At 37.3% G+C, this 72,089-nt stretch overlaps 2 protein-coding genes and 1 non-coding gene across 3 annotated transcripts; 1 reads left to right on the top strand and 2 right to left on the bottom strand.

The window, feature by feature from the left end:
• Positions 1-39,866: 39,866 nt before the first annotated feature.
• On the top strand, positions 39,867-39,972 carry LOC118485305. The gene has a single exon (XR_004875609.1). It is a non-coding gene; the product is annotated as a small nucleolar RNA R71 (small nucleolar RNA).
• Positions 39,973-47,522: 7,550 nt separating this feature from the next.
• On the bottom strand, positions 47,523-47,927 carry LOC110892416. The gene has a single exon (XM_022139582.1). The coding sequence runs from the start codon at positions 47,925-47,927 to the stop codon at positions 47,523-47,525; it is 405 nt and encodes a 134-aa protein (XP_021995274.1).
• Positions 47,928-50,556: 2,629 nt separating this feature from the next.
• Positions 50,557-52,029, bottom strand: LOC110892415. The gene has a single exon (XM_022139580.1). It carries the CDS (start codon positions 52,027-52,029, stop codon positions 50,557-50,559), a length of 1,473 nt encoding a protein of 490 aa, XP_021995272.1.
• Positions 52,030-72,089: the final 20,060 nt, after the last annotated feature.

Below are 72,089 nucleotides of genomic sequence, written 5' to 3'. Positions count from 1 at the left end.
CGACTAAAGGTCAAAAGAAACAGACCCAGAAAAAGGACAAGAAGGTGAACTTTGTGAAATCAAGGGGAACGGATAAAATTGACACATTTGAAAACAAATCTAACTTAGATTTTGTTAATCAAGCGAAAATTTTGAAAAGAAATGAACAAAACAGTTCAAAACCAAGTACCTCGGGATCACAAAGTTCATCATCATCAAGACAATCACATGATACTTCGGGGTTTGTAGAACGAAGATCATGTTTTTCATGTAGCACATTTGGACATATTATTCGCAATTGTCCATATCTTCATAAACAAAAAGCCAAAGTTGATGATCCACGTGACCAAATTGACCGCAAGCAATCTGTTTCATTAAAACCAGATCCCCATCTTGTAAAAAGAAAGGAAAAAGAAACAGAAACGCCAACAGGTCAAGAAAATTGAAAAAGCGATTAAAACCGACGTGGTTAACAAAACATCTGTTTCTGTCAAACCAGAAAATTCAAAAACATCAGACAATCATGAAGTTAAAATTTTAAAGAATAAAACCGGTACAACAAAACAGACCTGGAAACCAAAAACGGTTACTGAATCAGGGGGAACATCACAATTTCCACAACATCGAGAAGTTCAAGTAACTTACGTTGATGAAAATGGAAGACCCAAGACCACAAAGGCTTGGGTCCCCATCTCCAACTAATCATGTGCGTACATGTGCAGGGTGTTCCAGGAGGAACTTTCAACAGTCATTGGATTGTTGATAGTGGGGCATCCAGGCACATGACCGGCGACATGAAGCTTCTCTACGACGTTAACTCTATTAGAGGAGGTTATGTTGCTTTTGTTGGAGATAAAGGCGGATACATTACTGGAGAAGGAATGGTATCCAACGGGGTTGTAAGTTTTGATAAGATCAACTTTGTACAACAGCTTGATCACAATCTTCTCAGCGTTTCACAAATCTGTGATAAACAGTTTTCAGTATACTTTGACGCAAATGGATGTTATGTGCTGAAACCCGGCTTCAAGATTCCAAAAGAATGGATTCTCTTATCAGCTCCAAGGATAAACGATTTATATGTCCTTGATATGAGCCAAGCAATAACAACGACTGCACAAGCAACTTGTTTCCTTACAAAAGCCACGGAAAAAGACTCAATCTCTTGTCACAGACGTATGGGTCACATTCACTTATGGAAAATGAATCATTTGGTGTCGAATGAATTACTGAATGGTGTTCTTCTTAAAAATTTCCATCTTCAAGACGTCTGTGTTTCATGCCAAAAAGGAAAGCAAACTAAGAAACGACATCCGACGAAGAAAATCAACACGGTGGCAGTTCCTCTTGAACGTTTGCACATGGATTTGTTCGGTCCTGTCAAGCACAAAAGTATCAGGAATGATCAATACTGCCTCGTGATAACTGATGATTATTCAGGATTTTCTTGGGTGGCGTTCATGGCTCATAAGAGTGAAACTTTCGGTATTATCAAAAACTTGATCATTCAGATTAAGAATTTGTATAAGTTGAAGGTTAGACAGATACGCAGCGACAATGGTACAGAATTTAAAAATCATGCCATGGCGGAGTTTTGCACATCAAAAGGTATTCTTCACGAATTTAGTGCGGCTTATACTACTCAGCAGAATGGCGTCGCTAAACGTAAGAACCGTACATTGATCGAGACTGCTAGGACTATGTTGGTAGAGTCTCAGTTGCCCATTCCATTCTGGAGTGAAGCTGTGGCCTCCGCATGTTACACGTTGAATCAAGTCCTTACAATCAAAGGCACAACAAGACCTGCTTCGAGCTTCTTCACAAACGGAAACCAGATTTGTCATATCTTGAACCGTTTGGAGCTCCTTGCACAATGATCGATCCTAATGGAAAGTTTGGGGCAAAAGCTATTGAAGGTCACTTTCTTGGTTATGTCACCCGAACTTAAGAGTTTGGAATCTAGAGTCTAAAAGGGTTGAGGAATGGTCTGAAGTTAGAGTACAAAGACACACTTTGCCAGTCAAAAATCCAGGTCAACCATGGATGTTTGAGTACGACGACTTTTTCAATTCGATCAATGTTGAAGCAGTTGAAGAAACTGTTGCGGCAAGGATGTTTTTCGAGAGTGACAACGCAACAGATTCACCGTTGGTTTGTCCAATTGTTGTCAATCTAGAACCATCTTCAGTGAACAATAATGCTCTCGACAATGAGGATTTTCATGATGCAACCGAACTGAACGAATCTTCAGAGGATGATGAATTTCTAGATGCAGATCAAGAAGGTCCTACATCAGCAGTACATGGTACGTCAGAGGCTACACCTCCGGTGGACGCCCCTATAACAGCTGAAGCTACTGCATCATCCTCTTCGTCAGTTCCGGGTATTGAATTGGTTGTTGATCTCAATCTCAACAATCTGGGTACAAATATTCCAGTTCAAGATAATCCAGAAACAAGGATTCACATTACCCATCCTCAACAAAACATCATCGGTAATGTACAGAGTGGCATACAAACAAGAAATATGTTGCGAAACAACAACAATGCAGGCCTGTATGCGGCGATTCGAGAATCTGGTCAACAGAATGATTGGTCTTTCGTGTGTTATGTCTCTCAGGAAGAGCCAAGAACTTGGAAAAGATGCTTTGAAAGATAACTCTTGGGTTGAAGCAATGCAGGAAGAACTGCAACAATTCAAGAAACTTGGTATCTGGAAGCTCGTAGAGAAACCTGCTGATTACAAGAAGATTTGTACCCGTTGGGTGTATAAATGCAAAAAGGACGACCGTGGAATCGTTATTCGGAACAAAGCAAGATTGTTCGTTCAAGGTTTTCGTCAGATTGAAGGTATAGACTACAACGAAGTGTATGCACCAGTTGCATGTCTGGAAGCAATTCGGATCTTTCTGGCTTATGCCTCATTCAAAGGATTCAAGGTTTACCAGATGGACGTCAAAAGTGCATTCTTACATGGTCTAGTCGAAGAAGAGGTGTATGTTGAACAACCTCTAGGTTTTGAAGATCCTATCCATCCCGATCAGGTTTGGTTGCTGAACAAAGCTCTCTATGGTCTACATCAAGCACCGCGAGCTTGGTATGCAACATTATCTAATTATTTGTTGGAGAATGGATTTCGCAGAGGTCTTATTGATTGCACTCTCTTCATAAAAGAACAAGATGGAGATCTTCTACTGGTTCAGGTATATGTGGATAATATTATATTTGGCTCTTCTAACAATGTTATGTGTAGGGATTTCGAGCGTGTAATGCAGGATAAATTCGAGATGAGCGCTATGGGGGATATGACTTTCTTTTTGGGCTTGCAAGTGCAACAAACGAAGTCTGGGAATTTCATCCATTAGACTAAGTATGTTCAAGACATTCTGAATCGATTCCAGAAGTCCGACACATCGCCCATTGGTACCCCACTGCAACAAAATCACGGAATCAATCCAGACTTGAAGGGTGAACTCGTTAGCTCTTCATACTACTGCGTGATGATTAGATCCCTTATGTATCTCACGGCATCAAGACCAGATATAATGTATCCAACATTCCTGCTAGCCAGATATCAAGTGAACCCGAAGGCCTCACATCTTGCAGCTGTAAAAAGGATTTTTCGTTATTTGAAGGGTTGCCCTGACACCGGTCTATGGTACCCTAAGGATGATAACTTTGATTTAGCCACTTTCAGTGATTCTGATTTTGGCGGATGCAAAATCCACGGCAAATCCACAACGGCTGGATGCCAGTTTTTAGGAAATCGCCTCATAACATGGCAGTGCAAGAAGCAGACTTGTGTCGCTACATCAACTTGTGAAGCTGAATACATTGCTGCCTCAAGTTGTTGCTCCCAAGTCCTGTGGATTCAACAGCAAATGCGTGATTACGGTTTTGAATTCCTAACTACTCCTATTTTAGTTGATAATTCTGCTACTTATCTTTCACTAGAAATCATGTGCAGCATTCAAAGACCAAACACATCGAAATTAAGTATCACTTCATACGTGATTGCTTTGATAAAAGGCTTATCGATGTTGTTAAAGTCCATACTGATGACCAACGTGGCGACCTTTTTACCAAAGCATTTGATAAATCAAGATTTGAATTTTTATTATTGGTAAACGGCATTAAGGTCAAGCAAGAGTAATCTGCATCGGAAAATCGTTTTTGTAAATATCTTTGTGTTTTAAAAATTATTGTAACTTTGTTGATTTTAGGGGGAGTAATTCCAAAATTTGAAAAATTCAAAAACATCAAAAATTTCAAAACTCAAAAACAATAGAAAAACAAAAATGAGTTTCCTGGTGAGCAAAAGAGAATATGATAGTGCATCAGTGGTCTGTTAAAACCTCTTTAAACTGAAATGCAAAATGAAAAATGTTAAGCAACTCTATATAAGATGTATCGGTATGTCACGACCCCCGACCCACCCTGGACGGAATCGTGATCCGCGAGCAGCCCAGTGGTACCGGTGGTTTATTTTTGAAAAACATTGCAGCGGAAACTTCATGAGGACCGTCAGTTAGGAAAAATATCAGAGTTTTAGAAACACCGGATTTTATTTATTAAATAGATGGGATAAAACCCATGTTTTACAAATGTAGCTTTTAATATGGGATATACCCGATAATGAAAATTCTTAATTTAATTTAATTGATAAAATGAGCCACTTCTGTAAGTCTTGTTGGTGTCGTATCCAACTCTTACTCCAATCTGCTGTAATTACCTGAAACGTGTTTTAAAAAGGTTTTGTCAGCGGGAAATACTGAGTGAGTTCATTCAGGTTTATACAAAAACATATTTGTTATAATTCACAGTATTAAGAGCGATTACAATGTTTCTACATGTCAACCATATACCCACGGTATTTGTCACTCGACCACCCATTGGCTATCTCGTTGTCCAATGGTGTCTGTGACTATGGTCATATCACCCCTTGGCTATCTCGTTGTCCAATGGTGATGGATAACAAGTAATGTATACAAAACCCCACATACCGGCTGTAATGAAGACCACAAAGACTTAATCCCTGTAATTATAACTTTGAAATAAATAGAGTTTTGGAAATAATTTGATAAAAAGAGAATGACTCACAATATAAGCATGCGGTATTGATTTAACAAGCTTCTTGATTCTACTCCTTCTGATAATTAAGCGTATACTTTATTATTTTGGATTATCTGATGATTAAGCATCCATTTTGATGGTAAAGGTGTAGTTGAGAGTATTCGGATGGTTAAACATATAGTTTAACAGAATGGAATACGTATTTGTGTAAAACCATATCAAACCTAACGATGATCACGAGATTCGAACCTTAACGAATTTCAAAAAGTATAGTCTTACTCAGACAGTACTTTGGTATCCATTTAATGAACTCACAAAGTATAGTACTTTGGATTCCGTTTAACGAAATTCACAAAGTACAACACTTTGGCATCCGTTAGTTGGTTCTTGAATCGATCGGACAGAACATTGATTTGGTGATTATTGGTTAGAACATTGATTTAATGAAATCCTAGGCTCTTATTTAAATAAGCAAGCAAGCACCTCAAAATCTTTCTGGGTCGATGTGGGATACAATTGACATGCCTACCTGCCTGCTAGACATGCTAGCTAACTTGCTTATATATATTAATTCAGCCGCTTCACTCATTTTACTCGTATAACTTTTAAAATATGATGTTTTATAAAACGACGAATATGTCTTTAGAACGAGCATATTTTTATCTATGTTTTAACCTAAGTTTCATTAAAAACGGAGTAAGGTTAAAAAATAATATATTTAATTATTAATATTAAACGTTCTCATACGACTCCATATATATCTATTTTTCATGTATATCTATTTTGGTGTTTAATAAATCTTACTTAGCTTAATTAATCTTGTTAGCTTAATTAATATTGATTAACTGATTAATTAATCATACTTAACTTAATTAACAAATTAATTAATCTACTCAGCTAACTTAACTGCTAAGTTTATTTAACTTATTAAAATTACTTAGCTTTTAAGTATTCTAGCAGCTCCCTGCTTACGAGTTCTAATTTCTAGATACAATGGAACTCGTGTTAGTGTATTAACTCAATTCAACCTTAACGACAATCACGAGATAGAAACCCTCACAATGAATGACAAAGTGCGATACTTAAACATCCATCGAATTCACGACGAATGACAAAGTATAACCCGAGTTTGAGCAGCACTTAAATATCCATCGGATAGTCTCAATCGATCGGATAAAGGATCCTACCAGTGATTTAGAGTTATTACCCTAATAACGGGCAGAGTTTCGGGATTTAGAAGATATAATCCCGAGTTACTGAAGGAAAGAAAAGAATTGAACAATTTGAAACGTAGCAGTGATCGAGTTAATACCCTGTATCCGCGGCAGCATTTCCCTATGTGAAATTATGATTTTAAAAGTATACTTTCGTTTTTGATTGATTTCTTGTGCACAAACGAACTGCTCATGACTCGCTCTATTTATAGCTGGAAATTGGGTTTTACGCGGCTTGCCTGAAACCCAAATTTCTTGTTTTCTTGATTTCTCATGTACGTTAGGGTTTCAGGGGTTTGGGTTTCCACTTACAGAGCGTGTTAGGACATTTTTGTGTGAGTCGTTACATCCTCCCCACCTTATTTTAAATCTCGTCCTCGAGATTTGGACTATGATATCTTCTTGGGGTTACGTTACTTCTTTTAAGTAGTAAAACAATATATCATGGGATGAATCAAAAGATATTTGATAGGTATGAATTTTGAAATAAAAATGACTTGTAGAAACAATAGGATTCAATATCCGAAAAGAACTTACTTTGATCATTTTGAGGGAGATTCTGAATTGATAAATATCTATTCGTGAATGGAAGTATGAAAAATGATTTGTCAATGATTAACCCAAAAATCAATATCGCTTACTTAAATGGTAAAGATACACTGGACAATACAATAGAATTTAGTGTATCATGGTCTGAATACATAACTGTATCAAGACTACTAAAATGAAGAATCAAATGAAATGACGTATGAATAGGGTTTATTATTAGCACAGGCTACAAATTTATACGAACACTACAAGGTGTTGTAATGATGGAAAGAATTCAATAATTATGGTGACCGAATAAATTCACTGTTTTCGAAATTAACTGAGAGTTTCAAGGAAGCGAGTCTGGATATTTCAAAATGAATGAGATGAAATGATATAATTTCCAAGGTGATTAGGTTCAAGCCAAAAGAAAATATATGATCAATGGATGTGAATATTTACAAGTTGTAAATGACTTTAGAAACAATAGAAGTCATTGTCAAGGGGGACTTACTTTGATTGTCAACTGAGGATGACTCGGAATCAACAAGTTCGAATGAAATAGAAATATGAAAATAATTTGTCAACTATCGAATTATGATATAAGAAAAATCAATGTGTTGACATTTATTGAATTCCAAGGATACACCGATATACAACAAAGTTTAGTGTATCATTATCTTAACACATAGTTGTATTAAGACCGCTTTCAAGGATAAGTCAAGCGAAAGGTAGATATACATTAGCTCAAGCTACAAGTTTATATCGACGCCAGGGTGTCATAATGATTGAAAGGATTCAATAATTGCGGTGACCGAACAATTTCACCGTTTTTGTAATCAACTGAAAGCTTTAATGAAGTAAAGTTGGATATTCGTTTCGAATAGGATTTTCAATTGATGATGATAAGACCAAAATGAATATCATAGAATTTTAAATGAAAGAATCTTTAGAGGTACACAGGAATATAATATGAATTTGTGTACTCTTATCTTAACACATAATTGTATTAAGATTGTTTAAGATGATGAACCAACAGAAAATAAATAAATAAATCCGTACAATCAAGTGTGAAAAGAATATTAGCTCAAGTTTCAAATTAAAGAAAACGCCACCCCAAGGTGTCGTAGTGATTGAAACAAGGCGATAATAGAAGTGATCAAATAAGTATCATCGTGTTTTGAAATTAAGCGAAGGGTTCTCAAAGTAGATCTGAAGATTTGTTTCAAATAATTTTCATAGGATCTACAACTGAAAATAGAACGAATAAACAGTATTTTTGTGCGAAGAAGAGGAAAGGCAATGAATATCTCGAAATGTTCGCTCGATGGTGAAAGAACCGTTAAGAGGTACACCGAAATATTTAACACGAACTGGGGTACCATTATCTTAACACATAACTGCATTAAGACTGATAATACATAGATCGAACAAGCAGATTTAATATTAATACACAATAAATAATTAAATAATTAAATCCGAGCATGGTGTGAGCAACGAGATTTGCGCAAGCTTCAAATTTGTGAAAACGTCACCACAAGGTGATCATGATCGAAGAAACGATTCAATGAAGTCAAAGACCAAACAAGCATGTTATGGTTCAAGAGAATTCGAGTGCTTGTTGGGATTATTTTGAATATGATAGCTGCAATCCATCATATGGGACCTTGAATTGAATACGTAATGCGAGCAAGTTCAAACAATTGAACTTGGTTTAAACGAAACGATTCCAAGAAAATTCTGACATGGTTACAATAAAAACTATGTTTACCAAAAGAAACTCGAGTTTTTCAAGAAATTCATCGATTCGATATCAAAGGGTAATCATTTTGCAAAACGCGGTTTACAATGCAAAGATCAAGTATAGCGAAATGATATTTGAGTTTGGAAAAAAATAACAATTTGGAATGAAGCCCTCCAGAGGTCTTCATGAATCAAACGAACCACATGCGCAACAAACAGTGCATGTGTAATGTGTGGATTTACCAAGAAATGAAATAGATCAATATTTGTTACTATGAAAGAAATCCTCATGGTATGATGACCATTAGGGGAAGTAGAAACGCGAAGGTCAATTCATTATATGTAGAAGTCAAGATTTAAATTAAAGAAATATAAGAACTTTATCTGGAATTTCGTGTGATAACCGTTGTTGAGTGATGTTATCATGGAATGTCGACTAAAATGAAATAGAGGGAGTTGCAAATGTATGTGACTCCTTTTTCAGTGATAATAATTATGACTCTGATTAGACTGTGCACCGACGGTTGTGAAATCTTGTCCCAACGTACCTCAGTTATATTCAGATCGTTTGTAGGATCATGTGGCAGAGTGCCGTTTTTTTATTAGTAGTTCTTCCACTGACGGAATTAGTATTGGTGTCGTCGTGCTCAATCATATTTTCCAAAGGTCTTGCCTCGAAAGTCGTGTGTGATATACTTCGACGTCTGTGGTCGTATAATTTAAGTTTCATGTGTTTTCTTGTGCATTAGCACAACTTTACATGCTTCTTATTTGGGTTCATTATTTATGGCGTTAATAATTTATGGTAACGCATTGGTAATTCTTATATTTTTTTTGATGGTGTCCCAACTTAATGGGTTTCCATTGTTATTATTGTCGCTCGAGTTACGAGGTAGATGATCAAACGAAATAATGTTTGATATCGATATATGTAAGGGATTCTTGATAAAGGAATCTAGATTTATTATTGACACATATGCTTGTGCTTTATTCTTAATTGTCAATCGTTATGGCTTTTGGAATTTCTTATAGATATACATATCTATATAATCATATATTTCACATGCTGTAATATACATACCCTTTATAAGGTTAATGTATTTAACAGATTCTTATTTCCAAAAACAAGTCAGATATCAGATCATGATACTATTTAGGGGAATCTTGTCACTTGTTTGACATTTTATATATCTCGTCTTACCCGGTTCTCACCAGAGAGGTAACCTTAATATATCCGGACAAGCTGGAGAGTCTGCTACACCATACCCAGTCTTGCCGGAGAAAATTTTAGATTTTCCCATAAATAGATCTTTCTTAAATCATGATTTATGACTTTCAACAAAGACTAAGCAAATTATTCTTCACATGATGGACCATGTTCTAGAACAAAGTGGTACTATAATTGCAACTTTTTAGTTATTATTCTAAAAGCATACCAAAACCTATCACACTTTATTTACAGAAGTATTTAGCTTATCTTGAAGCTTATACTAAGGCATCTTTTCTTAAGTTCAAGTCTAAACGCTATCATGTCTGCTACCAGTTAATAGCAATTTCCTAACTCTTTTATTTAAGCTTAGGTATTATTATCACAACACCTATTGGCTTAAGTCAGTGGCTCTGATACCACATTTCTATCACGACCCCCGACCCACCGTGGACGGAATCGGGATCTGCGAGCAGCCCAGTGGTACCGGTGGTTTATTTTTGAAAAACATTGCAGCGGAAATTTCATCAGGACCGTGAGTTAGGAAAAATATCAGAGTTTTAGAAACACCGGATTTTATTTATTAAATAGATGGGATAAACCCATGTTTTACAAAGGTAGCTTTTAATATGGGATATACCCGATAATGAAAATTCTTAATTTAATTTAATTGATAAAATGAGCCACTTCTGTAAGTCTTGTTGGTGTCGTATCCAACTCTTACTCCAATCTGCTGTAATTACCTGAAACGCGTTTTAAAAAGGTTTTGTCAGCGGGAAATACTGAGTGAGTTCATTCAGGTTTATACAAAAACATATTTGTTATAATCCACAGTATTAAGAGCGATTACAATGTTTCTACATGTCAACCATATACCCACGGTATTTGTCACTCGACCACCCATTGGCTATCTCGTTGTCCAATGGTGTCTGTGACTATGGTCATATCACCCCTTGGCTATCTCGTTGTCCAATGGTGATAGATAACAAGTAATGTATACAAAACCCCACATACCGGCTGTAATGAAGACCACAAAGACTTAATCCCTGTAATTATAACTTTGAAATAAATAGAGTTTTGGAAATAATTTGATAAAAAGAGAATGACTCACAGTATAAGCATGCGGTATTGATTTAACAAGCTTCTTGATTCTACTCCTTCTGATAATTAAGCGTATACTTTATTATTTTGGATCTTCTGATGATTAAGCATCCATTTTGATGGTAAAGGTGTAGTTGAGAGTATTCGGATGGTTAAACATATAGTTTAACAGAATGGAAAACGTATTTGTGTAAAACCATATCAGACCTAACGATGATCACGAGATTCGAACCTTAACGAATTTCACAAAGTATAGTCTTATTCAGACAGTACTTTGGTATCCATTTAATGAACTCACAAAGTATAGTACTTTGGATTCCGTTTAACGAAATTCACAAAGTACAACACTTTGGCATCCGTTAGTTGGTTCTTGAATCGATCGGACAGAACATTGATTTGGTGATTATTGGTTAGAACACCAACGTATAGAGAGAAGAATAGAAGGAATGAGCAAAGAAAAATGAAATCCTAGGCTCTTATTTAAAGTAAGCAAGCAAGCACCTCAAAACCTTTCTGGGTCGATGTGGGATACAATTGACATGCCTACCTGCCTGCTTAACATGCTAGCTAACTTGCTTATATATATTAATTCAGCCGCTTCACTCGTTTTTCTCGTATAACTTTTAAAATATGACGTTTTATAAAACGGCGAATATGTCTTTAGAACCAGCATATTTTTATCTATGTTTTAACCTAAGTTTCATTAAAAACGGAGTAAGGTTAAAAAATAATATATTTAATTATTAATATTAAACGTTCTCATACGACCCCATATATATCTATTTTTCATGTATATCTATTTAGGTGTTTAATAAATCTTACTTAGCTTAATTAATCTTGTTAGCTTAATTAATATTGATTAACTGATTAATTAATCATACTTAACTTAATTAACAAATTAATTAATCTACTCAACTAACTTAACTGCTAAGTTTATTTAACTTATTAAAATTACTTAGCTTTTAAGTATTCTAGCAGCTCCCTGCTTACGAGTTCTAATTTCTAGATACAATGGAACTCGTATTAGTGTATTAACTCAATTCAACCTTAACGACAATCACGAGATAGAAACCCTCACAATGAATGACAAAGTGCGATACTTAAACATCCATCGAATTCACGACGAATGACAAAGTATAACCCGAGTTTGAGCAGCACTTAAACATCCATCGGATAGTCTCAATCGATCGGATAAAGTATCGTACCAGTGATTTAGAGTTATTACCCTAATAACGGGCAGAGTTTCGGGATTTAGAAGATATAATCCCGAGTTACTGAAGGAAAGAAAAGAATTGAACAATTTGAAACGTAGCAGTGATCGAGTTAATACCCTGTATCCGCGGCAGCGTTTCCCTATGTGAAATTATGATTTTAAAAGTATACTTTCGTTTTTGATTGATTTCTTGTGCACAGACGAACTGCCCATGACTCGCTCTATTTATAGCTGGAAATTGGGTTTTACGCGGCCCGCCTGAAACCCAAATTTCTTGTTTTCTTGATTTCTCATGTACGTTAAGGTTTCAGGGGTTTGGGTTTCCACTTACAGAGCGTGTTAGGACATTTTTGTGTGAGTCGTTACACGGTAGGCTCACAATCATCTTAAAGTGTGCAGGGTGATATAAACCTTAAATCGACTGAAGACCAGGTGGGAACCACTCATTGGCATATGGTCTTAGTACCGAAATTTCGTTTGAGAGATTGTTGAGGTTCTAAGATATGTGGTCTTTATGCTGTTTATCATCTGGGTATCATGGTTGTTTCTTTTACCGAAACAAAACGGAGACGAAGTCTAGATCTTCCATGATATCATACATACGTGTACATACTGCATACGACCTCAATAAGTGATCAACAATCACATGTCCACAAAACAAGTGATAATATATCACATTCATCCAGGAGTCAAGTTCGTCTCTTTGTTGTACGAAAGTACTGACCTGTTCACGGACTTGCTCCTGTGCCCTCATGCATCTGAAAATCAAGTTCCTCATAAATAAGTGATTCTATCACACAGGGCTTGTTTTCATCAAAATAAGTGAGTTTCTCACATTTTCATATACGTCAAAATAGATGATAAATGGTATACTCACCAGTAAGATGAACTCTCGTGCATACCTTGATACGGGAATGTGTCGTGATGTGGATGAACACCGGTTGGTAAGTATAAATCATACACTAATTGTATCCCCTCACCATGATTACATCTGATAAGTTGAGCTTATGTGGATAACAATACCGATAATCATTATAGGATGTTTATCTAATTGTTAACAAAAAGAACAACAAGAGTGTTTTGACATGACCGTACACTGATATGATTCTCTTACCCTCGAAACTCGCAAAAAGAATGTTTGTATATATTTACTTTTCTTAGTTTCTGCAACTCTGTATATATATTTATTTACTGCTTTCAGTTTTAAGTTTGAAATATTCAAAATGCCAAAAAGATTTTAGGTGTGTTTTAATATAAACTTTATAAAAGTCAAAAAGATTTTATTTCTGCTTTAGTTTTGATTAACCGATATTGGAACTCAAGTTTTCGTTGCCTGGAATCTGATGAAAACCAAAACGACCGAATCTTCACAAACGGTCAGAGTTTGCAAGTTTTGAAAGTTAATAATCAAAATTGAAAAATCTGTTAACTTTTCAAACCAAATTGTCGGACGGTAGTTGAATGAGAATTGGTCTAATGTGTGTTATTTGTTTATGTTAACTATATTCCAAGCAGTTGTTCTCATTACGTGTTTAGCTTTCTTGCATGTGCAGATGCTAAAGGCGTAGAGAACGTGTTCGATGACAAGCTTCGGAATGAAGACACGACGTGAAGGCACTCAAATGATAAAGATGATCAAGTTGCCGCTGATCAATCATCAACACCACAAGGATCTCAAGTATTGAAGATCAAAATATTCACAACATAATTAAAGGGGGAGTTTATTGATACACTTCCTAAATGAAAGCGGGAGTTTGTTAATACACTTTCTATGTGTGACACGTGAAGACTTTGAAGATCCTTTCCGAGAATGAATGAACCATCAAGAGATGGAGAACGAGATTACGAACCTCACGAGCAGCATCCAAGGGGGAGTTTGTTGATACATATTTTGTGGATATGGCTCGGCTCGGTTCGACTCGGCTACGAAGTGAAGGCCGTAGTCAAGACAACCTCCTGTCTTGACTCAGTATGCGTTTTACTTTGTAACAGTTCGATGTAATTGCTACTGCGTGTGTGTAGTATGCATTTAGTATAGCTTATGTTTATGTTGTCTGTTAGTTTGTTTAGTCCAATCCATGATAAAGCCCAGCACAAGTAGAAGTCCAACATGATGAAGTGGTGAAATCCCAGCCCAGGCCCAACATGAAGTGGACGAAATCCCATGACATTGTTTGGCGAAATCCCTTTAGTGGTGAAAACACCTTGTGATGAAAACACATGGGACGAAATCACCTTGTGTGACTAAATCCCTTGGATTTCGTCCAATACTTTGATTTTGTTGATGGGATTTCGTGGGCCTCTTGTTTTCGTCATGTCTTCACTATATATACCCAGACAGAAACAGGTAGAGCACAAAGAGAGAAGTCTTTATAGATTTCGGAGCGAACACTGTAAACACACACACACACTGAGAGTTTATGAGAGCATCTTGTAAACATTGTTTTGTAACCGTTTCATACGCATTAATACAATGGAGTGTTAATCGTTGAATCTTTGTGTTCGTGTTCGTAACTTGGTTTAACTTACCCGTTTGGATTCCGCACTCTCGGGTTTGTCGAAAACAGGGAATAGAGGTTACTCGATCCTCCGGGTGGACCTACAACGACACTAGATGTCGTTTGGGGATTCACCCCATGTCGTTTGATATGCGAACTGTGTGGATGGAGGGTATCGTTAGGAATATTAAGGTGTTGTTGCCATGTTACATTTATTTAACCGAATATTCCAACTTAGTTAATTGTTTTCTTTTATAATTGTAACGTGCTAACATAACATAACTTATAAATTAACGTTTATTTATAGAATTAATATTTTAAATCCTAAATATAATTAATGTTACGCGTATTTAATAAATAATAAAACTTTCTCATTTATATTTATTTCATCTAGGGTTCGATTTGCAAAATGAGTCGGCTTTTCTAAAGCACGTTTTTCGCCGATGTTTCAAGTTATCTAGAAGGCTTACAATTATACTTAATTATTATACAAAATTTGATTCGTGAATTGAAAATGTTAAAATTATGTGTAATATTTCTTTACATGCCTGAACAAATCGATCTACTAGCTAAACACATTTCAATTACGAATTAAGTTCTACAAGTTAAAAACGTTAGTGATTTGAGTCGATGATAATCACTATATATATAACTATGTTGATGATTTGACTGTGGACTAGGTGATGATGAGATTCACCTGAGCCTCCATACCCGAGTTTGTTAACATTATTATTTCGGTGGCACACCGTCTGACCATTGTTATGGCGGAACTGTTTGACCTGAAAAAGGATGCTTCTTTAAGACCGGACAGTGTGGAAGGTCTTGTAGTGGCATTGTCACACCCTGATTTCTCGATGGGCTCGGACTCGGGATTTATGCGTGATAATTGATAACAATATCATAATGGCAGCGGAAGATGGAATAAAAGTGAAGTAATAAACATAAAATCTGGCAATTAATAATAAAATTATAAAAGTTTTTTTTTTCAAAAATCCACATGCGGGTTGGAATAAAATGTCACTTGAAAATTATAAAGGTCCTTTATTGTGGAGTTGCAAATTCCAATCTCTAGGACCAAGCCGCTCCAGCCTATTCTGTATTTGCTAATCAACATGCGCTTCGTCTTTTGAAAGTACGTCAGTTTTTCACTGGTAAATACAATTAACCGACTTTTTTTTTAAATCTTTCCAAAATGTATTTGATAACATTTGGTGTATCACTTTTAAAAAACTTGGGACAAACTATATCTCTTGTTGCCAGTTGGAAATCATATGTCGGTACATGATTAATCGAGACACCACATTGTCAATATCATATATATATATATATATATATATATATATATATATATATATATATATATATATATATATATATATAGCATTAGCGCCTGTTAGGTGCATGCCTACACCCCGCGCTTTTGTCGTGGCCATTTGCAATTAAATAAGTCGGGATGTCCAAGACACGGTCGTATAACCCCCAAGTGTTTATGTTATCAGGAAAAATGGATTAGAACGAGTTATTTGCATTTCTATGACATCATTCGCCCTTTTGCAATACCCGACCAAGTGGCTAAATTCCATATCCCAAGTCATTATAACTAAAATAGGCTAGGAGTATTTACATGTGCTAGTCTTTATAATATTAATATAATTAGCACAACCGTATACTAAACAACGCAGCTAAGGACCAATTTGCTGGAAGCTTCTAGTATGGAATGAATGGAAATTGTATCCATTAGAATGTCAACGGGTCATTTATAAGTCTTTTACCGGTTAACTTAATGGATACACTCGTTCGCCAGATTAAGCGTTGATCGGATAGAATGTGGTTTATACCCTTCCAAGTTCAAGTACTCATGTAATATGGGTTTAATAACCAAACATTCTGATTAGAGATGATTTTAAAAGATATGACCCGATTCGGCTAGTTTATATATTTTATTAATTTAAACTAGTCGTACACACATATGCGGTATCGGGTGGTCGATTAGGTATAAGACAATTCCATTATGCCAAAATGTATTTCATATTGTTGTAATATCAGTTTCAAAGTCAGATTACAAGTTTCATTGGTTTTAAAACCATTTTTATGCCATAAGGGCATTTTCGGCATTTTAAAGTATATTATGTGGACTTGTCAATAAACCTACTAAATGATATGAGTAGAAGGTATAACCTTAGAGGGTTATTCCCTTCAATAATATGGTCATATAACAACCCTTAATTACGTTCTAAACTTGACCAAACGGGTTAGAATCAAAAGTCAAAGCAAAAGTCAAATTGTTTGACTTTCGACTAAGAAATGATTAATGTCAAAGCAAAAGTCGAACATGTCCTAATATGTTATATAAACAGTTATGATGTCAAAACTTTTGGTTTTGATACTTAGAAGTTCATTTATCATAATTTATAAAATCTGCGTTTTTACTTTTTATTTAATATAAGTTGACTCATCATTTCGTCTATTTAACGTGATTTCCAGAGGGTGTAGTCACAAGGATTAACACCTTTATTATTACAATCATGTTGCAAAGTTCGATGCGAACTTTGACTTGACCATAATTGTCAGAACCGAATGTCAAAGCAAAAGTCAACTTACTTGACTTTCGGCTAATAACTAGCCTAATAATGAAAAGAGACTGAGATAGAACACTTACAAGTATTCAAGGAAGTATATAACTTCAGGGTGGAGGCCTCTATAGATCAGAAGTTGCTCCAATAGATGTAGAGTGAAGGTGTAAGTTAGAATGGTGCTTAAACACCTCTATTTATACTTGAACAAGGATCACAAGGTGAAGCCAAGTGTCCCTTTAGCTTTGACGTGTTGATTAGTGGCACACCAGGTGTAGGAAGGAGGAGAAAGGTGGCAAATTCGCAAGCTTGGTGGCAGGAACAACAGGTTGTAGCTGCCAGCTCAAACTGACTGCCAGCGACCTCCTTACGAACCGTAAGGGGTGGCTTACAGTCCGTAAGGACCTTGCGCGCACACAAATTTTTTAAATGCCTTAAAGGTCATAAGGGAGATTCAGAGGCCAAAATTATGGCATTTTATCACATTTGATCCCTCAATTATATTATCTTCCATTTTTGATAAAAATTTTCCCTCTCTTCCAATAAATCTGGAATATCTGAGAGTTCCCGGATGTCACACCCCAACCGATGGCGGAAACATCAGGATGAGACGAACAAATCTCTCAAAAGCATCATAACACTAATTGTGACAATATAGATTAAATCAAATTTCATAAATTCTAAAATGTCATACAAGATTCAAACATTTTATCAAAGTAGTTCCAAACATTGTTTATTCTAGATGGGTTTCTAGGTTCATCCTAGCTTGTTTTCTTGTTCACTTCGTCTGTCAACATGCAACATGTATTAAAATAACATCAACAAAATGTTGGCGAGTATACAAGTTTAATAGCATAAGTAGAATAAAAGTTTAAATACTCATATCCAACACGGATAACATGATCCAAGTTACTACTTTGCCTTTCCCGATAGACTAGCGGGAGGTTAACTCGTTCAACTTAACAATACTCCAAGACTCAAGGGCATTGAGATTAACACGTTCAACTTGCATAGCATATGAGATTAACAAGCATCAAATTGTTTCATGTTTAAATGTGGATAGAGTGTGATAAAAACAAGATTCAAGTGTTGCGTGTTTTTGTATAGAATACATGTTGCACCCAAAAGTGTTAAAATAAAAACGGGATCGAGTATACTCACTTTGGTTACGTAGCGATTTATTGTAATAACGCACGAGTAAAGATTAGAGAAATCCAAGAGAACGAACGAGAGAGGTTATCCTAGAGATTTGAAATGGCACATAACGAATTCGTTAAGTAAATAGTCCTAATATTTACGGTTTGCAAGTTAATTAATTATAATTTATCCTATTGTTAACATTTAATGTTGTACAAAGGATTATAAAAATTTATTTATAAATTTAGAGAAAACGAATTAAAAAGAATGAAACCCGATAATTATTCAAGTTATTAACAAATTTCTAGTAGTTTTAATATGAAAAGGAAATTAATTCAATATCTACAAAGCATATGGAGGGTAATATTGCTTTTCATCAATTGGCTTAAATGGGCGGTTGAGGGAATAATGTCAGGTCTGGCACTCCCCTATTGTCTCAATAAATTTACGATTTTATCCCGTTTTAAAATTACGATTTTGTCATCAGTGTAAAAATATGTTTTTGCCCCCACTTAGAAATAAAATTATACTATTTTTCCCTGGGTTCAAACTTACGACTTCGCCCTGTTTAGATTTACAGTTTTGCCATTAGTCTTTCCCCTTATAATTACGATTTTCCCATCAGTTAAAAGTTATGTTTCTACCCCGACTTAAAAATAAATTTACGCTTTTATTCTCAGAAAAAAATTTCAATTTTGCCCTCGGTTCAAAATTACGATTTTGCGCCGTTTAAATTTACAGTTTTCCTATTAGTTTTTTTTCCCTTATAGCCACGTTAAGATTTTGCCCTCAAATTAAATTTACATTTTCTCCATCGTTTTTGTTTGTTTTCCTGGTTAAATTACAATTTTGCCCCCAGTGTAAAATTACAGTCATGCCGGCAGCTGCCTGACACTCCCTCATTGGTCCATTTAATTTACGATTTTATTCCTGAATAAAAATTATGATTTCGCCCTCAGTTAAAAATTACATTTTTCCCATCGTTTTAGTTTTTTTAGCAAAACTATAAAGTTTTTTTTAATTGGTTTACTCGATTTAATTTTTTCATGTCAAGGAGCTGCCTAACACTGGCTCATTAGTCCTGAAAAATTACAGTTTTGTCCTGAGCCCAAAATTACGGTCTTATCATCGTTTTTTTTCCTAGCAAAATTTTTGTAGTCTTTTTTTAATTGATTGAGAATTATTCGGCTATCACCCCGCAAGGCGGGTGGACTTTTCATCAATTCTCTATAACAACAAAACCAAGATAAGGGAATAGTTGTTTACAACAAGTAGAGGAAAAGGGCGGTGGCTGTTTTCCTTCTTTTTTTCTGTTTTCCGATTGTATATTTACTTGGTACTTTCTTATTGGTTCGGGTATATTACGATTTTACCCCCAAGTTTAAAATTACGATTTTGCCATATGGTTAAAGTTACGGTGTTGCCCCTGACTAAAAATCACAGTATTGACATCGCTTTATTTTTGATAAATTACGATTTTACCCCATCCAAAAATTACGACTTTGCCCTTAGGTAAAAATTACAGTATTGCCATCGTTTTGGTTTCTTTAAAAGGTGTGCGGGGGAATAGTGTTAGGCTGCTGCATGGCACTCCCACATTGGCCCAGGTATGTTACGATTTTACCCCCCAGTAAAAAATTACGAATTTGCCCTTGTTTAAAATTACGATTTTGCCTATGGTTCAAAGTTACAGTATTGCCATCGCTTTATCTTTTGGCAAATTATGATTTTACCAAAGTCAAAATTTACAATTTTTCCCTCCGTTCATTATTAAATTATTGCCATCATTTTAGTTTTTTGTTAGCAAACTATAGAAGGGTTTGTTTTAATTTGTTGACTCGATTTAATTTTTCTTTCGTGTCAATGAGCTGCTTAACACTCGCTTATTAATCCTGACAAATTACAATCTTGGCCCGAACTCAAAATTATGATTTTGCCATCATTTTAGGTTTTTTTTCTAGCAAAGCTATAGTAATGCTTTTTAATTAGTTGAGAAATATTCGGCATATCGCTCCGCAACGCGGGCGGATATTAACTAGTTAAAGAAATAAAAAGAAAACTTTTAGTTTTTAAAGGTTTTTCTTTATAGGAGAAAATGAATTTAAAATAAATTAAATAAGGAAATAATCCCGAAAATATGACCAAAACCAGCCCCAAAGAAGACTCGAACTCGTGCCTCTCCCTTCGTGTGCACACAGCCCGACCAAATGGGCTATGTGTCTAACGGATTAGAATCTGTATTTTAATTAAACTTATACTATTTCTGAAATGTTTTATATATGGGTTTATAATAAAAGGGTTAACTTTGTAAAATAGTAACCAAGTTTCAAGAGTGTTCTAATTAGGTCACTCATAATTTTTTTTGTTCCAATTAGGTCATTTAAGTTTCATTTGATGTTTCAATCCTAGATATTTTACCTATATAGAAGGTCATTCATCCTACATGGCATTTATTTAGATTTTTTATTTAAAAAATTGTTAACTTGGCACATAAATGCCAAATGGGTTAGAAAAAAATGCGAAATAGATTTAAAAAAATTTTAAAAAAATTGTAGAAAAGTTAAAAAAAATGCAAAAAAAATGTGATTTTTTTTTCATAATCTCTAAAAAGTTACCAATTTTTTTTTTTTATAAAATCGTGAAAAATAGTTAGATGTCAGTAAATTTTTAATGAAAGAGAGTACAAATTACTCCTACACCAAAAAGAATTTAAATTATAGTCATAAAAGAAGATAAACAACTAACCATAAATAAATGCCATGTAGGACTATAACTTGCTATTCAGGTAAAATATCTACCATTAGAACACCAAAATAAAGTAGAATGATCTAATTGGAACAATAAATTTTATTAGTGACCTAATTGGAACACTCCTAAAACTTTATTACTATTCTGTGGCATATGCCCATAATAAAAAGAGTAAACCTTGTCATAACCAGGTCTCGAACCCGAGACCATATGTAATTAAACAAAAACAACAAACCAACTGGGCTGCTGAGTCATTTGGTTAAAAATCATTATGTTATTAAGTTTAAACAGTGACTAGTGACTATCATCTTCTCCATTGAAAGAAACCATACGAAACTGTTTATTTATATAATAAACTAGTCTAAGTACCCGTGTGTTACACGGGTGGCTACACCAAAAAAATATATAATTTAACAGTGTTGACATAAATGTTTAAATTAAAAAATGTTCAAGTAAGAAAAAAACTCATACTCGCATATAAAAAACTCTCCATATTGGTCATGAAGAAATCCATACACCATCCAAGAAGTAATCTAGTTGTGTACATGACCTGGTTAGTTGTGTACATGACCTGGTGCTTGTGCCAAAGAAGTCTTTGTGTTTAAAATCATAAATTTAGAATTATTCTTTTTGGTCGTATGTACATTCACACCCAACAAACCAATACACATTTAGTATATACATGTATATTGTAAGGTTAAATATATTTATTTTATATTTAATCTAGTAGCCATTATAATCATTTACATTATATGGATCAACATATATAACAATCCTATTAAATAATTAGTTGGTAATTGTTGATGGGCCCAATTACCCTTATTAACTAATTAGGGTTTCCTCCTGGGTGCATATATAAGGAGACTTAGGTGGAGGTTAAGGGGTTACTCAATTACACAATCAGACATCCCATTAGCCATAACATCATAATGCTCGACCTCCTCTCCTACAGCCGATACCCTTTTCGGTTTTCTTAGCCACCATCATTAGATTGCACCCTAAGGAGGAACCAGACCAAACTGACAACTATGTCAAACACTATTGCTGCATCTACATCTGGATTCTCTACTGGCCTGTACTGATGCAATCAAAGGTATGTTTTCATGTTTTCCTTCATGTATAAACAGAACTGAACCAACATGTGGTATCAGAGCATATGTTGATTAGTCAGTTCTGTTCTTGTATCCATAATTTCTGGGATTGAAACTTGGAAAACGGATTTTTTATAACTTCAAAACCGTCACAGCCGGTTTCGAGTCATAAAGGTCGACTCGAGATCATTGTTTTCGGAAAAGATTAATTATATGTTCACTCGATTTCAACTGGGTTATGTTTTAGCCGAAATCTGTTTAGAAAAACTATTAAAATTCAGGTTTCGGGTTCCAGAATTTTATGTTTTATTTTTTAGGGTTCATCATGTTCTTAAGAAAATTCGAAAATTCTATTATGTTTTGGAATATGATTCGGATTATTAAGTGTTTTTCCTGTTTTGATCTGATTTTTTTCTCTAAAGATTTTTCGAAACTGTTAAAAGATAAACAGATTATAATTTTCGAAATATTTTGATAAAATTAGATCATCTTAAAACAGGAAATAATATCTCATAATCCCTTAGATTTCGAATTTTCAGTTATGTTATCACAATAAACAGTTGTTAACAGGAAGCTTCGAGATCATCAGATTACGACTCGAGACCATCAGTCTCGACTGGAGACCATAAGGTCTCGACTCGAAATCATCAGGTCCTTAAACCTTCACAACTCGAGACCAACAGATCTCGACTCGAGACCATAAGGTCTCGACTCGAAATCATAAGGGCTCAAAGGTCTCGACTCGAGACCATAACGTCATAACTCGAGACAAAGGTTGCGACTCGAAACCATAACGTCATAACTCGAGACCATAAGGTTGCGACTCGAGACCGTGGTTGCGACTCGAGACCTCATCATGACTCGAGATCTCATAAGATATAGTAGTCGAGACCATGGTTCCGACTCGAGACAACAAGGTTACGACTCGAGACCTCATAACTGACTCGAGATCTCATAACTCAGTCGAGACTTGACTCGAAACCTCATTATTTTAGGCTGTTTAATGTGAACTAAGATTTAGCTCGGGGCTTCGCCCCGAACCCCGTGAGGGGGCACGCTGTCCCCCTGCACCCCCCAGCGAAAAGGGTGGTTTGCTATTAAATGATTGGTTTTTGTAATTAATTAGTTAATTAATGAGGATCAAATAATGTTTTACAAAACCAAAATGGCTTAACTTGAATGAGTTTTTGATATATCATTTCTGGCCAAAGCTGACTTGATACATCTACTTATCGTTCAAGTATTACGAAAGCTATGTTAAGTGTGCATCATAAGCATGAATGTTTTAATATCTGGCCAAAGCTGATTTAATTCCTTCATGGATGGCATACTTAACAAGTGCATAACTAAAGTGATTGTCTCAATTTCTGGCCAAAGCTGATTTGTTACAACCACTTTACACACATGCTTAAATGATTACACTTCTGGCCAAAGCTGTTTTGTCTTCGTTTAAGTAGAACTTTAAGTAGTCTATTATTTTGATGTTAGTAATAGACGTATCACAATCTCTTCACATAATGATCCTTATATTAATGATCCTCAATTAATTTTTGTGATCATTTCGTCTGCCTTATTCTTAGTACCCATATTTTTTACTCACTATAATTTTCTTCTATAAATCTATATCTCATCCACTCTAATTCCTAAATCTAATATGTTTTGCTTAAAGTTTCTATAAGAATTAGCTCTTAAAATTAAATCCTTGATTATCTCTTAAGACACGATAACCTTATTGCTCTCTTCTGATAAGGCACTACAGAAGAAAAGTAGAGCATGATGATTAGGATAAATCGAACATGATGTCTCTTATGATAATCAAGAACTCTCTAACATAATTGCTATCACTAAAGTTATTCCAGATTAAGTTTTTCCTAAGACTAATCTATAATTGTGGAATAATCACAAGAACTCCTAAGGCGCATAAATTATAAGGTTAAGTGGTATATGTGAATATATTATAATGTACAATACCATGACCCATAAAGTTAAGGGCTTACGCATGGAAATAAGTACATTTTCCAGTACATTACATACTAAGTTTTCATTTGTACAATTTGATGCATTATAAATCAGCTATAACACTCAAAAGTACCAAAGTATAACGAGTGTGTTGATAAGCAACATATGTACATAGAAATAAATGTTTGAAACTGGAAAATAAGATTTTATTCACCTTACAACCACTAAAACTTTAAAAGAGGATTGTTCTAAGGTCCATAGACAAATTACAGGTGCTAATCCCAACGTTAAGGTTCTTCAAGGGAAAAATCTCACTGCATGATTATGCCATTAGACTAGGCATCAGCAACGAGACTATCCATTATTCTAAAGAACAGTTGGATAAGTAAATTATGTAGTCATTTCCTAATGATATTTAAGTCTGATAATTTTAATATTCCAATTAACACATGATTAGTTGACTCTAGTTCCATACGTTTCCTTACCAGAATTCGACAAATAACTAACATGAGAGTTAGTGACAAAACTAATTGTTAAGGCTATAAGAACCATGATAAGCAGTCTTCTAACAACGCTTTTCGATACCTTATATATTCTGAAGATTAATCAGAATATAGTATCATAATTAAACAATGTTATGAAGGTTGTGAGGTTTGCATAGTCAACATAAAGTCACACTTATCTTAAACTCTCCTCTTATTTGTTCTAAATATCTGGATAGAAACATTACTAAGATGAAACTAGATGATACCTTATTTTTTTTCACAACTTTTGTCATCATGCTAATGAGAATTTGACAAAAGGAAAATGAGACTTATAAATTTCATCCATTAGAACCAAAATTCATGAGAAATCATGACATGGTTAATGAGGATGATTATTCATCTAATCTCATTCTAAGTGATTTTAAATCATGACGTTAAAGCCCTAAAATACGACTTGGCTTAAGGAATAAGCATGGGTCCATCATAAGTCATTTATTGACATTCGTGGAACTTATTCCAAATGGAATATTCAGACATAATTCATTTATCATTTAACAGACTATCAACTTGTATCTAAATTTTGTCACATATGTTCCACGGTCTTAGAAGAAATCTATTCATATATATACTTAATAAGATTTCTATTAGATATGTCCCTAAAGTTTCTTATGATATCTGGACATTAAAGAAATCCAATAAAGTCTAACGTATATGTGATAGATTCCCACGTCACGTAGCTCATTGAAACTTCTCTTGCAGCATTCTAGAGATATTAAAGATCAGTGGGAGCATTAAGTGTCTTAATAATAACTTGCAATAGTTGCAAGAGGTGGGGGAGTGAAAATTTTACATTACCTTATAAGTTTGCACCTCTTGTACAAGACACCGCTCCATCATGTCACTGTTCTATCATCACCTGTCTCCTTAAAATCTAGTGCTACTCTCACAAAAGTTTCATTGTTGCTTAATTGTGGGCGCACTTAGATTTCTTACCTAAAATAACATAATCCTCAACAAGAGAAACTACAACGACTAACGTCATTAACTTGTTTCTCTATTAGAATTTGTTGGTCGTTACACATTGACCCTACGCATGCTGAGTTCCTAAAGATTTCTAAGCTCGGTGGGAGCAGTCAAAGTCCTTATCATGACTTGCAAGGAATACAAGAGGCGGGGGGAAGAGTGTCATTAAATTTAACTCCGAATTTAACTCCGATTACACCTCTTGTATACCATACTGCACCAACCCTTACAAACTTAGAATGAAAATGATAGCAACCTAACCAAGAGCTAATCCAGAAAACTGAAACTTCTAATGAACCCAATAATCAACTCAGGAGGTCATCTAGGTTTAAAAGCCTACTAACTTTGATGATTACATAATCTCCCTAATGAAGTTGAAATGGATTTTGGAAATGTTTAATGATCCTATCTCTTAAAATCAAGCCATTAGCGTAAATCAATCATCTGAATGGAATAAAACAGTTTTCTAGTAAAACTGATTTTATGTGTTCGTGTAACGTTTGGGATTTGATTGAATTACCTAAGAGTGTTCATAAATAAATCAAATCCTAATATAAGCGTTAAGACACAAAGAGGCATGATTGGTTGTCAAAGGTTGTACTCAGGAAGAGATAAATTATTAAAGAATCTTTATTACATATCTAACAAAAGATTTATTCGAGGATCATCACTGTTCTAGTAGCTTATAATAGTTTTAAGTTACATTAGATGAACATTAAAACGATTTTCCCTAACAAATGGCTGACACATTTGCATGTTCATTAGATAACAACCTAAAGTTTCAAACTGAAGGTTAAAGAACACTTTATTTGTAAGCCAATAATATCCATGTATGGGTTAATGCAAACATCATAATGTGATGAAAACATAACGTAATTATTTTCATCAACAATCAAGTGGATTAATGTACCTACCTCAAGATGAGTGGGAGCAACTAAGATAAACTTGTCTATATAGATGATAATCACTTGACAAGTATATGTTACATAAGTCAAAGCATTGTTAACACAAACTTTGATATAATAGATCTCAGAGATGTCTCTTATGTAATAGATATCATAACGTACCGAGATAGACCCAATGGGACATTCGTTTCGTTCCATAAGTTTAACATTAAATGGGTCCTTACATATGTAACAAAATACTGCTCTCCTTTAAGAGGATAATAGGACAAATGATATTTTTATTTACGCTTCATTAATTAGAAGCCTTATGTAAGTTTAAGTCTATACTCGTTTAGATATTACTCACATTGCAACACACTAGATATGTCTAGATTAATGTGTAGCATCTAATGGAGTATTACAATATCTTAAAAAGAAACGAGAAACTACAATTTAAAGAAGAAGTGAGAATTAAAACCGGTTTATTACTCTACCTTTGAGATATTCAAAGATGATAAAAGGTAATTTCGGGTATATCTTTATGTCAGCAGACAAAACCTATTTCACGGAGGAGTCATAATGCACTGATATTAACAACCTAAGTTATAACGACATAACATAGTCACTAAATGTTGTTGGAAATTTATCAGTGGACTCATAAGTTTATTAACTCCATATAATTAATGTTTTGAAGAATTAGTGTGATAAAGTCAGCTACCATAACTCCTTGAACAGTAACAGTTCAAGAGGTGCTGCATTAAGTTTCGATACGCAATTAATTATTCGTTTATGAACGAATTGAGGAAACTAAGTTTTGTATCGAATACATTCATGATATGCTTAAGGATCCTATAACTGAAGGGCTATTACCCATAAGTCTTATTAAGAGAGCTCATAGACGGGTATTAATTAATGGTCATGCGCAATTGCATATCGTACTATGAATGTCTAAGTATTAGTTAATTTTTTCCTCATCGGTTTGATTTTGTATGTCTCTAAGAATATGTCAAGCTAGCATAATGGCATATAGACAAATATAGTTACAAATCAAACAAAGGGCTTACGCGTATTTTGATCATGACGATTAGGTTTTAAATTAAGGCTATAGTATGATTAATGGGGGTCCTGAGTCGCATAATGATTCAACGGCTGTATTTCTCTGCTATAGTACTTGTTTAAGGCTAAAATGAGTGTTAACTCCTGATCAGGCTTATCTAACACTCATAGTAAATGATTACTCGGCTAAGTGGGAGAATGTAAGGTTAAATATATTTATTTTATATTTAATCTAGTAGCCATTATAATCATTTACATTATATGGATCAAAATATATAACAATCCTATTAAATAATTAGTTGGTAATTGTTGATGGGCCCAATTACCCTTATTAACTAATTAGGGTTTCCTCCTGGGTGCATATATAAGGAGACTTAGGTGGAGGTTAAGGGGTTACTCAGTTACACAATCAGACATCCCATTAGCCATAACATCATAATGCTCGACCTCCTCTCCTACAGCCGATACCCTTTTCGGTTTTCTTAGCCACCATCATTAGATTGCACCCTAAGGAGGAACCAGACCAAACTGACAACTATGTCAAACACTATTGCTGCATCTACATCTGGATTCTCTGCTGGCCTGTACTGATGCAATCAAAGGTATGTTTTCATGTTTTCCTTCATGTATAAACAGAACTGAACCAACATATATAACTTAAAAGTATTTTTTTAACATCCTTACAAACTTCCATTCCACTGTAGACCGGCAAGATGCTTCCTAGCCAAACACCTCAACATAATAAACCAAATAATATAATCTTTGTCAATAATTTTCCTAAAAATGCTCCCCCGAACTGGAGGTGGCAATGGAGCAAGAGAACCAGAACCGTAGAACTACCTCCATAAACTAAGGATAGGAAGTGAAGATGAATTTAGTTTTTGTACTGTTGCGTGCAGCCAATGGCTGGATAACCCCCTTCTCCATGTTTGTTGTTGTCACCAAGTTGAAGTTTCAAGAGCAGTCTTGTATCAGTTCTTTAATCGGTCCATCAGTTGTTTGGGATTACATAAGCAGTTGTTCACATCAGCTGCAAAGGGGAATCATTAGTTGCTTGAAAACAAAAGGCGGTTAAGTTGTTCTACATCAGTTGTTCAGAGGGCAATGTGTCTGAAGGTATAGAACTGAGATCTTAAGTGTTGAATCTATAAAAGCAAATACAAAGTGTTTACCATCATCATCATCATATTCGGACACAATTTCTTCGTCATCATGAGACCAATACTCTGAGAAATCCACTTCATCAACAGGTATTAAAGATATGAGATAAAAGAATTGTGCATCAATACATAACAATTATACGTAAATGATATATTCATAGAGAAGGAATGATGTTTTCATCAAATAAAATCAACAAACAACATCATCTATATAAAAAAAGTAGCACCTAATACTCTCAATAACAACCTTTTGTAACCATTGTTTTGAAGTATCTTTTGAAATCACTTTCTTGTTCGATTCAGACCAGGAGAACTCTCAATGCTACCACTGTTTCTACTAAATGTGCTACGATCTTCTCTAGGAACAACCTTCTTAGCTTCAACCTAACATTTGAACAAATATTTAACATCATAATATCATATTAATCATTTCAATATCTCTATTCAAAAACATATGATCAACAAACTTACCATCCGTCCATCGATATGGTGCTTCTCCTTGATAACCCTCTCGGCGATAGCGGGGTCTGCAATGGCCACAAAACCGAAAGCACAGGCACGTCTTGTAACACACACATGAGATAACAATACAACGAAGAATGAAATAGCCAAATATATAATAATATAAATCTTAAACTTGCAAAATCTGACAATTTCAAATTCGATGACTTTATAAGCCCTTGCACGTGGAAAATAAGATTAAAAAACAACCTTATGATAGTATCAGTAAGTTTTGAATAATAGCTTCTTTCTGTATCATCGTTACATTCAAATAAACGACATCAAAATCGCTATCGAAGCTAATATCATCATGTAGGGTCAGAATTTCCGAATGAACGTGTCCATGACCCAAATTCCTAGGCGAGTTACCGGGCATTTCGCTAACGTCATGACTAAAATGACCTGAATCAAAACTGATCCTGAGACCACCAAATCGACCCGGTTCGATAGTACGTGGTCCAACCAATGGCAATGGGGTTAAACCTAATGTAACACCCACCCCGTAACCCGGGTGATAGTGCACAATTGATACACTTACAGCGGAAACAAACTAAACCTTCATTAAAACTTATAATAGTCTGAGTAAAACACTTTATTTATTTACAAACTTTTGGCAACTAAGAACTCCTTGATCTTCTAAAAATCCACAACTGTCAAGTAGTTCCTATAGCTTTCCTCATGACTCACCTGAGATAAGTATACTCAAAACGACGTCAGATATATACTGGTGAGCTCATACTATACAATTTTTATAAAGACAGACCACAGTTTACATTATATGCATACACAATATGGGCGTGTGACCACATTATAGTCAGGTTGGGCCTCATTGAACCTTATAGGTCACATTTGACTTGTCACAAACCACCGTACAAGAGACATACTGGTACTCCAGCTGTGTCCCCCTACGGCCGTCACATAGGTATGAGTGTGTGTCGCTGGACCTTATAAGCACGAAGTGCCTGTGGGTACTGACGTGGTGTCGTGGTCAAGCAAATTTAATCCCAATAACAACTATGTAAATAGTGGCAAGTGGGTATCGAACACAGGGAGTTTGTGGAAAATGTGCTATTTGTAATGCTTATCTAAGTTAACTAAATTAAACAAATTGCACGAAAAATAAAATTCACGAGTTGTTTTGATTTGTTTGGTTTTAAAAACTAAGATTAATTAACTAATTTGCAAAATGAAGATTTGAGGTTGTAAACAATTTGGAAATAAACGGCTATCTTTAGTATCCGGTTTGCTTCAACTTTTGTGTTAACATTCACTAGAAAGAACTACATAGACATAGTTCATGTATAACCAATTGCAGTGATGAAGGGGGACGAAGTACTCAGATTTCGAGAACGTGAGGTTATCACCCGATGATCAATCAACCCTTACCCAAACCTAACTATACCCATGATATCTCGATTGCCAACGGCACCAAGAACGTATGGTTTCTAATTAGTTCAACGTAAGAATCAACACGTTACTAGCGAGCAATTATACACCATAACAATTAATTCAAACGAAGAGGAATTGTTATTCTAGAAATATAGATAAAAACACAAAAGTTTACCACAAACCTTCAACATAAGATAACCATTCAAGTATCTAGCCACTCATGGCTTTAACACACATCATAACAAAATAGAAAGAAAACAATGTTCACAAGTTCCCCCAACTAAGACAAGACAAGAATTTAGTAAAAAGATAGTTCCCAGATGATTCTAGTGAAAGATTATTCAAGAGATGATGTTCCCAAGCCTTCAAGTCTCTCATTTAAAGCTCCCAAATCGTCCCCTACCAACTTGTAACCGAAACCCATGATGAGAACCCATAATATTCAATAAAAAAGCTTTTAAATGCAGGGGTTACGTTTTCTAGATCAATCGTCGCCGTAAGCTACGCCAGTTACCGTAGCTTACGGTGACCAGTGGCTTCCCGGGTTTCAGCATAGCGCCGTACGCTACGGCACTATGCCGTAGCTTACGGCGATCAACAAGCTTTACGATGCTTGTTTCCTGTCTTACGGTGCACACTTTTGACATGTTATAGGTGCCGTAAGCTACGGCCTGGTGGCGTAGCTTACGGCTCTGAGTGATCTTTTGCTCTCATTTTCTTCAGTTCCCTTGGTTCCCACGCATCTTGATCATACCAGCTTCTAGCATCCGTTCAAGCTCCTTAAAACCCGCATCTTGCACACTTTAACACCTGCATCAACATCATCTTGTGATTACCTAATTCACGCGAATAAACGGATAAAATGTAGAATGTGCATTATGTTAAGCCTTTTAAGGGTTGTCCTACGGACCACCCGTCACATCCCCACACTTACCCGTTGCTTGTCCCAAGCAACCACTTCAAAAACTATTTTTTAACCATAAGCGACCAATCGTGCAAACCAAACCAAAGTGCCGTCCTTTTACTAGCTTTTTATCAAACCACAAGACACACCCCTCACAAAACTCTCGGTGACAAGAAAAATTAGCAAGTTATGCTAAACCACTCAATGCGTATATGTGTGTGTGTGCGACAATAAGCTTGTATGAAAATCAAGTTGCCTCCTAACCAATATCTAACATGCTTTTGAATCAAAGGAACTTACGGGTTGTAACGGGGCTAGGTGCAAGGGTAGGAAAAGGAATATATATGTGGTAGCGAAAAACTTAACCGGTCTTTTATTACATAACGAAATAAACAAACAAACAACTTAAACTTATATACAAGACAACTCAATCATCACTTTTTTTTTAAGACACCACCAACGCTCACAACCCAATGACGTATTAACACAAACACCACCAACGCTCACAACCCAATGACGTATTAACACAAACACCACCAACGCTCACAACCCAATGACGTATTAACACAAACACCACCCAACCTCCCAACCGCAACATAAACATAAACACATAAACATATATACAAAAAATGTACAAAGGAGCGAAATACGACCTGGCTAGTAATACTTCGGCTGTGGAGGCCCAAAGATGGATGTCATCATATCCGTCCACTCACCAAAACCAAATGCTCCACCGCTACTACTGCTTCCTTGATCACTGCTTGGATTTGCTTGTTGATAACTCATGGCATGCGGGTCCACCCATTGAGAATGGTGCAATGGCGGGGTGGGGTATGACACACTACCATCATATGGTGGCAATGTGGTGTAGTCCACAATGGGTGGATCTCCTACAACTGGCTGCCCCGCATGCCATTTGTCATGCATGCGTCTTTGACGATCATCCAAGTAACGGTTGTTCGTGTCTTCTTCACGGGCATATCTATGAGCACGGTTCCATTGCTCATTCCTATCGTAACTTCTTTTAATAGCCCTTTCCACACTAGCACCCATAAATGTTTGTTGATCAAATAGCACTTGGTTTTGTTCACTCCAATTACCGAATGTGGGTGGTCGCCTTTGTTGAATGATTTGACCCATATCCCCCGAATGGGCCCAATACGGGTCATAAGCCTGTTGTGCATAATCAAATGCACTACCCACATAACCAGATTGCACGCCGGCTCCTTGAACCCCCGCTTGACCGACACCTCCTCCTTGAACATCTACCGTGAAAGTGTCTTCACGATAATCATCATCCCCACTCACTTCATCATCCATTGATTCGGGTTCCTCTTCCTCTCCCGGTCTCAACGGTCTCGCATCCACTTTTAAGGCTCTCCACCTTCTACCATCCGTCTTCAATTTATGAAACCTTTCCGATTCTGTGTAGGTCCAATCCGACCCAAGATTCTTAAGGTCGAATGGTCTAAACCTCTTGTAGGACCCTTTTTCATCTCCTTTGATTGCCCCGTACTTCTTGAGCAATGCCGTAATCAACCGGCAATGAGGTATAATCTTCTTTTCCCTACTATTCTTGCTCAACCAAATGTTGTTTAGTACCAAAAATCGGAAAGGAACCTTGGGTGACCCACGCATCATCATATACAAGATTGGCACTTCTTGAAATCGTACCTCCATCTTGTCACCTCGCCTTGGCATGACATTGTACATGCACAACGTCAATAACAACTTCGCTTCCATTCTTAAATTTCTTCTATATAATTTCCCATGTGTTGTGCCCGGAAGGAAGAGGTAATCAAGCATGTTTTGCCATTGTGGATGTTTAGCAGGCTCGTGGTAAAGATCCTTAAGACTTGGGTAGATGTACTCATTGGCCGGCCCATCATCAAACTTTGCTACCCGGCGCAAAGAGTCATATGACATCTCTACCTTCACACCATTACACTTTCCAACCAACCGCATCTTATTTGGAGCCTTGAATGGGGGACATTCAAGTGATGCCACCCACTCTTGAATCTGCGTGTCATACATTTTCTTCTTCTCGCCATCATAACACTTTGTGACCGCCCCCCAACCCAACGCGTTAAACTTTGCTATGATCCCGAATGGGGCAAAATCAGCCTCCCGGATTTCTTTTTCACAAATAAATGCTTCTCCCCTTTGTTTAAGCTTGTTCATTTGTTCGTGAAATAAATCCGCTCTCCATTCCGCGGGTTGGTCTAACAATGAGCCGGCTGTCCAATCCGGCTTTGGCCCCCTTGGCGGTGCATCCTCCTCCGAGTCCGGGTCACCAATCCGAGCCAATCTCCTCCTTTTTTGTTGTGCCGCATCCCCTTGGGAAGAACTTGCAACTCCCTTTCCTTTCCTAGAAGCCATACCTACACACATTCAAAAACAAAGCAAACAATTCAAGTTAGTTATTTTTATCCCATCTTCCCCACACTTGCTTCATGTTATAGGTATAAATGTGCAAAAACCCAAAATTTTTATTTTTTCAAACAAAATTTTGGCATGATGTCCCCTAAAATCAGAATTTTTCCAACAAAGTTTCATAAAACATCAACACATTTATACTAATAACAATCAATGGTTTACAAAGTTCTATCATCTATCTCATACAAGCAAGTGTGTAAGTAAAAACATAATGGAAACTTACAAACCTCAATGTAATTCAAAGAATGAACAGAAATTGCATACCTTGGTGTTGTAGAAGATGAGAATCACTAAAGCTTGAAGTTCACACAAAAACCCACAAAAAGACCCAAAATTTCGACACCTAGGGCTTGATATTCGGACCAGAAAATGTGATTTTCTTCCAAAAATTTACCCACAATCGGAATGCTTGTGAAATTTTAGTCACAAACGACCCAAAAATCACTGAAATCGGGCTTGCTTTGAGAGATTTATGAAAGTATGAAGGTTAGGGTTCTTAGGGTTCTTAGAGGTAGAAGTGAAGAAGAAGAAGAAAAGGTGTGGTTGGGGATTAATGGAAGAAAGATGTTGTTGGGGTTTGATGGATAATTGTTTTATTATTATTATTGATAAATTTTCGGATTTTATAATTTTTTTTTATATACCTGAACCGACGACAAACAAGACCAAAAAAAATCTTCTCGGCGCCGTACGCTACGGCACCATGCCGTAGCTTACGGTGATCACTGGGCCAATTTTTTTCATCGTAAAACAGGGGCTAGCTGCCGTAAGGTTTAATTTGATTGCTTGCCGCCGTAAGCTACGCCCCCCCACCGTAGCTTACGGCGGGTACTGGGCATAGGGGGCCGGTCACAAAAATTTATTTATTTATTTATTTTTTTTATATGCTTTTTATAATTTTAATTTAAATAAAACATAAAAATATTACCCTAACCCCCGTTAAAAACCCGTGTTGTCCTCAACACTATGTTCGAGAAATTCATAAGAACTTCCCCACACTTGTTTCAAACACCGGTTTAAACGAGACTTATTCAAAACGCAATAAACTACACTAAATATTTACAAATATCAAACCTGAGCCTCTTTCACGTTTCCTCATCATCCACTGGGCGTAAAATGTAGCCCACTTTATCTAGCTCGAGATTGTTGATATCATTACCTTCCAAGTACGGTTTGAGCCGATGCCCGTTCACCGTTTGTTGCTTGTTTGTTCGTTCGTCTTGAATATCAACATCACCGAACCTTCCCACTCTTCGGACAACGTAAGGACCCATCCACTTGCTTTTTAGTTTCCCCGTAAACAATTTCAACCTTGAATTATACAACCACACCTTCTGACCCACTTCAAAGTTCTTTTTCTTTATCTTCGCATCATGAACCTTTTTCAGTTTGTCTTTATATGCGGATGCACACTCATAGGCTTGATCCCTTATTTCCTCTATTTCATTCAATTGAAGCTTTCTCGCCCGACCCACTTCATCATAGTTTGCGTTTACCGTTTTAATTGCCCAATACGCCCGGTGTGCCAACTCCATAGGCAGATGACATCCTTTCCCATAAACCATCCGATAAGGAGTGGTATCAAGTGGAGTTTTGTAAGCCGTTCGGTAGGCCCACAACGCATCGTCAAGCTTGCTTGACCAATCCTTCCGATCCGTTCTCACCGTCTTCATTAAAATCTCTTTAATTTGCCGGTTGGAAACTTCGACTTGACCACTCGTTTGCGGGTGGTATGGTGTAGCAACGCGGTGGTTCACATTGTATCTCTTGAGCAACTTTCCAAAATTGAAATTCTTGAAATGCGACCCGCCATCACTTATTATCACCCTAGGCACACCAAAACGAGCAAAAATATTAGATTGCACAAACTTACATACAACGGAGTGATCATTAGTCCTCGTGGCAATAGCTTCAATCCACTTCGACACGTAATCGACCGCCACCAAAATGTATAAAAACCCATTTGAGTTTGGGAAAGGACCCATGAAGTCAATTCCCCAAACATCAAATACTTCTACTACCAAAATCGGGTGTAACGGCATTTCATCACGTTTCGAAATACTTCCCATTCTTTGACAATTGATGCAATTCCGGGCATACACACAAGAATCCTTGAAAATCGTGGGCCAGTAAAACCCACTAGCTAACACCCGATAACCCGTCTTGTTCCCACTAAAATGCCCTCCACACGCCGATGAATGAGCATGAATCAAGATCTCTAGAACTTCCGTTTCGGGAACACATCTTCGTATCACTTGATCGGCCCCGATTTTAAACAAGTCGGGTTCATCCCATATATATTGCTTCACTTGACTAAGAAATTGTTGTCGTCTTTTCCTAGTCCAATGACTTGGAATTGCACCCTTAGCCAAATAATTAACGTAATGGGCATACCAAGGTGCAACATAAGTAGAGACGGCCAACAAGTGTTCATCGGGAAACCGTTCATTGATTTCACTTGGGTCATCAACACCTTCCAACGGGATTCGGGACAAATGATCCGCAACAACATTCTCACATCCCTTTTTGTCCCGAATCTCAAGATCGAATTCTTGTAGCAAAAGCACCCAACGAATCAACCGGGGCTTCGCATCCTTCTTTTCCATCAAATATCGGACCGCGCTATGATCCGAATACACTATCACCTTGCTCCCCCAAATGTAAGATCTAAACTTGTCCAAGGCATACACCACCGCTAATAATTCTTTTTCGGTTGTGGTGTAGTTGAGTTGCGCCTCAGACAAAGTTTTGCTTGCATAGTATATTACCACCGGCTTCTTATCGACCCTTTGACCCAAAACCGCTCCAATGGTCGTGTCACTAGCATCACACATAATCTCGAACGGCTTTGACCAATCCGGTGGTTGCAAAATAGGAGCCTTCACCAACTGTTCCTTCAAAACATGAAACGCTTGCAAACATTCGTCAGTAAAATCAAAAGGAACATCTTTTAATAACAAGTTACATAAAGGTTTTGTAATTACACTAAAACCTTTAATAAACCTTCGATAAAATCCCGCATGTCCCAAAAAAGATCTCACCCCCTTAACATTCTTTGGTGGGGGTAAAGATGAAATTACCCGAATTTTTGCTTTATCTACCTCCATTCCCCGGTCCGAAATGACATGCCCCAAAACAATACCCTCTTGAACCATAAAATGGCTCTTTTCCCAACTTAGTACCAAGTTTGTCTCAACACACCTTTTTAAAACTTTTTCTAATTCATTAAGACAAGAGTCAAAACTTGGACCAAAAATGGAAAAATCGTCCATAAACACTTCAAGAGATTCCCCAACCATGTCCGAAAATATACTCATCATACATCTTTGGAACGTGGCGGGGGCATTACATAGTCCAAATGGCATTCGCCGAAAAGCAAATGTACCATATGGACATGTAAACGTGGTTTTGTGTTGGTCGTCCGGGTGAATAGCAATTTGGTTATATCCCGAATACCCATCCAAAAAACAATAATATTTTTGACCGGAAAGTTTCTCAATTATTTGGTCAATGAAGGGTAACGGGAAATGGTCTTTTGAGGTAGCCGCGTTTAATTTCCGATAATCAATACACACTCGCCACCCGGTTACCGGGCGGGTGGCGATTTGCTCACCTTGTTCATCTTTCACTACTTGGATGCCGGATTTTTTAGGGACTACCTGTGTCGGACTTACCCATGCACTATCCGAAATGGGGTAAATGATCCCCGCATCCAACCACTTGATGACTTCTTTCTTCACCACCCCTCTCAAATTCGGATTTAACCTTCTTTGTGTTTCACGGGTCGGCTTTGCATCCTCACTTGTAATAATCTTGTGCATCACAATGGATGGACTAATACCTTTTAAATCGGCTATCGTCCACCCAATCGCCGCCTTATGAGCCTTCAACACCCGCATCAATTCTTCCTCTTGAGCTACCTCCAAGTTGGAAGCAATGATCACCGGTAAAGTGTCATTCTCCCCCAAAAAATGCATACTTTAGGTGCTTTGGTAGCTCCTTCAACTCCACACTTGGTGGACTTTCCAAAGAAGGCTTGGTGCCCGAATCGATTTCTACCGGTAATGTATCCGTTTGGTAAGTCCATGGTGGACTTCCTTCCTTCACCGCGAGAGCTTCTTGCTCTTTCTCTTCTACCTCTAACTCACATGTGTGAACCTGCAAAGACATATCACAAACACAAGAACCCAAAATTTCTTCTTCGAACACCTTCGGGTCGTAGCCATCTATAAAATCTGCCAAGAAACACTCATCACCATACACATTAGTACCATTAGTAAAAACATTTAACCTCATTTTTCTATTACCGAATGTCATGTCAACTGTGCCATAACGACAATCAATAATAGCATGTGCGGTGTTCAAAAATGGCCGACCCAAAATAACATTTTGTTGTTGAATTGGGTCCGCGGATGAGTAATCTAGCACAAGGAAATCAACGGGATAATAAAATTCATCAACTTTAACTATAACATCCCGTACGATACCCCGGGGAAGTTTATGAGACAAGTCGGCTAATACAACCGTTGTCTCAACCCGCTTCAATGGACCAAAATCGTATTGGTCATATAACCCCCCCGGTAGGATACTTACTCCGGCTCCAAGATCCAATAACGCCCTTGTGGTTTGAAAATTTCCAACTTGAATGTTTATTAGGGGCGTTCCCGGATCTTGTAACTTAGGAGGAAGGTCCCCTTTTAATACCGCACTTACCCGCTCCGTCAAGTCTACCAATTTAGGCACTTTTTGTTGCCTCTTTTGAGTACACAATTCTTTTAGAAACTTGGCATAAGCGGGCACCTGTTTAATAGCTTCAAGTAAAGGAAGATTAATTTTAACCTGTTTGAATACCTCCCACATTTCCTCTTTTTGAGGACCCCGTTTTGAAATAAATTTTTTTCTACCCGGGTCTAATAAAGCCGAAGGAAACGGTACTTCACTAGACCCCTCACCCTCATTTACTTTTTCTTTTTCTTTAATAATTTCGGGTTTTTCAAAATTGGGTTTTTTAGAAGAAACAATGGGTGGTTCGTTTTCTTCCTCACTTTCTTGACCCGTTATATCCTCAACCACCCCTTCAACCAAATCCGGTGAAGGATTGGTTTTATACTCTTTCCCACTTCTCAAAACACTCACATGATGAATATTAACATTGTTACCTCTTGACGTACCATGGGATGGATTTACCTTAGTGTCGCTTGGTAATTAACCTTTACCCTTCTTCAATTCGGACACTTCGGTTGCAAGTTGACCCATTTGAGTGGTCAAAGTTTGGATTGCTTTGTCTCGCGCCTCATCCTTTTGTATGCGTGCGTCATCCATTTGGTTCCTCTTTTGCATCTCTGCTTGCATACTCTTCAACATTTCCATCATTTCATTTCCACCCGAAGACCCCCCTTGTTCTTGACCCGCTTGGTATTGCCTTTGGTATCCTTGGTTGTTCCCACCTCTATATCCACCTTGATTATTGTAAGGTTGGCGCGAACCATAATTCCCTTGGCTACCTTGAAAGTTCGGGTTTGATTGATTCGAAGGGTTCCCATAACGAAAATTCGGATGGTTTCTCAACCCGGGGTGATAAGTGTTAGAATTCATATTGTAATTTCTACCACCCCCTCCTTGACCTTGAATGGCATGAACTTCTTCAAATTGCCCTTCCACCATTCCTTGACAATTTTCCGCCGCATGACCTATTTCATTACACAATGCACAAACATCATAAATTTTATTAGAAGTTTGTATGTTACCATCATCAACCGCATGCACTTGTGTTCGGGTAATGGCCGGTCGTGCTCTCCTTGAAGCTTGAGCCTTTCTCTTTGAGGTGATCGCCATTTGTTCCAAAAATTCCCAATCCTCATGCTCATAGTTTGTGCCAAATGTCCCATTTGTAATGGACATCAAATCTCGTGCATCTTCGGCACACAACCCTTCATGAAAAGCGTTCATTAACTCCCAAAGCTCAATCCCATGGTGTGGACAATTTTTAATCATCATGTTCAAACGCTCGAAAGCTTCATGGAACATTTCGCCTTGTTGTTGTTGAAAGCTCCTCAACCCTTTTCTCGCATCATTGGTCTTTTGGGCGGTATAGAATTCGTCTAAGAATGTTTGTTGCATCTCCGCCCAAGTATAAATAGATGCCGAAGGCAAAGTGTAGAACCACTTCTTTGCCTTGTCCTCCAAAGAAAATTGAAATAGTACCAACTTGATATTATCGGCCGAAAAACCTTGACTCCCAAGAGTATTGCAAATTGAGTCATAGGCCTCCAAATGGAAATAAGGCTCCTCCGTTGCTAGCCCCTTATATTTCGGCAAACTTTGTAAAGAATTGGTTCTTACTTCAAAAGTTCTCCCTTGGTTGTTATGAGGAATAACCACCGGTGAAGGATTGTGCGTTATCACTGGTCTAAAATGTGCTTCAATTCCCCTTGCATTTTCCCTAAGATGCCTCCTTGGCACACCAAATCGACCTCTTGGACGAACTTGACCCATTGGCCTTTGCATGGGCCCTTGTGGTACCATTGGTTGTTGAATTGGCCTTTGAATTTGCGGTTGCACCTGTTGTGGTCAAACTTGTTGCAAAGGAACCGGACGTTGCAATTGCGGCCCTTGTGGCCTTGGCCTAATATGTTGAGGTATGAGTTGTTGTTGTTGAACCCCACCAACATTTGGAATCACTTGTACTTGGCCTTGCGTATAACCGTACTCCCCTTGCTCTCCATCACCCCCATAACCATATCCTTCTTCATCAAAACCTTCAAACTCCTCATAACCTTCATCATACCCATCTCCTTGAATTCCCGATGATTGCCCAAATGGAATGGTCGAGTATTGAAAACCCGATTGATTTGGTGGTCGATACGGTGTAGCATGGACAATAGACGAAATTGGTGCCATAGTATGGCTTGAATATGACGGACCCGCACCCGGGAAAAAATGGGATAATGGTGGTATAGTAGTGGAAGGGTTAAAGGTGACAGTTGGTTCTTCTTGGGTAGTAATGGGCTGTGTGGTGTTGGTTGGTGTAACCTGTTGAAGTATGGTGGGTTCGGTAGTATTTGGTGGAATAGTAGTATTAGGTGAAGGTTGAGTGGATGTTGGTATGAATGATGAGGTGAATTCACCCGTAGTGGGTGGTGGTGGTGGTGGATCCATAATGTATCGAAGTGGTGTAATCGGTGTAATTGGTGTTGTTGGTGAACTACTGATTGTATTTTCCCTTAGCAAAATTTTGTTTGCTCGCAAAGTTCGCTCGATTTCCGGATCAAACGCCAATGGTGATAGCTTGTGAGAGCTCCTAGTACGCATGCACCTGTAAATACCTGCACACTAACACACCTCGCGTAAACCAGAAAAATAACAAACTTAAAGCAAGAACAAAAATAACACACGTTGCGCACTACTCCCCGGCAACGGCGCCAAAATTTGACGTGGTGTCGTGGTCACGCAAATTTAATCCCAATAACAACTATGTAAATAGTGGCAAGTGGGTATCGAACATAGGGAGTTTGTGGAAAATGTGCTATTTGTAATGCTTATCTAAGTTAACTAAATTAAACAAATTGCACGAAAAATAAAATTCACGAGTTGTTTTGATTTGTTTGGTTTTAAAAACTAAGATTAATTAACTAATTTGCAAAATGAAGATTTGAGGTTGTAAACAATTTGGAAATAAACGGCTATCTTTAGTATCCGGTTTGCTTCAACTTTTGTGTTAACATTCACTAGAAAGAACTACATAGACATAGTTCATGTATAACCAATTGCAGTGATGAAGGGGGACGAAGTACTCAGATTCCGAGAACGTGAGGTTATCACCCGATGATCAATCAACCCTTACCCAAACCTAACTATACCCATGATATCTCGATTGCCAACGGCACCAAGAACGTATGGTTTCTAATTAGTTCAACGTAAGAATCAACACGTTACTAGCGAGCAATTATACACCATAACAATTAATTCAAACGAAGAGGAATTGTTATTCTAGAAATATAGATAAAAACACAAAAGTTTACCACAAACCTTCAACATAAGATAACCATTCAAGTATCTAGCCACTCATGGCTTTAACACACATCATAACAAAATAGAAAGAAAACAATGTTCACAAGTTCCCCCAACTAAGACAAGACAAGAATTTAGTAAAAAGATAGTTCCCAGATGATTCTAGTGAAAGATTATTCAAGAGATGATGTTCCCAAGCCTTCAAGTCTCTCATTTAAAGCTCCCAAATCGTCCCCTACCAACTTGTAACCGAAACCCATGATGAGAACCCATAATATTCAATAAAAAAGCTTTTAAATGCAGGGGTTACGTTTTCTAGATCAATCGTCGCCGTAAGCTACGCCAATTACCGTAGCTTACGGTGACCAGTGGCTTCCCGGGTTTCAGCATAGCGCCGTACGCTACGGCACTATGCCGTAGCTTACGGCGATCAACAAGCTTTACGATGCTTGTTTCCTGTCTTACGGTGCACACTTTTGACATGTTATAGGTGCCGTAAGCTACGGCCTGGTGGCGTAGCTTACGGCTCTGAGTGATCTTTTGCTCTCATTTTCTTCAGTTCCCTTGGTTCCCACGCATCTTGATCATACCAGCTTCTAGCATCCGTTCAAGCTCCTTAAAACCCGCATCTTGCACACTTTAACACCTGCATCAACATCATCTTGTGATTACCTAATTCACGCGAATAAACGGATAAAATGTAGAATGTGCATTATGTTAAGCCTTTTAAGGGTTGTCCTACGGACCACCCGTCACATCCCCACACTTACCCGTTGCTTGTCCCAAGCAACCACTTCAAAAACTATTTTTTAACCATAAGCGACCAATCGTGCAAACCAAACCAAAGTGCCGTCCTTTTACTAGCTTTTTATCAAACCACAAGACACACCCCTCACAAAACTCTCGGTGACAAGAAAAATTAGCAAGTTATGCTAAACCACTCCATGCGTATATGTGTGTGTGTGCGACAATAAGCTTGTATGAAAATCAAGTTGCCTCCTAACCAATATCTAACATGCTTTTGAATCAAAGGAACTTACGGGTTGTAACGGGGCTAGGTGCAAGGGTAGGAAAAGGAATATATATGTGGTAGCGAAAAACTTAACCGGTCTTTTATTACATAACGAAATAAACAAACAAACAACTTAAACTTATATACAAGACAACTCAATCATCACTTTTTTTTTTCTTTTTTTTTTCATTGTTTTTTTTCCTTTTTTTTTCAAATATTCAACATAACACTATAACATATCTACATGCTACTAAAACAACTACTAACACTATAAGACCGGGTTAAGTCGGGTAAATTTTTGGGAAACTATCTAAGGGGTAACAAATGATCGGCTTTTAGGCACAAAATGGGCAACTAAATGTCCAAACCCCCGCCCCTCTCGCAACCATGCTCATATATATAATTTATGAGGTCCAACCCCCCAAATCCCACACTCGCACTCACCTAGACGAGGCATCCTAGAAGTCCCCTATCATCTTCAAAAGCATGTTGACTCTAAGATTTAACAAGTATTCACACACAAGTTCTATTAACACACAACACACACCGCCACTCTAACAATGAAATATCAATAACAATCATGCGTGGCTCAATTCTCAAAAATTTCCCCCATCCCCACACTTGGGATACATTGTCCCAATGTATGGTTTTGAGGGAAAGATCGCTTTCAACAAGAACATCCCCAATTGCTTGTATTCTCAAACCCATTTTTTTTTAAAAGACACCACCAACGCTCACAACCCAATGACGTATTAACACAAACACCACCAACGCTCACAACCCAATGACGTATTAACACAAACACCACCAACGCTCACAACCCAATGACGTATTAACATAAACACCACCCAACCTCCCAACCGCAACATAAACATAAACACATAAACATATATACAAAAAATGTACAAAGGAGCGAAATACGACCTGGCTAGTAATACTTCGGCTGTGGAGGCCCAAAGATGGATGTCATCATATCCGTCCACTCACCAAAACCAAATGCTCCACCGCTACTACTGCTTCCTTGATCACTGCTTGGATTTGCTTGTTGATAACTCATGGCATGCGGGTCCACCCATTAAGAATGGTGCAATGGCGGGGTGGGGTATGACACACTACCATCATATGGTGGCAATGTGGTGTAGTCCACAATGGGTGGATCTCCTACAACTGGCTGCCCCGCATGCCATTGGTCATGCATGCGTCTTTGACGATCATCCAAGTAACGGTTGTTCGTGTCTTCTTCACGGGCATATCTATGAGCACGGTTCCATTGCTCATTCCTATCGTAACTTCTTTTAATAGCCCTTTCCACACTAGCACCCATAAATGTTTGTTGATCAAATAGCACTTGGTTTTGTTCACTTCAATTACCGAATGTGGGTGGTCGCCTTTGTTGAATGATTTGACCCATATCCCCCGAATGGGCCCAATACGGGTCATAAGCCTGTTGTGCATAATCAAATGCACTACCCACATAACCAGATTGCACGCCGGCTCCTTGAACCCCCGCTTGACCGACACCTCCTCCTTGAACATCTACCGTGAAAGTATCTTTCCCTCAAAACCATACATTGGGACAATGTATCCCAAGTGTGGGGATGGGGGAAATTTTTGAGAAATTCAAAAATTTTTGCAAATCCAAGCGAAAGTGTAAAAATTTGAAAACTTGATATTGTTCCATTTGACACACCGACACCCATCTCTAATCTTTTCTTGGTGAGAATTGAGCCACGCATGATTGTTATTGATATTTCATTGTTAGAGTGGCGGTGTGTGTTGTGTGTTAATAGAACTTGTGTGTGAATACTTGTTAAATCTTAGAGTCAACATGCTTTTGAAGATGATGGGGGACTTCTAGGATGCCTCGTCTAGGTGAGTGCGAGTGTGGGATTTGGGGGGTTGGACCTCATAAATTATATATATGAGCATGGTTGCGAGAGGGGCGGGGGTTTGGACATTTAGTTGCCCATTTTGTGCCTAAAAGCCGATCATTTGTTACCCCTTAGCTAGTTTCCCAAAAATTTACCCGACTTAACCCGGTCTTATAGTGTTAGTAGTTGTTTTAGTAGCATGTAGATATGTTATAGTGTTATGTTGAATATTTGAAAAAAAAAAAAGGAAAAAAAACAATGAAAAAAAAAAAAAGTGATGATTGAGTTGTCTTGTATATAAGTTTAAGTTGTTTGTTTGTTTATTTCGTTATGTAATAAAAGACCGGTTAAGTTTTTCGCTACCACATATATATTCCTTTTCCTACCCTTGCACCTAGCCCCGTTAGCAACGGCGCCAAAATTTGACGTGATGTCGTGGTCACAATCAAATTTAATCCAATTACAACTAAGTAGCTAGTGGTAAGTGGGTATCGAACACAGGGAGTTTGTGGAATGTATGTTATCTAAGTGTATATCTAACTTGACTAAATTAATCTAATTGCAAATAAAATAAATTCAAGAGTGGGTTTGATTGGTTGATTTTTAAAACTAAGATTAACTAATTAAATTGCAAAAGAAAAGTTTTGGTTGTAAACAATTAGAGACGAGTGACCATCTTTAGTTTCCGGTTTGCTTCAACCTTTGTGCTATCATTCACTAGAAAGAACTACATAGACATAATTCATGTGCAATTACTTGTTGTGATGAAAGGGAACTAAGTACTCAGATTCCTAGAACGTGAGGTTGTTACCCGATGACCAATTGACCCTTACCCGATCCTAGTTCTACCCATGATATCTCGATTGCCAACGGCACCAAGAACGTATGGTTTCAAAATAGAATAATCATAAGCATCAACAATTTACAAGCAAATAAGAACACACCATGATAAATAAAACATAAATTCAATTTGCCATTCTAGAAATATGAAATCAAGCACAATTGTCTCTACAAACCTTCAACTAAAGATGACCATAAAGAGTTTAGCCATCTATGGCTTCAACAACCATCATCACATACATATCAATGTTCATAGGAATTAAAAACACTAAGAAGATGTTTAGAAATTGTTTCAAGCTCTCAAGAACACCCAAAATTCGTCTCCAAAGTGTATGTAACCGAATGGGAATGATTGGACTTGAAAGGGCATCATAAATCCGCATTAAAAGGTGGAAGTTACACATTTACGTAGGTCAGCGCCGTAAGCTACGGTGGCCACCGTAGCTTACGGTGGCTTGGAATGGCTTACGGTGGCTTTAAACTGTCATACGGTGACAAAAAGTGCCAGTGAGCGCCGTAAGCTACGCCAATGGTCGTAGCTTACGGCAGGCTTCAGCCTGAAAACTTGTTTTCAGCATAACTTTTTCGTTTCAACTCCGTTTTCTTCACCGTTTTCGCCTACGTTCTCGTAATTCCGTCCTCTATCATGCTATCCTCTTAATTCTTCAATTCCAAAAATTGATTTTTTCATTTATTCTCCGTGTTCCTTCCATTTTAAGTTCCATTTGCACCTGCACGTCCAAACAACTAGTAGTTACCAAGTTCAAACAATTAAACGTGTAAAGCATGGGATTTTAATATTTTTAAGGCACTTAAGGGTTGTCCTACGGACCACCCGTCAGGTACAACACCTTATTACCCTTCCCAGAGTGACACACCTCATTAAGCATAATAGGATCCCATATACCCCTACTGACACATGCATACTGCAGCATTCTCATTATTACCGGTTATGGACAAGTATACTATCAAAGTTTAAAAGACAAGTATGATGACTCACCTGATTAGCAATTGCTTAACAGCCGCTAGTAATATTGGGTTATGTCTCAAGGTCCTAACACAATTACATAATCCTAGGTTAGGTAATGATACACCTAACTAGTCATTATCATGGTTGGATATTGGTTAACCCTACCTTGTTTAAGCATGGGTGATCAGTCCATGCCTAACTAAGGCTAGGCTACCTAATACCCGCCCCTGACAATAACCCTAGTACCTAAAAATAATACTAACACTACTACTACTAATATATTATTACTAATAATAAAACTAATATTAACTACTAAAAATAAATAATAAATAACTAAACATAAACTTAAACGAGAGTATACCTCAAAACTATCTACGGCACGTTGATGTAGAGTTTCCCTACTCCTGCTCCTACTCGCGCTCCAAAAACGACTATTAACAACACCCAACGGGGTATCGTATACTCAGGATTCTCTATACTAGAGCATTCCCGTTAAAGAAGCTGGTACCTAAACAAACGATTGACGTGCCTACCTACCTGCTTGACCTGCTAGCTTGCTTGCTTATATATATTAATTCAGCTGCTTAACTCGTTTTTCTTGTATAACTTTTAAAATATGACGTTTTATAAAACGACGAATATGTCATTAGAACGAGCATATTTTTATCTACGTTTTAACCTAAGTTTCATTAAAAACGGAGTAAGGTAAATAAAATAATATATTTAATTATTAATATTAACGGTCTCCTATATTCGCCAAGGTTTGTCAAGATATTTCACCTTTCACGCAATCATCTTAATCGTTTAACAATATATGAAATATAAATTACATATTTCACACGTTTATAACCAGCACGTTAAGGTTCGGGGTATTACATCCTTCCCTCCTTACAAAAATTTCGCCCTCGAAATTTGTCATTACTTAAAAAGATGAGGGTACTTATCTTTCATTATGTTTTCTAGTTCCCTTGTAAAGTTGGGTCCATGACGTGCGTTCCACTTGACTTTGACTAATGGGATTTCCTTCTTGCGTAACTTTTCAACCTTCCTATCTTCAATTTGTAGTGGTTCTTCAATGAAGTTGAGTTTTTCGTCAACCTGTACGTCTTCCAGGGGTATTTGCTGGGCTTCGTCCACTAGGCACTTCCTTAAATTTGATACATGGAAAGTATTATGTATTCCTGCCAGCTGTTCAGGAAGTTTTAGCCGATAAGCCACTGGTCCTACTTTGCTTGTTACTTCAAACGGCCCAATATATCGGGGTTTCAACTTTCCCTTCTTTCCAAACTGAATCACTCCTTTCAGAGGAGATACCTTAAGCATTACTTTATCCCCTAGTTGGAACTCTAGGGGTTTACGCCTCTGATCTGCATAACTCTTTTGTCGATCTTGAGCACTTTTCATCCTTTCTTTGATTTGCTGGATCTTTTCTGTGGTCTCCACAATGATTTCTGGTCCTGATAGTTAACTTTCCCCTACTTCCGTCCAACATATAGGAGTTCGGCACCTTCTTCCGTATAAAGCTTCATAAGGTGCAGCTTTGATGCTGGCGTGATAGCTATTATTGTAGGCGAATTCGATGAGTGGTAGATGGGTGTCCCAACTTCCACCAAAATCAATTACAGAAGCCCGAAGCATATCTTCTAATGTCTGAATAGTCCGTTCACTCTGCCCAGCTGTCTGAGGATGATATGCAGTGCTTAGATTAAGCTTGGTTCCCAACTCTTGTTGGAAACTTTGCCAGAATTTAGATGTGAAACGACTATCTCTGTCTGATATGATCGATACAGGCACCCCATGTCGCGAGACTATTTCTTTGATGTAAATTTGAGCTAGCTTGTTCATCTTATATCCTCACGAATTGGCACGAAGTGTGCAGACTTGGTCAATCTGTCCACTATTACCCAAATAGTATCATAACCGTGACTTGACCTTGGGAGCTTCGTGATAAAATCCATGGTGATTTTCTCCCAATTCCATTCTGGGATCTCTGGTTGTTGCAAGTATCCAGAGGGTTTTTGATGTTCTGCCTTCACCTTAATGCATGTAAGGCATTTTTCCACATAATGGGCAACAGATGGCTTCATTCCTGGCCACCAATAATCTCTCCAAAAATCCTTATACATCTTGTCACTGCCAGGGTGAATGGAATACTTAGACTTACGAGCTTCCTCTAAGATTGTATCCTGCAGTCTTCCAAAATTAGGAACCCATATCCTATTGTTGAACCAAAGGATATTATCATTTCCCATTGTCAGTAGCTTCAGTCTCCCAATCATTCTTTCTTTTACAATATGATTCTCTTTTAAGGCTTCTTGTTGTATATTCTTAATTTGATCTAAGAGACTAGTTTTAACCTCTATTCTGGTTGAACGAATTCTTATTGGTTGAGGTTTCTCTTTTCTACTTAGAGCATCTGCTACTATGTTTGCCTTACCTGGATGGTATTGGATCTCACAGTCGTAATCACTTAATAACTCCATCCATCGTCTCTGACGCATATTGAGCTCCTTCTGCTCAAATATGTGTTTTAAATTTTTATGGTCACTATAGATAGTGCACTTTGTACCGTAAAGATAGTGCCTCCAAATTTTCAATGCGAACACTATGGCACCAAGTTCCAAATCATGGGTTGTGTAGTTCCGTTCATGAATCTTCAACTGTCTAGAGGCGTAGGCAATCACTTTGCCTCTTTGCATGAGTACACATCCCATACCATAGTGAGATGCATCACAGTAGACGGCAAAATCTTTTATTCCCTTAGGAAGTGACAGTATTGGGGCGCTACATAACTTATGCTTTAACGTGTTAAAGGATTCTTCTTGTTTAGGTCCCCAATTAAACTTAGAGGCTTTCTGGGTTAGTGTGGTTAATGGTGTTGCAATCTTTGAGAAGTCTTGAATAAACCTTCTATAGTATCCTGCTAACCCCAGAAATCTTCTGATTTCAGTGGGATTCTTCGGTACTTCCCATTTCTTGATGGCCTCGATCTTTGCAGGGTCAACTTGTATTCCACATTCATTTATCACGTGGCCTAGGAATTGCACCTCACATATCCAAAATTCACACTTAGAGAACTTTGCATAGAGTTTTTCTTTCTTGAGCAATTCAAGGACTGCTCTTAGGTGTTGTTCATGTTCTACCTCGTTCTTAGAGTAGATAAGGATATGGTCAATGAAAACGATCACAAACTTATCGAGGTAAGGTTTACAAACCCTGTTCATGAGGTCCACGAACACTGCAGGTGCGTTGGTTAATCCAAATGGCATTACCAAAAATTCATAATGACCATACCTAGTCCTAAAGGCAGTCTTAGGTATGTCTTCTGGTGCAACTTTCACTTGGTGGTATCCAGACCTCAAGTCTATTTTAGAGAAATAGCTTGCCCCTTGTAATTAATCAAACAAGTCGTCGATCCTGGGCAAAGGGTATTTATTCTTTATAGTGGCTTTATTCAAGTCTCTATAATCGATGCACAGACACATCGTCCCATCTTTCTTCATGACAAACAAGATGGGTGCTCCCCCTGGTGACGAACTAGGTTGGATAAACCCCTTGTCAAGCAACTCTTGGGTAGTTGCTTTTTGAGTTCTTGCATTTCTGTCGGGGCTAGTCTGTACGGCGACTTAGCAATCGGTGATGTACCAGGAACTAGGTCAATGCGAAACTCAACCTGTCTATCCGATGGTAGTCCCGGGAGCTCATCAGGAAATACTTCGGGGTATTCTCGTACTACTGGCACGTCCTCGACCTTCTGCTTTTCTGTAGTGTTTACGACATATGCTAGAAAAGCAACATACCCTTTCCTTAGGCATTTATGTGCTTGTGTTATCGTGATGAGGTTCTTAGTCTTGTCAGTGCGGTCTCCCGATACAGTTAGTTGTTTGCCGTTGGGTAATCGGAGTCGGACGATCCTTTTGTCACATATAACTTCCGCATGATATGGTATCAACTAGTCCATTCCTATGACTATGTCGAATTCTCCAAGTTCCATAGGCATTAGGTCTATAGGGATAACATGGTTGTTTAAGCTTATTTTACAATTCTTAACTATGTCAACTATCTCTTTTTGACTTCCATCAGCCATTTCTACTGTAAAGGCATGATCTAGGGTTTGGGACGCCTGGTTCAAGTAAGGTCTAAAGGTAGTCGACACTAGACTTCTATTTGCACGGGTATCAAATAACACACGCGCATATACATCATTTATGAGATACGTACCCGTGATAACGTCTGTATTGGTCTTAGCTTCTTCCGTGGTGAGTACAAATGCCCGCCTTTTTGGCTGATTTAGTTGTGTCCTATCATTTCTTTTGAGTTCGGGACATTCAGATCTCATGTGGTTAGGGTCTCCACATTTGAAACACTTCTTTTTTTCCTTGCATTCTTGAAGAGCATGACCCGTCATTTTACAATTTGGACAAGGAAAACGACATTCCCCCGTATGAAAGCATTTGCAAATTTGACATTGAGGAAATGTTTTAGGCCTTTTAAAGTTGTTATTCCGGGTGTCCCCCTTTCTTTCTTCCCACTTTCTTTTTGGTGCGGGAGATTCAGCCTGACGCAGAATCATCTCGGCAGCCATGACGGCGCCAGCCTCAACAGTTTCTGCAAAAGTCTTGGGGGATTTGGATTTGATAAACACCCTCATTTCAGAGGGTAGACCCCAAATAAACCTATTGATCAGTTGTTCCTCGGTCAATGCTAAATAAGAAACCAGTCGAGATATGTCGTTGAAACGAGAAACATATTCTCGATAGGTTTTATTTCCCATTTTTAACTGAAAGAATTCCACTTCCAGTTGCTCAGTCTCACTGGGAGGACAATACTTAGCAAGAAACTTTTGAATAAACTCCTCCCACTTCATCTCCTTAACCTTTTCTTTTCCCTCTGGTCGGACCACAATGTTCCACCAGTGAAGGGCTTCAGCTTCAAACGTATGTACCGCGAACCGTACTTTGTTGCGGTCATCACACTCACATATGTCTAATACTGACTCCATTCTGTTGAGCCAGTCTTGAGCTTCTAGTGCTCCCTTTCTTCTGTCAAAGGACTGGGGTTTACAGGACATGAAGTGCTTATAAGTACATTCCTTTGATTTGGAATATTCACCTTTTCCTTCTAGTGGCATGGTTGCAATAGTGTTTTTCCTTTCGCCCATTCCTTCCCTTTGAACTGGCGTGGAGGCTGCTGAGCTTTCTTCATGTCGTTCTCCAGATTGGTTAACATTACCGGTTTGTGCATTCTTCATTACCTTAGCCACTTCCACAGCTATATTGTGGATATCCTCAGTATTTAGACGCATGCTTGTACCAGACTGGGACCTGACACTATGAGAGGGAGTTCGAGTCCTATAAGAATCTTCCTCTCTCCTTCTGTTAATCTGATTATTTCTAGACCCTTGTTCATCTGTATGTTCAGACATTGTCTCTTTCCTATAGGAATATGAATATAAAGAGTTACTAGTATGTATGATACATCATTATAATGTAACAACTATATACATCACATATATATATATATATAGCACATAGAAAGGCACAACATAGTTTACTTCTTCTAGCGTCACTCAACTGACTATGCAAGTACTTTTCCTGAGTACATGTTATTTGGCCTAGTGTGAGTGTGCTATTACTTTAGATAACTACTGGTTAAAGCTTAGGCATTCCTGCAATACCTAATTCGCTAAAACCTCGGGCTCTGATACCAATTGTAACACCCACCCCGTAACCCGGGTGATTGTGCACAATTGATACACTTACAGCGGAAACAAACTAAACTTTCATTAAAACTTATAATAGTCTGAGTAAAACACTTTATTTATTTACAAACTTTTGGCAACTAAGAACTCCTTGATCTTCTAAAACTCCACAACTGTCAAGTAGTTCCTATAGCTTTCCTCATGACTCACCTGAGATAAGTATACTCAAAACGACGTCAGATATATAATGGTGAGCTCATACTATACAATTTTTATAAAGACAGACCACAGTTTACATTATATGCATACACAATATGGGCATGTGACCACATTTTAGTCAGGTTGGGCCTCATTGAACCTTATAGGTCACATTTGACTTGTCACAAACCACCGTACAAGAGACATACTAGTCCTCCAGCTGTGTCCCCCTACGGCTGTCACATAGGTATGAGTGTGTGTCGCTGGACCTTATAAGCACAAAGTGCCTGTGGGTACAACACCTTATTACCCTTCCCAGAGTGACACACCTCATTAAGCATAATAGGATCCCATATACCCCTACTGACACATGCATACTGCAGCATTCTCATTATTACCGGTTATGGACGAGTATACTATCACAGTTTAAAAGACAAGTATGATGACTCACCTGATTAGCAATTGCTTAACAGCCGCTAGTAATACTGGGTTATGTCTCAAGGTCCTGACACAATTACATAATCCTAGGTTAGGTAATGATACACCTAACTAGTCATTATCATGGTTGGATATTGGTTAACCCTACCTTGTTTAAGCATGGTTGATCGGTCCATGCCTAACTAAGGCTAGGCTACCCAATACCCGCCCATGACAATAACCCTAGTACCTAAAAATAATACTAACACTACTACTACTAATATATTATTACTAATAATAAAACTAATATTAACTACTAAAAATAAATAATAAATAACTAAACATAAACTTAAACGAGAGTATACCTCAAAACTATCTACTGCACGTTGATGTAGAGTTTCCCTACTCCTGCTCCTACTCGCGCTCCAAAAACGACTATTAACAACACCCAACGGGGTATCGTATACTCAGGATTCTCTATACTAGAGCATTCCCGTTAAAGAAACCGGTACCTAAACAAACTACTGAGACTCTTATTTAAAGCAAGCAAGCAGGCACCTCAAATCCCGGATTCAATTGACGTGCCTACCTACCTGCTTGACCTACTAGCTTGCTTGCTTATATATATTAATTCAGCTGCTTAAGTCGTTTTTCTTGTATAACTTTTAAAATATGACGTTTTATAAAACGACTAATATGTCATTAGAAGAGCATATTTTTATCTACGTTTTAACTTAAGTTTCATTAAAAACGGAGTAAGGTAAATAAAATAATATATTTAATTATTAATATTAACGGTCTCCTATATTCGCCAAGGTTTGTCAAGATATTTCACCTTTCACGCAATCATCTTAATCGTTTAACAATATATGAAATATAAATTACATATTTCACACGTTTATAACCAGCACGTTAAGGTTCGGGGTATTACACCTAACGGCTCTGAATTTACACTATAATTGTTTTCGGGTGGTGGCGAATAACTGAATGCCTCCCGGATGGCGGAAGTGAACTCCTGCTAGAGTTTGGGGACTTGATATCCTTCTCCATTTACAACAATCTCCGCAAAGAAAAGTAACCCGATAAGTCCAACGTTCCAATGTTTTTTATGTGAGTTAGCCAATTTTCAAAAATTTTGAATTTGATTCAAGGTAATCTAAATTCTTTGACCCCACATTATAGGATAAAACTAAAAAGACAATCAAAGATGGAAGAGTAAATTCTGACCAAGTTAACATTTTTCTTTCCTGATAGTGCTCATGTGGTGTCTAAGAAAATGGGGTACCAAACTAAAGACAATGAAAGAATGAGCTACTAAAAAGGAAATTATAGTATATATTAAACACCAGAATTCAAAAACAACAAATTGGATTATTTAGAAGACAAAAAACGTAATATGTTGATTAAATAATTGGGTGGATTGAAAAAAGTTTTGCTTTTGTTTTTTTTTTTTTTTTTTACATTAATTCTTATTTGCATACATCAGTGTTAAATACATGCCCATTGGTGTTTTTCTGTATCAATCAGTTTGAAAGCATATTAATTGCTTTTTTTTTCTAATTTGAAAGTTGAAGTTTGGAAAATAAAATTGTAAGTTTGAAGTGCCAAACCTGGCCATAAAGAAAGAATCATGCTAAGCTTTGCTGATCATCCTTTTGTGACTCAAACCTAATAGTTGAGTGGAGAATTGTATTGCTTTTATGGCAAATTCATCTGAAAGGGCGGGTGGATCCTGGTTTACAATTTTGAACTCCAAAAGCTCCACCCCTCTTCTCTTTGATATGCTCACATCAGACTCGTGGACCTTTTCTATAACCGTATTTCGTCATTTTTCATCAATGTGCCATGTATCTGTATGTAACAAATTCATAGTCATACTCCTTGGACAGATTTTTCAAATTATACATCCTAGGGTGGATTTTGACCTTTTTTCGAAAGTGATCATTTTTGGGAGATATACCTATTTCGACATGTGATTTGGTAGGGATGTTGTTGATTGCTCTAGGATGCACCTCCAGTATACCTTCAAAGACGCAACTACTTTATTTCACAAAAAGTACAAAATTTGATGTACTCGATTCAACCAAAATAAATAAGAAAGAGAAGAGCATGGTTACCGACTGTTCCAACCATGTTTACAGATCCAGACATCAAAACATGTTTTTCCACAGTTAACGCCAACTCTGCAGTAGCTAGTCCTGCATCATTTATGTTCCAAATCATTCAAGATTAGTAATTATTTAACTTTTCAAACAATAAACTTTTAATAGATGAAAGTTGGTTATTATTACCTTTGTGGCATTAAGATGGCCTCAGCACGCCCTTCGTTTCCTCCAAATCAACATTAATGTTTGCTGGTGCAGCAATAGCAGTCACAATATACCAACACCCTATGATGACTCTCTGAGCAGTTATTAATCAAACCAAGCAAATACGGTGAACGCAACATACTCAACATTTCCATTTAGACAATTAACAAAAAGAACCATTCCTTTAAGTTCTCTTTGAGCAACTAAACTTATTTGATTATCGTATAACTTAGATAGGATACTTGTTACTATCATCTCCTATGACCTAAATGAAAAAGATGCGACTTCAAATTTAAAAACTGCAAATTTCACCATACTATCCTCCATTCTAAACTCATCTACTCCATGTTTTCGAGCATGATCCATCATCTTCACAAATATTTTTTTGTCCATGCCAGTGCCAGTGGTGGGCTCACAGATGCCATTGCAAAATGAAGGCCACACCTTTAACCCGCTTAAAATACAAAAGCAATATGTGATGTCGTGAGTGCTTCCTTCCTGGTGTAAATAATGAACTCTTTTAGCAAAATTAGCCGACTTTATAAATAATCACCTATATTAATAAACTTATCCGAATTGTGCGCACTATTAAATAAGCTTTGAGAGACTTTTGGCCTGTTTGAACGATTTGAGTTTTTTTTTAATCTTCAGCTAAATCTTTCTATTTGACAAGTTAGAGAAAAGACGTAACTCCCTTATCCATTCAATAAAAAGTGAATCCAATTTAGAGAAAATAGAGGCTGCAAAATAAACCCAATTGCCCATATATATATACCACCAACCAATGCAGCCATAGCTGTAAATGAACTATAGGCCCAAGATCATGCCTATGCATGAACATGCTCGAAATCGGCACCACCCCTTGATGAACCCTTTCGACTTCTAGGCATCCTTGAGTAATCCAACTGCCAACTTTAAAATCTGTGTATATTAATCACCATTAACACCTTAGATTGTTTGAACAACATGAAAAGGTATAAAAAAGACCGTTTACGTCGAGAAACAAAACCGAAGATTATGGGCGAATAAGTTATTTTACATGGATATTTTCATATCATCTTTTGGGCTGCCTAAACACTACAGATACAACTTCCTTCAAATTTGATTTTCAATTGACAAACTAAAACATAAGCCACAATCACATACATGACAAAGAAATTAAAACTTACTCGAAGGCTGATTAGAGATAGAGAAGCTGAAGAACATGAGGCCCAAATATAAATGTAGTCGGCTCATAACCGATATCTAAACCAAATCACTCGGGTTAAACCCTCTCATGCACTTTTTTGTTACGGTTGTTACGGAATCGATTTTAGGTAAATTTCATTCACACCCACTAATTTGTTTTAAGTAATCCAACAAACCAGTAAAAAATATATTCTGATGAAAATTACTATGATCTTTGGTAATTACTTTATATCCATAAATGAAATCACTACTAACACATGATAGCTACCCAAACAGCATTAATGCTACATCACTCAAAACATTAAACATAGAACAAAAATTAAGCTAAATATGTAGAGTCTATCAAGAAAAAACTTAGACTTGACAAAGAATTCATTTACCCTCAAATGTTTAAGCAACGATCCTCAAACGCATAAAGGCTAAAGATTTGGTATCCCCAAAAGCCAAAATAAGAAACAAATTTACCAGTCTAGAAGACCGAGATTAACCGTAGTTTTAGATTCCTGATATTACATGTTACAATGCACAAAGTTGGAGGCTTGGTACATGCTCGTATAAACTGCACTACATTAGTATGCCGGACTTTCCTGAACACAATAAATCTTACTAAATTTCACTTATAAGGAAAAAACAATAATACAATTTGCAAAGAAAATGCAGCCGAACAATGCAAAAAAGAGAAAGTATATATAATTACTGACCTCAAGAATCAAAATATAAACTTCCTCGGCAAGTTCTTTTTACAAATCTTTGTTTAAGCGCTCAGTTTTTAGTATCTTTATAGCCACTTCTTGACTATAATATAGGGATGATCAAATAGTACCGGTACCGAATTTCCCGAACCGAGTTGATTTACCGTACCGATCTGGAACCGGTATTTACCGAAATTTACCCTAAAATATGTAACACCCCGAAAATATAAATCCTTATATTAGAAAATTCAAAGAGTTAATAAGCACGAATTTACAAACTAGGAACTTAACCTAGTTAAATTCAAGTCTTGAAATAATTCACAATAGGGTTAAAACACATAAACCTAAGAATAAAACAAAGTTGGGGGACTAAACTTGCCAAAGAATGAAAGTTAAATGCTGATTGTAACAAAAACTCACCAAACACACCATTTTTGGTGTGTCTGGTCGATCAGGAGCAAGAGAGGGCGACCCCCATCCCCTAAACCCTAGAATCTTCACAAAATTCACAAATTGAAGCTGCAAATCTGCTCCAAATCAAGTTCTAAACACGAAATAACGATCACCTAGCCATAGTGATCAACAGGTATGTAGAAATTTGGTGTTTTGCTACATCTTGAATTCTAGGTTAAGTGTAAAAAAAAACAAGAAATTCAACTTGATTGTTGATGCATGGCTGAAATTAGAAGGGTTATGAGGTTCAGGAACAAACCCTAGATGATTTCTTGACATAACCTTGTATTATACTTGTAGGGTTTCATAATCACCACTGCAGGTGAGTAGTGAACTCCAAGAAACTTGATAAATGCAGAATTTAAAACTCTTGTTCTAGCACAATCCGAAATTAGGAAGTGATTTCTGAAATGTTAATGTTAAGATATGTGCAAGGTTGATTAATTAAAGTGAAATTCGATAATAATTGCAAGATATGAACTTGGTTTAGTTTGTATAAAAATCTGACCTATTAGGTGTTTGTTGAAATGTCTAAGTGAGAAATTAAATGCTAAAATTGGATGAAAACGCAGATTTGATCATGGTCCATAATGATGTGATTATGGTCATGAAAAGAGTTCTAAACATGTTGTAAACTGAAATTTCTAGGCAAAGAGTCCGGATCGTCAAGCGGACAAGCCGGAGGGAATTCACGGGGAAAAGGCGTACTCTAAAGGTAAGAAATTTATCGTTTCATTACATTATGTTTATGGTTAGTTCATGTCGTTATTCATACATGAAAATCGAGAGTAACCTTTAAGGCATGAATTTGATTAAAGTCTTAAACAAGTGATAATTATGGAAATCAAATGTCCGTAAGGTGCTTAATTCAGTACCAAACGGGTCAAACAAGTCTCGTAGTAAATATGAAGTTTAACAACATTACATAAGGCATGGTTATGATCGTTGTGTAAGCCGTATGTTAGACACGCTAAATTTTGTTGCGAAGTCCAACTCCTAGTACAGGAGTTAGGGTCATGAAATGGTAAATATGTCAAGTAGCATAGTTGATGAACATGAAGTCTTGAATCAAACATGTAGATGATTTCGTAAGCGATCCCTCATGGGAAAGCGAAACATGATAGCGAGTAACAATTCCGAACATGGGTAATTAACCTTGGGTAGGTGATAACATGTCCAAGGTTAATTCCCTGCAAAACGGAACTGGAATGACTAAAATCGCAAAGCAAGAAAACATGTGCAGGGTCTACCGTAAGTTACGGTGACACCGTAACTTACGGTAGCCAATAAAATGCTACGGCGGGATTCTTCTGCCTTACGGCAGAACAATAAGCTTCCAGGTGCCACCGTAACTTACGGTGGCTACCGTAAGTTACGGTAGCCCCCAGTTCCAAATGTTGAAATTCATATTTCTTGATTTCTTTAATGGGTTTTAACACACCTTTCGTTTATATTAATGGTCATGGGCCATAATACTAACTTTGGATTTAAAATGCTCAGTTTTTCAGGTCTTCTAGCAGAAGGGTGATGATCAAGCATATGCATCCGAACTGAACACTTTAACAAATGCTTCCGCACATGATCTTTAGTTTTAAAAAAAACTATGAAAACAATTGTAGTTATCGTTTTGAATATGGTTTTGTAAGAACAATACATGTATGTTGTGTCTAGTTATGGTTTAAAATATTAAAAGTTTTTGTAAACTCTAAATATTTGGTATCAAATGCATAGTCTTATGTCATCAATCTAGTACATTTTACTGGGTGTTACAAGTTGGTAATCAGAGCTCAAGGTTGTCTATAAGTGTTCGGTTCAAGCTTGATCAAGTACCCGGTAAGAATTATTGTGTAAGTAAATTTTGATAAAATAGAAATAAGTCACGAACAAACATGCATGGAAAAGAGTGTGTAAACACACTCAAACACAAGAAAGGCATGAAACAAGAACGATTGAGTCAAGTCATGAACTTGATTAAATCAAAACAAGTAAAAAATGTGTTACAAATGGAATGTTTAACAATATATGTAAACATTTCAGTATTAAAGATGGCGGATGGAGGTGATGATGATGCGGTGCCAAGAGTCACCGAACAAATGAGGATAGTGATTGCCGAAGAGGTTGGAAAGGCGATCGAAAACAGTTTGTCAAACTTCATTGATAAAATTCAAAACACGGTTTTATCAGTAGTAGAAGAGAGAATCAAGAAACTAGAGGATAATTCGAATCGAGCAAAGGAAAAGTCGGGAGGACGAAAGCCTTGTTCATACAAGGAATTCATGGCTTGTAAACCACCCGTATATAATGGGGAGGTTGATCCAATTGTGTGCCAACGATGGATAGGCGATATCGAAGGAGTATTCGAGAGAACTCATTGCGATGAAAATGACTACGTAGCTTATGGTACGGGTCAATTAAGAGGTCAAGCAAAAGACTGGTGGGATAACAAAAAGAAGGAGATTGGAAGTGAAGCGGCTAAGACCATGACATGGGAGGAGTTTAAGACGCCGTTTCTTAAACACCATAGTCCCAAAGCGGTCATAAACAAGATCAAGGAAGAGTTCATGCAACTCAGACACAAAGGTGAATCCATAGACAAGATCACGGGGATGTTTATGGACAAGATGAAGTTCTGTGATGATTTGATAACGAATGAAGAGCAAAAGGTCTATTACTACCATAACATGCTAAGCGCAGAGTATAGAGAGTTCATAACCCCTTCAAAGTACGAGACCCTTACCGAGATTGTCAATGATGCTCGGGAAAGGGAGATCGAACTGAAAAAGAGTATAGAACGGGGTGAATGAAGGGCACAAGATGTGAATCCAAGCCCTACCAAGAAAGCAAGAACGAATGAAACAGCGAAGAAATCAGACGCAAAGGGTAGTGTACCAAGTTGCAAAATTTGTGGGAAGAATCATAAGGGTGAATGTCGCTTCAAAGATAAGCCTTGTCCCATATGTCGAAAAACGGGACACATGGCTATATCATGCCCGGAGAAAGTGATGGTCTGTTACAACTGTTACCGAACGGGCCACAAAAGATCAGAATGCCCGGAGCTAGTCGGAAAGAAAGACAGGCAAGACTCGAAAGGTGAAGCCTCGAAAGCAAAAGCAAGATCCTTCCAATTGACCGCCGCTGAAGCAAAGGTCGAACCTGACGTGGTCTCAGGTACATTTATAGTAAACTCAATTCCCGCACGTGTGTTATTTGATACGGGTGCGAATAAATCCTTTGTTTCATATGGGTTTATTCGGCATCCTTCATTTGTTCTAACAAAATTACCTATGCCCTTAGAAGTAGAGATAGGTAATAACAAGAGTTTTATCGTTTGTGATGTATGTGAAAACTGTAAAATGAACATTGATGACGAGGAATACGGAATAGACTTGATTCCGATGTCGATGGGAGAATTCCAAGTGATAGTGGGAATGGATTGGTTATCCCGTTACCACGCGAAAGTGGTTTGTTTCCGAAAGGAAATAAAACTAACGTCTCCTAGCGGAAAGCAAATTACGATATATGGTGAAAAAGGAGGTAACCCAGTAATATGCACAATGCTAGAAGCTCATAAACTCATGAAACATGGATGCAAGGCTTATATGGTATACGCAAGCGACGTGGAAAAAGAGCCCCTTAAAATTGGGGATGTACCGGTGGTGCGGGATTATGAAGATGTGTTCCCGGGAGAACTACCGGGAATACCACCAGAACGGGAGGTAGAGTTCGGAATCGAGTTGATTCCGGGCGTGAAACCCGTGGCCAAAGCGCTATACCGACTTGTGCCGTCGGAGTTACAAGAATTGATGTCTCAAATCCAGGAATTTCTCGACAAGGGGTTTATCCGACCGAGTGTGTCTCCGTGGGGCGCACCAGTCTTATTCGTGAAAAAGAAGGATGGCAGTATGCTCATGTGTATCGATTACCGAGAGTTAAACAAACTCACGGTGAAGAAACGATACCCACTTCCAAGAATTGATGATTTGTTTGACCAACTACAAGGAGCAAGTTGGTTCTCCAAAATTGATCTCCGATCTGGTTATCACCAATTGAAAGTCAAGGTGGAAGACGTACCGAAGACGGCCTTTCGTACACGGTACGGGCATTATGAGTTTCTTGTAATGCCCTTCGGGTTGACCAATGCACTCGCGGCTTTCATGGATCTCATGAACCGGGTTTGCAAACCCATGCTAGATAAGTCGGTAATTGTATTTATCGATGATATATTTTGGTATATTCAAAGAATGAAGCTGAGCACGTGTGTCATTTGCGGGAAGTATTAGACACACTCAGACGAGAAAAGTTGTATGCAAAATTCACAAAGTGTGCTTTCTGGCTACGAGAGGTACAGTTCCTTGGGCATCTCATTAGTGCTGATGGAGTACTAGTAGATCCGTCAAAGATAGAAGCTGTGTCGAAATGGAGCCCTCCAAGAAATCCCTCGGAAATTCGAAGCTTTTTAGGGCTTGCGGGATATTATCGGAGGTTCATACAGGATTTCTCTAAAATTGCCTTACCATTGACCAAATTGACTCGCAAGGAGGAAAAGTTCGTGTGGGGCGTTAAGCAAGAGGAAGCCTTCCAGACGCTCAAAGAAAAGTTGACCCACGCTCCGGTGTTAACATTACCGGAAGGGACCGACGACATGGTGGTTTACTCGGATGCTTCTCATTTGGGGCTCAGGTGTGTTTTAATGCAACGAGGTAAGGTCATCGCCTATGCCTCGAGGCAATTGAAGATTCATGAAAATAAATATCCGGTTCACGACTTGGAATTAGCGGCGGTGGTGTTTGCCTTAAAGATATGGAGGCATTACTTGTACGGGGTAAAATTTACAATCTTTACCGACCATAAAAGCTTGAAATATTTCTTCGATCAGAAGGAATTAAACATGCGACAAAGGCGGTGGTTGGAAACGGTCAAAGATTTTGATTGTGAAATACATTACCACCCTGGGAAGGCCAATGTAGTGGCTGATGCGCTGAGTCGCAAAACAGATTATACCCCGATACGGGTACGATCAATGCAACTCATTGTGACTTCGAGCTTACTAGAACGAGTTCGAGAAGCGCAGAATGAAGCTGTGAAGGTGGAAAATTGGAAAAAGGAAAGAATTATCGGCCAAGTTAAAGACCTAGAAATAGGCAGTCACGGCCTGAAGACTCGTTTCAATAGAATTTGGGCCCCTAACACGTGTGGGGTTAAAAAGCTTCTACTTGATGAAGCACACAAATCCCGTTATTCCATTCATCCGGGAGCAACCAAGATGTATAATGATTTGAAACAAAACTATTGGTGGCCCGGAATGAAACGAGACACCGCTAGATACGTGGAAAAGTGTTTGACATGTCTACAAGTCAAGGCGGAACACCAAAAGCCATACGGTAAACTCCAACCATTGGAAATCCCCGTTTGGAAATGGGAACAAATCACCATGGATTTGTTGACCAAATTGCCCAAAACTAACCGTGGGTTCGATGCTATATGGGTAGTTGTAGACAGATTGACGAAAAGCGCTCACTTCATACCCATTCGTGAGACCTATACATCTGAGAAGATGTCAGAAGTGTACACTAATGAAATTATAGCACGGCATGGGGTACCGATATCCATTGTGTCAGACAGAGATACTCGGTTTACTTCGAAATTTTGGCGTGAATTCCAAGAGCAAATGGGAACTAAGTTGTTCCTTAGCACTGCTTACCATCCACAAACGGATGGCCAGAGTGAAAGAACAATACAAACGTTGGGAGATATGTTGCGGGCTTGCATTATCGACTTCAGAGGTAGTTGGGATGTCCATCTACCCTTGGTCGAATTTGCATATAACAATAGCTACCACGCGAGTATTAAGATGGCTCTGTATGAGCTATTATATGGCAGAAAGTGTCGAACTCCAGTATGTTGGGGAGAAGTGGGTCCACGAGGGCTAGCACCTACCGATATAATCCGAACCACGAATGAGAAGATCGACATAGTTCGGACACACTTGAAAGCGGCTCAAGACCGGCAAAAGGCGTATGCGGATAAAAGGAATAGGCCAATTGAATTTCAGGTTGGCGACATGGTAATGCTAAAAGTTTCCCCGTGGAATGGCATTATTAGATTCAGAAAAAGGGGAAAACTAAGCCCAAGATTTATTGGGCCATTTAGAATCACCGAACGGGTTGGTAAAGTAGCTTATCAACTTGAATTACCCGAAGAGTTGAGTGGGATTCATAGCACATTCCACGTGTCACATCTCCGAAAATGTTTGGCCGACGAAACTGCTCATATCCACTACGATGATATCGAGGTGGATAACAGCCTCAATTATGCAGTAAAACCAATTGCGATTTTAGATCGTAAAGAGAAAAGTTTGAGGAACAAGGTGATAAATCAAGTCAAGGTCAAATGGGAGCACAGAAAAGGATCAGACACTACGTGGGAGTCTGAAGAGGAGATGCGACATCTCCACCCTACATTATTTGGTACGTAATTCGGTTTCGGGGACGAAACCTTTTTTAAGGGGGGTGGACTTGTAACACCCCAAAAATATAAATCCTTATATTAGAAAATTCAAAGAGTTAATAAACACGAATTTACAAACTAGGAACTTAACCTAGTTAAATTCAAGTCTTGAAATAATTCACAATAGGGTTAAAACACATAAACCTAAGAATAAAACAAAGTTGGGGGACTAAACTTGCCAAAGAATGAAAGTTAAATGCTGATTGTAACAAAAACTCACCAAACACACCATTTTTGGTGTGTCTGGTCGATCAGGAGCAAGAGAGGGCGACCCCCATCCCCTAAACCCTAGAATCTTCTCAAAATTCACAAATTGAAGCTGCAAATCTGCTCCAAATCAAGTTCTAAACACGAATTAACGATCACCTAGCCATAGTGATCAACAGGTATGTAGAAATTTGGTGTTTTTGCTACATCTTGAATTCTAGGTTAAGTGTAAAAAAAACAAGAAATTCAACTTGATTGTTGATGCATGGCTGAAATTAGAAGGGTTATGAGGTTTAGGAACAAACCCTAGATGATTTCTTGACATAACCTTGTATTATACTTGTAGGGTTTCATGATCACCACTGCAGGTGAGTAGTGAACTCCAAGAAAATTGATAAATGCAGAATTTAAAACTCTTGTTCTAGCACAATCCAAAATTAGGAAGTGATTTCTGAAATGTTAATGTTAAGATATGTGCAAGGTTGATTAATTAAAGTGAAATTCGATAATAATTGCAAGATATGAACTTGGTTTAGTTTGTATAAAAATCTGACCTATTAGGTGTTTGTTGAAATGCCTAAGTGAGAAATTAAATGCTAAAATTGGATGAAAACGCAGATTTGATCATGGTCCATAATGATGTGATTATGGTCATGAAAAGAGTTCTAAACATGTTGTAAACTGAAATTTCTAGGCAAAGAGTCCGGATCGTCAAGCGGACAAGCCGGAGGGAATTCACGGGGAAAAGGCGTACTCTAAAAGTAAGAAATTTATCGTTTCATTACATTATGTTTATGGTTAGTCTCATGTCGTTATTCATACATGAAAATGGAGAGTTACCTTTAAGGAATGAATTTGATTAAAGTCTTAAACAAGTGATAATTATGGGAATCAAATGTCCGTAAGGTGCTTAATTCAGTACCAAACGGGTCAAACAAGTCTCGTAGTAAATATGAAGTTTAACAACATTACATAAGGCATGGTTATGATCGTTTTGTAAGCCGTATGTTAGACACGCTAAATTTTGTTGCGAAGTCCAATTCCTAGTACAGGAGTTAGGGTCATGAAATGGTAAATATGTCAAGTAGCATAGTTGATGAACATGAAGTCTTGAATCAAACATGTAGATGATTTCGTAAGCGATCCCTCATGGGAAAGCGAAACATGATAGCGAGTAACAATTCCGAACGTGGGTAATTAACCTTGGGTAGGTGATAACATGTCCAAGGTTAATTCCCTGCAAAACGGAACTGGAATGACTAAAATCGCAAAGCAAGAAAACATGTGCAGGGTCTACCGTAAGTTACTAAGTTACGGTGACACCGTAACTTACGGTAGCCAATAAAATGCTACGGCGGGATTCTTCTGCCTTACGGCAGAACAATAAGCTTCCAGGTGCCACCGTAACTTACGGTGGCTACTGTAAGTTACGGTAGCCCCCAGTTCCAAATGTTGAAATTCATATTTCTTGATTTCTTTAATGGGTTTTAACACACCTTTCGTTTATATTAATGGTCATGGACCATAATACTAACTTTGGATTTAAAATGCTTAGTTTTTCAGGTCTTCTAGCAGAAGGGTGATGATCAAGCATATGCATCCGAACCGAACACTTTAACAAATGCTTCCGCACATGATCTTTAGTTTTAAAAAAACTATGAAAACAATTGTAGTTATCGTTTTGAATATGGTTTTGTAAGAACAATACATGTATGTTGTGTCTAGTTATGGTTTAAAATATTAAAAGTTTTTGTAAACTCTAAATATTTGGTATCAAATGCATAGTCTTATGTCATCAATCTAGTACATTTTACTGGGTGTTACAAAATACCGGTATGTACCGGTACCAGTACTGAACCGTACGATATCGGGTATTTTCATTACCGGTACCGACACCCGTTTTTTTAGATATTCGGTATCGGTTGGTACCAAGCTCATCCCTACTATAATATGTACCTTCGTATCCGCATCAATTAATGCAGTTCAGATTATTATGTGCACCAACTACAAAATCCATGAAAGTGACTAAAAAAATACCTAGTTTGAAGTTCAAATTATTAGGTGCACCAACTGCAAAATCCATGAAAGTGACTAAAAAATACCTACTTGAAAACACTTGCAGACCACCATACGACCTAGATGCAATCTTGTTATAAAAAGTGAATATTTAGTAACATGAACAATAAAACACATACCAAATACCCTAAAATGCAACATAAACAAAAATAAAGATAAGCACAAAACATCAAATTTGAGAATATATATATATGAACAAAAAAACACATACCAAATATCTAAACATAAACGCTACAAACACAACTGATTGCTTCATCCCATCCTCCCTCCACCACCTTCGGTTCTTCCTTAAGCAATACACCTGCAACAGAATAAAAGAATTGGAAAAGTGATCAAAAAAGCCTGGTTGATAGACTGCCAAACAAAACCCTAGACCGCCACTCTGTTAAGATTAAGATATCTATGATCCTTAACACTGAAAATCAAAACTGTTAAGAGTATCGGTTGCTTATAATCGCAATTGGGGATGAAGATACGTAGGGTTGACAATTGGTAACTCAAAATCAAATTCAGAATTAACGTTTAAAACACAAAAAGGTGTACACAAAATCGTTCAGATTCAAAACGACAATCAATGAAACGTCACATGAACCCTAACTGTCAGAAAACCGCAATACAATTGAAGCATTTGCATACCTGGAAGAGATTGGAGATCGTCGGAGCAGCAGCAAGGCAACCGAAGAATAGACCATCGTCGATGGCAAACACAAATCAAAACAAAGAGGCAGTGATCAGAGATAATAATGGAAACGTCTTCCTAATTTTGGAGAACGATTTGATTGAAGATTGATTGAGGTTTCCTTATTGATGAACAAATATAGGCGGTTTCACAAATGAAGGAACAATGAGGAAAACCATTTTGCCACTCAATTCACAATTATCTACCTAAGTAGCAATGCCACATCAGCATGTGATGTGGCAAAGTTATTTTGCTTTAATAATAGAGATAGATTAAAATCTTGTTTTTTTTCTTTTTCTTTTTCTGTTTCTTGTTTCAACTATCTATACTATATTATAATGCATGAGGGAGGGGCATTTTAAGATACCAAAAAAATAAGAACTTTTCACCCCTTTATTTATAGAAAGACCCCTAAAATGAGGGTAATTTCGTCTTTTAAATACTATTTATTTTTAAACCCCTCAAATTAATTACATTTTTATCATTTTTTTACCAACTAAATCTCAAGTTAATAAAGCTACGAAAACTTTCAAAAGGTTGAACAGGTCTTTTAAGCTCTAATTTTAAATTTTGAATTCCCAAATATATCACCTGCCGCTTTAATCTTCCACACAAATAGAGAGATAGAGAGAGAAGCTTGATACTGAAATGCAGGCCTTCAGAACCTATTCCGGTGATTATTTAGGCCTACACCACCGTAAAAATCTTCCTGTTAGTCAAAGCCACACAGCGAGAGGGATGACTATGACTTCCGATAACCTCCACCATCACAATTTTGGTGGTCGTAATCTTTTCAAATCCAAAGATCATCTCCTTTTTCACCTCAAAGCTACAAATCGAGATCTGAGGAGGCAATCAGGTATCAAATCTAAAACTATCATTTGATCTCATAACCACAATTTAAAATCTCACTTTCATATAAGATTTTGCACACAAAATCATCTTTGAATAACTATCCACTTCAGTTGCTGGCTGATTCATCTGATTCTTTCTCATCAGGTTTAGATTTTGTGATTTCAAGTCGTCAATTGTGATGTTGTTTAATTATTCGTAGTGTTGCAAGAGTGATTCGATTTGGTTGTTTTTAATCTGTGATGTTTTTCTGCATGCGGCTGATTAATTTTGAAGTAGACTAAGTTTTACATAGATCTAGGTTTTAAAAAGTTGGGTGCCTGAGTTGGCTAACTGATAAATGGTAGGGCTGTAAACGAACCGAACGTTCAGCGAACAGTTCGTGAACCGTTCGGCGGGAAGTTCGTTTATGTTCGTTCGTTTAATAAACGAACGAACATGAACAAGAAATTTCGTTCGATTAGTTAAATGAACGAACATGAACAGAGGTCTCGTTCGTTCGATTGTGTTCGTGAACGTTCGGTAAGGCGTTCGTGAACGTGTTCGTGAACATTCGTTGATTTGCGTTCGTTTATGTTCGTATGTTTGTGTTTTAATTGAAGATCATTGTACTTTCTTATATTTTATTTGTACTTTACATATTATTAAACTTTTATCTATTTTATTTCCCTAACAATTAAACTAGGAAACCCACTTTTACCTTGTTTATGCATCATTTCCCTTTCATTTCTCATTGTTTACATCCACGAAGACAATCGACCTTCGTTCCACAATATGGGATTCAAGTTCGAGTTCTACTCTCTGGGCCATCTATCTTTATCCTTCGTCGCATTCACCAAATTTATTTGTGTTCGTTTGTGTTCGTGAACCGTTCGCGAACACGCTCATTTCCTTAGTGAACGAACACGAACATAAAATCTCGTCCGGTAAGTGTTCATGAACCGTTTGTGAACACATTTATTTCCTTAACGAACGAACACGAACAAGGCCTTGTTCGTGTTCGTTCGGTTCGTTTACAACCCTAATAAATGGTGCTATTGGTTCTACATTCAAGTTTTGCAGAGTGAACATCAAATTGTTGGAGCCTTGTTTTGATTGATATCATGCCATGCTCGTGACTTATTTTATTTTGTTTTGCTCTTGGTTGCTATAAGTGCTAGCTTCTTTTTAGGTTCCTGAAGAGCTTGGTGCTTTTTTGTAGGTTGGTTACTAAACATTGCGGTTCTGGAGTCTTGATCACCCATATACAAAAGAGCTTGGTCTTCAGCGTGGTTAGGGCAGTTAGCTGTGGAGTCACCAGTCTTGTGGTCCGAATCGGAACTGAATTATTTGACAAGCAGTCCTGAAAAGGTACACACAAGGGGGCAACTGGTTTAATCTACATCGCCATGTTTTTATATGGGGCAACTGGTTTAATCTACATCGCAATGTTTAATCTACATCGCCATGTTCTTGTGGGCATTTCAATCATAATAATCAACTTCTTCTAAGTTTACTGCATTTTTCCCACAAAAATCACACATTATTTGACACTATACAAAAGTCTATAGAAGAAGTTGTTTATTATGATTGAAATGCCCTAATATGTTGTTATGTATATTCAGAATGGACATGCTTAATACATTGATTTCTTATTTGTGGTGGGTGCTTGGATTCATTTGGATGGTGTCTTACAATAATATTCCACTCCACTTCTATTCTGGTATGTCTTCAACTAACTGTGATCTTTCATAAACAATCTAGAGAAAGGTTAAATCATAAATAATTATTAAAAGTGGATAAAAGTGTTTGTGGGCTGATCCACACTAAAAAAACTCTAACTTTAGTCTGAATTTGTTTGACCCGTTATGGGTTCAAGCCCAAAAGAATATTTTTAACATGGGTTGGGTCAAGTTTTTAACCAAAACTATGTTATTTAAGATTTGCATTTTCTTAAAATATGTAATGAAATATGTCCTACTCAAAAAATGTGCGTGTATCTATACTAATGCATACTGCAAGGGAAAAATGGTCATTTGACCGGAAAAGGTAAAAGCACAGTTCTTATATTTGTATTCTTATACCAAGAATTTTTCTGGGTTTGGAGACTTTTGATGTAACACTGTAGCTTAGTACAACTCAGATATAATAACAATCTTTCTCAATTTTCTTTTTTTGTTTAATTTTCTAAGTTTCATATATCTCTTACGATATTCTGTTAATGATGTCGATTGGTTTTTCTTTTGCAAAACAAGTTGGCTCGACAACAACCCTGTATCTCATATGGAATAGACTTAACATGTTTTGGTTCTATGAAAGTTGGGTAACCCACAAAACTGAGCACTGTTTGGGAAAAAAAAACACACACACACACACACCATGGCTGGTGAAGGAAAGCTACAAGAAAGTCAGGGAAACATGAGCTCGCATTGTAAGACATTTTTATTTTTCATTAAATTTTGTTCATTTGAAGTATCTACTACGCGTGGTAATATGGGGGTGCTAAGTATGTGTCCAAACCCAAACTTAATTACTACGGTTTTTTTTGGTTGACTATATAACTTTTGCTGTTAAAAAAGTAACTGCAGTTGTTATGGGTAAACCACAGTTATCACTATCTTAGACACCAATGAGGGCAACACTTAATGCAGTGGACCTAAAATTTAGCCTGATTTAGTCCGGTCTAGACCATTTTCTGGCTGCTTAAGACCGATAAATGGTTTGACAGTTTGAGAAGTATCTATAACAAAGGGAATTAAAAAGGATAAAAATAAGATTTAACAATAATAGGGATTTATAAAATAGTTTGTCACTTAGAGGTGTTTATATAGTAGCACTTGGTTGGCATTAGTTCTTTTGTTTTTTAATGTGATGGGAGTATTTACCTTTAGAAAACCTTTATTATTAAAATTATTATTATTTTTTTATTATTTATTTGTTTTGCACAGAGTGTGGCTTGGTCATTTGACATTATTTTGTTATGATTACATGTAACTTTAAATACTCTATGGGTTATAAATCATAGCTATATATGAAGCATGGCTATGTTAAGGCTGACCTTGTGGGACTAATTTTACTCACATGATTATTGAATATAATACTCTATCTTAGTTTTGAATATTGGTATATATATCCTTTCTTCGAAAACCATGCCAAGTATTTATTAACTATCATTCTTCTACAGTTATGTTCATGGTTTAAAAAGGCGTGCCTAGACGCGAGGCGCATTGAATGTGAGTTTGGCATGAAGATATGCATTGGTTCCTCTTGCCCTCCGATGTTGACCTATAGGAGCAACTATAAGGCCATGTTAACAGCCTTGGATGAAGATGTCCAGTTGGTTGTTGACTGCCCATACCTAGCCGGACAATCTGTTGTAGTTTGGTAAAATCAATTTGGTTCTTCACATGGGGCCCTAAGGATGATCTACACATACCTGGTTTAACCCATGATGATATGGGTTTGCTGCACTATTTGTTTTCTATATGAAAAAAAAAATTGTGTTTTTATATCTCATAACTTACTGGCTCAACGATTATTATAGGTATTGTTTTTTTTAACTTGCTCATCATTCCTTCAATTTGTATGCAGAAAGGATACTCCATCTTTAAAGCGTGAAGAGAATTTGAATTTTTTTTTATCTAATTTGATATGTTTGAAACTGCAATTGGTGGTTTGTTGCTCAAAGTCGTTTACTTTTTGTACAAGTAACGAGTCGGGCTGAGTTGAGTCAACATTTAGTGGGTGTTTGGGGTTCCTTCTCAAAAGTGACTTATTAACTTATATAAGTCATAAGTGAGAAGTTAGAAATTCTAACTTCTCAAAAATGACTTTTTTAACACACAAAACCCTTCACAATAAGCTAACCCAAACACTCAAAAAACAACTTATTAACTTTTATAAGTCAATAAGTCATAAGTTGCTCCAAAATAAGCTAACCCAAACACCCCCTTAGTTTCATATGAATACTTAGCATCCATATTATTACAAATGACCCATGTTATTACAAAAGTAATCTATTTTTTTAACAAAATGATATAAGAGGTTTTCTTTGTAGTAAAAATACACTTTGGGTGACTTACAAGGTTTAAGACATCTTATGTGTAGAGGTAAAACCTAACCCGAGTCGACTCATTATAAGTAAACTTCTCACCCGCAGTTCTCATGTTTTATTATTTTTTAAATATGTAATTTGTGAATTAAGTTTATAAAACCATTATTCTATAA

This window comes from Helianthus annuus, chromosome 12, assembly GCF_002127325.2.
Source record: "Helianthus annuus cultivar XRQ/B chromosome 12, HanXRQr2.0-SUNRISE, whole genome shotgun sequence".
In the NCBI taxonomy this organism is placed as follows: Eukaryota; Viridiplantae; Streptophyta; class Magnoliopsida; order Asterales; family Asteraceae; genus Helianthus; species Helianthus annuus.
This window is presented reverse-complemented; position numbering and strand designations above follow the sequence as displayed.

What these genes read in the sequence shown, in the direction of transcription:
- LOC110892416 (XM_022139582.1), bottom strand. Translation starts at nt 47,927, where the DNA reads ATGCTTAAGGTATCTCCTCTGAAAGGAGTGATTCAGTTTGGAAAGAAG.
- LOC110892415 (XM_022139580.1), bottom strand. Translation starts at nt 52,029, where the DNA reads ATGTCTGAACATACAGATGAACAAGGGTCTAGAAATAATCAGATTAAC.